Genomic DNA, 67,980 nt, shown 5'->3' with positions numbered 1-67,980 from the left:
TTAGCTGGACATCCCGTGGCATTGATTTTGATAAACAAGCTTTGGGTTTGAACTTTGGCCCTGCTCGTTTTTCGATAAGTTATTTACCCAGGTAAATGCAGTTACGTGGTTAAGTTTTTCTTAGGAAACACCGGATAAGTGCATTTACCCATGTTCTTTTATTTCTCATATAAATAAGACAATGACCATTTTAGCCATAAAAATCCATTATTAAAAGAGGTATTTTTGTCCCATTCAAGTGTTGGCAACTTTCCCCTTAGGTGGGAAAGTTATTTACTCACCTAGGGGATGGGTATCACCTACCCAGGTAAGTGGTACCCTAATCCCCACTTAAATCTGGAAAAAAAATGAGATTCTTAGTCGATGAGAATTAAAATCTCATTGGCTAACTTTCCCCTCTCTCAAAAGTAGAAAAAATAACACTCCCAAGAAAATTGAGGCGACCAGGGGTCCATGTTCTTGCTGGGTTGTTAACGCTAGGGACTATGGAGTATCTTTTCTTCTCCGGCATTTGGGTTGCCGAACACTATTTCGAGGAACTGTTTGGGTTTTTTGATTTTGCTGGTCCATGACTGATACGACTTGGTCAATTGGAATTTTCAGGTATACCCTTAATTACAGGGGGCTGCTTAGGTTGAAAAGTTTAAAGAAAAAGATCAACAATGCTTTCAAAAGAAAAGGGTAAATTTGAAATTGCAAAAAACAATTAATGATAGCTATAAACGGCCCTAAATGTTTCATTAACTGAGGGCCTGTTATGTCATGCAAAGTCATCTTAAAAGGTAGTGCAATTAATTTTTGAAACTACAAGTTATATATAAGTCAATGTTTTGAAAACTGAGGTCGAACTAGAACCGTTTTGGTCATTAGTTTTTTGGGTTAGAGTTCGACTGTCTGCTTTGAATGGGCGATTCATTATAATTTAAAAAGAAAAAAAAAATAATTAAAACAATTAAAATAAAAATTATCAAAATCATTAAAACAGAACTGATTATCTAGACAATTTTCGGGACAAATGGTCCGATCGTCCAAATTAATAACGATCCAAATCATGATATATGTAGTTTCCTCCAACCTCAAGGTATATACAATTAATTAGCTCTAGGTTTAAACAACATATAAATGTAAGATACGATACATGTTGTTATCCAAACCAACCGACATGATACACAGTAGATCAATTTAATTGTGCTTTTCATGTAGATAGAATAAACATCTCCATGCTCAGTTCTCAGTTTTCACATCTTTGATATATCATCTCCCTCCCTTCAAGGTTGAAGCCACTCCAGAAGGATTAAATAAAAGAAAAATGGCGAACAAAAATTGAAAATTTAACTTGTTCTCACTCACCAACTCTATCTGCATTGTTACTACCATTCCCTCCTTCTCTCCTGCCTACAGTGGTGTTCTTCAAAATCTGCAAAATTAATACAGAGAAATGGCAATACAGTTAGTTAAAGATGTGAAACCATTAAGAAGTAGCCACATGTTAGTGCCTTTATTTACCTACATACACATACACAGAATGGGATTCATTATGCACATAATATATTTATTCAAGAAAATATCCCTGTCCAGGCTGCGTTTGTTTGCAATGCAAATCTGATTCAGTTTTGCATTTATTTATTTGGTGATTTGTACTCTTACCTGATGCAAAACTTGCACACTTTATTTCATTTATATTCATAAGTAGTGCTAATTTTGCATCAAAGTTTTTATGCAAAATATGCATCACTTCCTCCTACCTAAGGTTCAGTTTGGAAGGAGTACAAATACAAATATGTAGAGTGTAAAACCTTGTATTTTGTATGTATTTATATTGTACATATTTGTAGTTGTACTCTTTCCAAACTGAGCTTTAATTCTCTCTCATAAAATGTTGGGATCACATCAATTTGCTTCATACCTTATTCCCCCAAAATTTCTTTTCATATAAATTGGGGACCACATCATTTTACTATTTACTTGTTATGAACAAACAAACAAGGCTAAATCTGAAACAAAAAGTAAACCAAACCAGAATTTACACTCAGTCTTTTTGCACCTCTATCCACTTACCAGTGCATATACAATTTGCATTGCAACCAAACAGAGACTTAGGAGGCTCCATTTGTTTGGGATGCAAAATTTACATCCCAAATTACTTTGCAATTTGTCTCATTTGCACTCATTGAGAATGCAAATTTACACCACCTTCTCCCCACTTTCCTTCTTGTAAGTGGGAGCTGCATCATTTTATTTTCAATTTTACTCCTTCCAAACAAACAACCATCTCCTATAAAGTGGGGACCATATTATTTTATTTCCCATTTTACTCCTTTAAACAAAATAAATAAATAAAATAAACCCAAAACAAAAGTAAATGGTGCAAGTAAAATTTACACTGCAAACAAGAAAGACCCTTAATTCGAAAAGAGAGATTTTAAGGAAAAAGAACAAAAATCTCTCAACCCTTAATTTGTCAAAGAAACTTAAATTGACCAAACTATCCTTCCAGAGACTTAACTCTTCATTCATCAACATGTGGCACTCGTTTCCTACTTTTCAAATGGCTTAAGAAAGGACAGATTAGGTAATAATGTTTAATTGTTCATCAGCATAAAGTTATATGAATTCATGCCTAAGTATTCACAGAAACCAAATAATAATCAGTGGACCTATATGGGCCCACCCATCGTACACTTTTTAGTGGTAAGCCCATGGCCCATAACCCTTTTGCAATAATTATACAATTGGTGATATTTTCACATGACCAAATCACCCCTCTATGAAATTCTAATTTGCTTATTTAATCTATCAGTAGATGATGATTTTGCATACATGCATGTATGTGTATGTTACCATGTAGGTGTTGAATCATTGAATGTAATAAGTGACATTCCATGAGGATGATGACGACGATAATCAATCTGAATGATCATATCATGATGGTAATGGGTGGGGGGGAGGGAGTGCAGTGTGCATACTTGTCTAAGCATCTGGTTCTCATTCTGCAACGTTGAGAGCCTCTCTTCCAGCTCAGAGTTCTTTTGCTCCAAGTCCTTAACCTTCGCCTCCAGCTCATTCAAGTAGGCCTTCTTTCTTTCTCTAGCTTGTTGCGCTGAAACTCTGTTCCTCAGCAACCTACGTCGACCAACAAAAATTCCATTAATATCCCTGCTACATCTCTCACCGATGACTTTTCTCGTAGCCGGAAAAAATGGCGTACATGGCCGGACCCCCGCTTACCTTTTCAATCGTTTGTTCTCTTTGTCAGCTGGGCTTCTACCTCTCTTCCGCTGAACCACTTCCGCAGTGGCCTGAACCCGGTCTGCACCCGCAATCGAACCAGCGTCTCTGCCGGATGTAGACGGACAGGCGGCTTCGCTCCCTATCTCCGGCACTCTCCTTATTTCGTCATCGCTCTCCAATCCTTTTAAACCAGCAAAAGAATGTAACAGAGAGAATGATAAATCCACTGAAAAAAACAAGTACAAAGTTGGGAAAACGCGTTTTTCTTAAAATAATAATAAAATAAAATAAAATCTGACATAGAATAAAATTTCCGGAAGAGAAAAAAAAAGAAAAAAGAAAAACAGATCGATGTGAAGCAAGCTTCACCTTCAAAACCCAAAAGAAAAAAAAAAAAAAAAAAAAAAAACAATAGTTAATGACACGACAGAGACCAAAGAAGAAGCAGCATATTTTTTTTGCCGGAGAATTCGTTAAAAACCATCACTATTTCCGGTGAGAAGAATATACCCAGATGATTAAATCAGATAAGCAGGCAAATTCATCAGAGAAATCGAATGAAGAGGAACTAGGAAACACTTCTGAACGATAACTGCAATCGTTTCGCAATCAAACGAAAGTCTTAAAAGTCATACCTTCTTTGACTTCCAGCTGAAGAGCAGAGCTGGAAGATCTCTCGCTACTGGAAGGCAGAGAATTTGCTGCGATAGAACTCGCCGCTTGCTCTTGCATTTTGGTCTGCGCTCAACGAGATCAGAGGATGATTTCTTACTTTCTCTGTTTCTTTTGTTTATTTGAGAGCTGGAAAGAGCGGGTTATTATTATTACCGTAGGTAAAGAGCGTCAGAAGATCATATTACAGCCGTTGGTTTCAACTGATTGGACGGTTGTAAAGCGATGAGCGTGGAAGTGCAGGGACCATATGGAGATCAATGTATCCAAAGGCGAGGAAGAAGAGCGTGGAGAATTTTAGACCGTCTGATGTAAAAATCGAACGGGTGACGAGGCGGTGCAATCAATTGGGAACAGGACACAACGTGCTGGCTGCAGAGCCTGCAGTCTCTCGATTGGTGGGATTGCTTGATTGATCAAGATTACGAAACTACCCATACTACTTTTAACGAATTTACGACGCCCTTTAAACAGAGATGCATGGCGCATGGGCGGGATCTGTTACAATTCTGGCTGCATAACCTAACGAGGACTCAATATGTGTTCAGTCAGTTGGAAGGGCTGAGCTAAAGATTCAACTAATTAAACTGGTTTTAACTGCTTTGAAGCGCTTCAGAGAAGTCGTTCTGAAGTAAACAACTTTTCAAACGACCAACTAAGAGCAGGTGAAGGCTCATTTGGGAAGGTTGAGCTGAAAATTCAACTAATTAAGCTGGTTTTAACTGCTTTGAAGCACTTTGGAGAAGTCATTCTGAAGTGAACAGCTTTTCAAACGACCAACTGACAGTCGATTTGGGCTCTTTGGATTTTTCGCCAAACATAGCTTATGGGCTATTTGTGTGCAATTTGGCTTCAGTCAGTGCAATGACCGTTCAAACAGCTCTTACAGTCTTATATCAAAAATATCTTCATATTTATATACTTTATTTCATGGGGAGATATTCCCAATAAATGGTTGCAAGAGATTGTTCTAACAGTGTAAACATAAACTTGCACTGACTGAAGCCTGTCTCATTTGTGTGGGGCTCATCTCAAAAAGCCAAAAGCTGTCCTAAATGGGCACTCTGCTGCTTGCAAAGGTTTTGCAGAAGTTATTCAAAGAGGTTGATGGAGATAGCCCTTCAACTGACTTGATAACGACTGAATTTTCTGAAAGCAAGAAGTGTGCATAGATAGGGCTGTCAATGGGTCGAGACTACCCGATAGAACCGAACCGACTGAACCAATTATGCTGGTTCTGGTTCAGAGTTCTATCCTGTTGGGTTGGTTCTAGTTCTTTATTGTGTGTCCTGATTAAACCTATTCATGGGTCGGGTGGTCTGATGGGCCAGCCCGGCCTGGCCCTCGAACGGGCTTAAACATGTTTATAGGCTCACGAACTTAAACTCGGGCCAAAAAGCCCGGTTTGCAATAAATTAGAGTCGGGCTTGGGTTTTGTCAAAATAGCCCGACCCAACCTAAAATTAGACTTAAAATGGGTTATGTGATTATGCCCATTTGAATAAATTTTTTGATTTAAGAATGTAAAACTGTGTTTTAAAACATAAAAGAAAAGGAAAAAAACCATCTTGTACGCCCATTGTTCATTTAAATAGGAAAAAAAACCATCTGAATTTTTAATTCTAATTTGAATAGGGAAAATTGTAATTTTTTATTAGGTCTGGCTTCAGGCTTGGGCTTGGGCTTCGGGATTTTTATCAGGGCCGGACTCGGGCCCAAGTTATAGGCCCGTTGATCGGGCCGGGCTCGGGCTCGGGCTCGGGCCTAGCGTATTTCCATTAATGATGAGTAAAAGCCCGACCCATGAACAGGTCTAGTCCCGATTATTATCAGTTCAAGACCGGTCTTATCTGTCCCAAACCGATTCAGACCCGAACCGATTAAATATCATAACATTTGTGATATGTTAATGGTATTTTATATAATATCAATTAATGTCTAAAATTGTCCATCTAGTAGAAGTACTTTAATGAAATCCTATGCACCCCTAAACCCTTTTGTTTTTCACTCTGTCTATTATTGACTACTAGTTCTAAACCCTAAACTATTCTCATCTCATCTGCTGTCCCACTAAGGGAGACACCTACACCAAAACCAAACACCACTCACAAAACTTTGAGACATTGCAATTGTAGGCAATAGGCACAAGACCGGATCTGCTTGTTGGGAAGTGTAGTGATGGCATCTATGCAGAAAATGCAAGAATATATAGAAAAAACAGCAGCGGCAAGTAACCATTAATCGGTGATTTTTCTTCTTGAACCTTAGCAGGAAATGACCATCTGATCTGAGCTATGGTTTTTTCTTCTTGAATCCCCACTGTATTTTGTTTTATATCAGTTGTTTTTTCTTCTTGAATGGCAGAAACATGTTGCAGCGGCAGGTAGCACTTTGAGCTATGTTTTCTTCCTCTATGTGATTCTATTTTTATTTTTTGTTTCTTTTGGTACATGACGGCCCAATCATAGAGGGTTATCGTTGTCTCTTTGCCTAAAATCCTATTTACAACTCTGCCAATTATTTTCTACATTCAATTTGATTCCACCAACCATTAGGGCAGATTCAATTGCAGACTTGTAGCTTTACCTCTTAATCTTTGAAGGAAAACACTTTGAATTGTTCTTATCGGGCCAGACCCGATTAGTCCGATTAATAATCGGTTCATTTCTGGGTCCCAAACTATTGTTCCGATAGGGTCTGGTTTGGAACTGGGACAACCTAATTTCTTGTTGATTCGGAACAGTTTCATCCTGTCCTGAACCTTTGACAGCCCTATGCATAGACAGCATGACATTCAAAGCCCAAGCCCCAAGTTTGATTCATGAACAGATCTATATAGGGAGAATGGCTATTCAGCCCACCCTAGAATTCTTAGCTCCACCTGTATGGGTGGAATGAATCTTGACCATGGATCGATGTCAAATTCATTGACAGGATGCGATTTGTAGAGGGCTACTAATAGACTACGAAAGGTTATAATTTCAGATTTCAGCGGTGAAGTATAATTTACTTCACCAATCTATATATAAATGAAGAGATATTACCATTATACAGCTGAATGCCATATTATCCGTATGTTCAGAGGAGATTTGGGCTCAATATAACTTACAACTAAGCGGTTAGTGTGAGGACCACCACCTCAAAAATCAAGAAAGTACTGTGCTTCAGCCTTTCCAAACGGTTGTACATGGCTTATTTGTAGCAGATCCAAAGTGCAATTTATATTTGAGCATGGTCGTGAGAAAGTGCATTAAAAGTTCACGATCCTGTCCAAAGTTCATCATAATTATGACATCAAAACTCGGCGAGTGATCTGAATCATGCAACCCTGTAACCCGGACTCGGCCGAGTTGAAATGTCTGATGCACCGGGTCAATGAGTAAAAACAATCTATCTATTTTTTATTAGAATAATGTGGAAAGTATCAAATATCCGCTTGATGAAATTGAATGAATATATTTCTTTGGATAGGGATCTGCTGCCAACAAATTGCTCCCGATGATGACATTATTGAGACTGGTACTATCATTGGGAGATGTTCCCAATACACGTCAGGGATGTACTGTGGGGTGGAAATGGGAACTCTTTTTTTGGAGACTTTCATACATTATTTGAATGGTTTATATCAATTAAAAACTTGATAAATTACATGGATGACTGGGATTATTAATTCACTAATGAAACCACCTTGATGGCCTATATCTTTGAGTGCATCATTTGGATAATTGTGATCGGTTGATTAATTTTATGGTAACATTTGCCTCTGTATTAACATAATATATCTAGGCTCGAGCCTGAGCTCGGCCCGACCAATGGGCCTAGATCTTGAGCCCAAGCCCAACCCTTATATAAAGCCCAAAGCCTAGGCCTGAGTCCGGCTAGAAAATTGGAAAAAGATTTTTTTTCCTTTTTTTATTCAATAAAAACTATTTTATTTATATTAAAAGACCTCAAAACTTAAAAAATAATGAAAGATCTCACTATTACTTGAAAAAAGATAAGAATAATAAAGAAAAAAATATTATATATATATTTATTATATAAAATATATTTTTATTATATAAATGCATTATCAAGTCGGGCTCAGGCTCGAGTTGGGCTTTATTGAGAAAGCCTGAGCCTGAGCCTGTGGGCTTGATGTCTTGTCCAAGCCCGACTTGGATCGAGCCAGGCCAGGCCAGCCCGTTGGGCTATCCGGCCCATAAATAGGTATAGTGTCAAGTTAGTACCCAAACTTTCAAACGTGTCACTGTAGTACCTAAACTTTCAAAAAGTGTCAAGTTGGTCCTTACCGTTAACCGACCGTCAATTATCTATTGAAAATGTCAAAACTACCATTCAAAAGAAAACACTGTTCACTGTCTTCTACCTTGAGATTGAACTGATTATCTTCAAAGAAAAAGAGAGAAAAAACATGAAATATGATAAAGAAAAACAATAACCGAAAGAAAAGAAGTAACTAAACAAGAATGTGCTTTAGATCAGCTATAGCAGAAATGGATTGGTTTCAAAGATTACCTAGAGACTAGTCTGGCAGAAACAACTGAATCTGAGCTTCTAACCATCGCCTAGTTGCCAATTATCCTGGGTTGAAATTTAACTTGGGTTTGAAACAATGCAATAAGGGATTCCCTCATCTTAGACAACACTTTGAACCTTTCAAACAATGTTACCGACAACTAACGAAGGAGATTCTGAGACCAAGACCGCCGATGGAGAAATTTAAAGCAAAGAGTATCATTTCTGAAGCCTACTTGAGGCAAGTCTTCATGGGGTGAAGAAAACCCAAGTGGACGATCAAGTTTAGGGGAGGATGATCAATTGGGATAATGTGCAACCGTGGAGATGAAAGTTGTTGCCGCAGTGAACAGATGGAGTTCAATTGTTGACAAGCATTGTTGAGATCAAGAGTGATGAGAATGAGCAATACCTTGGGTGTGAATCACATCCAAAGTCAAGGAACTTGAGCCACCACTGCTATTTCCCGCTCTATTCAATGGAATAGGAGTGTGGAAACAAGGGATTGCTGATGTGTTAGAGGAGCCACAATACTGAAATCGCTCGATATGGGTTATGGCTGGGAGAAAGCAGATCGCTGCTGCTGTGAGTTGTAGCAGCGATCGGGAAGAAACAGAGAGGGTGAAACTCTTACCAAACTGGAAAGAGTACAAATACAAATATGTAGAGTGTAAAACTTTGAATTTTGTATAATTTTGTATGTATTTGCACTCTATAAATTTATATTTGTAATTTAAGTTCAATTTGGAAGGTGTGCAATTACAGGTTTAGAAATGCAAAATACAAGACTTTGTGCTATGTATGTATATTTGAACTCTTTCCAAACTGAGCCTCTATAATGTAGATTTAAAAAAAACAAAACAAAAACATGGTTTTAACTTTGAGAAGCAAAAACAAGTTGGTTTTATTTAAAACAATTTGATGTTTTTGAACAATCAAAATGATGGTTTTTTAAAACAAAAACAAATTTTGGAGAACATATATTTATATGAATTATGAAAGATGATGAGAAATCATCGGATGAAAAGATGTTTTTCAAATTTTTTATTTCAGTAATCACTTTGTTTTCAATTGAGATGGTTTTGATTTACTTCTGGAACTCACAACCAGAATTTCAATGTAGAATGTGGGTTTCTCGCTACCCCATATGGGACTTATGGTATCAGTCATTACAAAAATGCTCCTAGCTATTTTCCAAGGCTGTCAATGGGGATGTCTTCTGCATCTCTTTTCAATGTGGGTGTCTCCCCAAAACATCCATCAGAAGCTTACAGGCCACTTGATATCAGCTGAAATTATCTAATTGAATGACTTATTGCCTCAACAACTTGTTCATAAGGCTTAGTTTGGAAAGCGTACAAATACAAATATCCACAGTGCAAATGCATATAAAATAATATAAAATATAGAGTTTTGCATTTTGTATATTTATATTTGTATTCCGTTCAAATTGAGCCTAAGTTTAGGAAAAATATAAATACAAATATATACAGTGCAAATACAGGTTTATAAATATAAAATACATTTTTTACTGAAGTCTCAGTTCGGAAAGAGCACAAATACAAATACGTACAGTGCAAAGCGTTGTATTTTATATTTTTAAACCTGTATTGCACTGTACATATTTGTATTTGTACTCTTTCCAAACTGAGCCCGATGTAAAATTTGGCAAGAGTGCAAATACAAATATGTACAGTACAAATAGAAGGTTTAGATATACGGAATGTATGGTTTTGCACTGAATCTATTTGTATTTGCACTCTTCCCAAGTGAAGCCTAAGGCTGTGTTTGGTTGGAATGCAATTCTATTTGTACTAGTACAAATGCATGGGAATGCAAATGAAAAAAAAATGCAACTCATTTAATTTTATTATGAGTTTTACTTTATTCTGTTTCGTGTCTTAATTTACTTCATTTGTAATGCAATGAAACAAAATAAACTAAAATTTGAAATAAAAATAGATCAGAATTTATATTCAAATCATTTGCACTGCCACAGTTTCACATCAATTTACATTTATTTGCATTGCAACCAAACACAGCCTAAAAGACAAATAAATAAACTATTCACTCATCCTGTGTGTTCACTGAGAGGGTATTCGACAATATGGTTAGTTTTGCTTTTAGAAAACAAACACCCCTTAATGTGCCTAGAGGCTGGCACGGCACAGCCTCGTTGTAGTTTATTTTCAATTTATATTATAATATAATATTATATATATTTTTCTATTTTCAATTTATATTATAATATAATATTATATATATTTTTCTATTTTCAATTTATATTATAATATAATATTATATATATTTTTCTATTTTCAATTTTATTATACTATTTTATTCCAATCTCATTGTAGTTTTTTTTTTCAATTCCATTTTACTATTTAATATATGAACAATCGTATATATTAAAATTTATATAAAATAAAATTTTAAGATTTTTTCAATTTATTCTTTATCTTGTTAATTTTTTTCTTAAAAAAGAAAAGTTGTGTTGACCCGTGGCCCAGCATGGACCCAGGGCCATGACGGGCTCCCCTCTTTGCACATTTATGCCAAGTAGGCATGGCCCGCTACAGTTCGAGCAGCCCGAAAAAGTGGGCGAAGGAGGCATGGCTACATGGAGGCTGGATCAGGTATAAATACTTGGAGCTGTAAAATGGGTCGCCCGCACTCAGTAGAAAAAACTGTCCAACCTAGATGGCCAAAATGGCTGACGTGGTAAGACGAGGTGTACTTAATTAACCGTATGACATGTCATTGAAGTGAGTGAACCCCACACGTGACGTGGAGCCTCTTTATTCCGGCAATAAGCCTAGGGCTAAAACCTAGGTAAAACAAAAGTGAATTCCAATGAGAAAATGCCATTGAAGGGACCAAGAATATGGAAAGTTCAGAATCTCACTTTATGACCTTTAAGCTGCATAGTTAGTTACCAAGATGATCGCACAAAAGGACTGGATCTTCTTGTAAGGCTGCGTTTGAAAGCTATGCAAATAGAGTGTAAATCTTGGTTCAGGGTAAATTTGTATTTTGGTTCATTTTTTGCGTGTATTTGATAATATTACATTTATATATTAATAAATGACATAAAACACATTTTCCAATGCATATTTACATTGATAATAAGATGTAAAAATACATCAATAAAAAATAAATAAATTTGCATTCAAGTGGGCTTTTGATAAAAAAAATGCATATGCTTTATTTGAAATTGTGTTTGCATCCATTACAGCTAAAAGCATATTTGATAAAAAGGTAAATTTGTGGGTGCAAAACTAATCTAACTTTGCAATTTATATGGATCGTACATATTTGTATTGTTTCTAAATACAGCCTAAGCAAAAATACTGTAACTCTTCTTTGCACATTATTTTTCTCAGCTGGCCCTTCGCTCTCCGGGACAAAATTAAAGAGTAGTTAACTTGGGACATTATTAGTAAGTTAGAAAGGACTGCAACTTGGGTTTGGCCAACCTAACCCTAATCCAACAACTCAGGGGGGAAATGGCTGCAGGTTAAAAATTGGGTTAGAGTTTATGTCTTGAGCAACATCAACCAAAATCCCATGTGTGCACATATATCAATACATGCATATGTATGTATGTATGTATGAGACTGTGTTCCTCTGAAGTTGAACACAACTTAGAGAGATAACTAACAAATTATCACATGGGTGTTCTGAGTTGTAAACACATAAAGATTAGGTGGCCAATATGTCCTGATATTATTGTATGGCCACAAGTTTGTCCATGACGTTTGTTGCAATAGTGCCACCACCCTACTTTATTTTTTTATAGGTTAACTCTGGGCCAGGTGCTGTATTCTAGACCTAATTAGTGGGTCAGTGGGGTTAGTGACAAGATGTACATGGAGCCCCATTGGCATGCAGTGTAAAAAATTTATCTTCCATCATTTAAATCTATACAAACATTCTCAATACGAAGGATGCCTTACGATCATTGACACCGACATTGAGTGGATTGTCATGACCTTGGAATTTTCCTCATGGCAGCATAACTGGGGTTCAAAATAGTTCATTTGCTTTCCATTGTGTATGTTTGTCAGTTGGCATCCTACCTTTTGAAAACCTGTGGAAAGATGTTTTTCTTAGTGGTGTGAATGCCAGATCTTTTGTGCATCCCCTATACTCCAATACCACTAACTGAGATCACATTTGCACCCCGCATGCACATCTCAGTGTGCATTGGAAGCATTTTTCAAAGTTATCAGTGGGAGATGTTCTCCATACACAGTTGGGATATGCTGTAAGGCATTTGTGGGACGCTTGTATGAGGCGCAGATGTGAATTCCCACTGACTTGCTAATCAAGTCTAGCATATAAAATCTCGCCCTTATAGGGGCTTAAGTATGCATTTGAAGTAAACCCTTTTCTTTAATCACTCTTTGGATTAAAGAAGAAAAGGAAAATTTAAAGGCTGATATAACCCAAGGACAGTTGCAACACAATGTGAGCATGGAACTGATGTTGATGGGAGAGTGAAGACATGACTCAATCAGAGGATGTCCCTATGGGTGGTTTTATTTGAATTGGCCACACATATGGTAGAACTAAGACAGAACATGTATATGTTGTTATTTTTCTTGATAATGTATCATATATATATATATTTTATTCACCTCACAACTCTACATTCTCCCTTCTAAAACTAATTATACACAAAAAAGGGTAGATGTGAGAACATTTTATGGGTAGCAAATCCGAAGTGTAGGGTTTATTATGAGACAGGATTTGTTCCTCACACAGGGTGCCTTACACCGACTTTACAGACACATCCTACCATGTATTGGGAACATCTATACGTTAGTATTCACAGGAAAAGTTCTCAATGCATGTGCCTGTAATAATTGGCACTCAACCTCACTGATTTGCCGTGGCCGATGACCCAGTAGTTGAGATGAACACTTGGCACCCATTCAAATAGGAGGTGCATGATCAGAGTTCAGATCTGTGCCCCACAACGTCCCACAGTGCATCCCTGCCTTGTATTTGGAACATCTTCCGATGATGACATCATCGGGTCTGGTATTATCATCGGGAGATGTTCCAAATACAAGATGAGAATGCACTGTGGGACATTGTGGAACGCAAATGTGAACTCGCATGATCAAACCCATGGAACCACAAGCTCTTTTGTGGTATGGCCAGCTGGCCTCTATGCACCCCTAACCCCTGAAGGGCCAAAATACATGGAAGCTGAATAAGCAAAGTTCTTAAAAAGGTGTCTACACAAACCTCATGCATGCTTGCGCGTGCAAGAATCATGCTCAAGAATGTCAACATAGGGAAAAGTTAATGGGCCCACATCTGTCGCATATAGAGAGAGAGAGGTGGCAAAATCCATGGAATTGATCTTTTTTCTGGCCCACATCTTCAGAACTTGCTATATCGCTTTCTTTGTTACTTGTTAAAGAATTTATGTTCTTAAGCGATTGAGATCTCAATTTTATGATAAAAATCTTATTAGCAAATTAAAGCTTCAGAACGGTACCAGGATGGCTGGAGACAGTGAGCACCCACTAAGCTTCTTAATTCTACAAGCTAGCCTAATTATCAATTTATCACTTCCTTTCTTTGTTGTTTTTGTTTTCTGTTTCTATTTTGGGATATAGAGTAATAACAGTTTTCCCACTTGAGGGCTAAGTAGATAAGTAATCTAAATAAGGGTTTCAATTAACTATGTTGCGGAAAGACATAGTATTGGTTTTGAAAATCAGATCGGATTGGACAGTCGGATCACTCGACCTTAGAATCGTTTAGGCAATTGGTTCTTTTTCACCCTAAAATTATTCCTGGGCCAAAAACTGTTGATTTGGTCAATGACCCACTCATTTGAGCAATTGAATCATTGACCTACACAATAGTTTTAGGCCATTTTTATATTTTAATTATTGCTCTTAATTTTTTATTTTTTAAATCAGAACAAGCCATCTGTTCAAACTGGATGGTCGGACCATTTAACCCAAAAACCAATGGCCAAAACAGCTATGTATCCAATCCGGTTTTAAAAACCTTGTCTCTTCCAATTTTCCCCTAAACAATTTCTAAAGATAAAGTTAGGCCCAGTGAAAAACCTTGTATCTTCTAATCCGGTTTTAAAAACCTTTTCATGGACCGGTTCTAAAAGATGGCCCAAATTGACCTGCATTAATTGATTTTACCTATCTGCGGGCGTGTGAGTTTATATATATATTAAGGTGGGGGTTCAGTTGATGATTCCATAAAAAAAGGTGGTATGGTTAAGAGAATGTTCTAATTTTTTAAATGATAATACTCTTTTTTTTTAACCATTGGCTGTTTTGTTTATGGTTCACTTTTTGGGAGTGATGAATATGTGAATATTAATTATGTGATTCAGGTCTACACTTTGTAGCGGGTGTTGTGTAGGAGACATCTATTTATCAAAAGGATAAATCATTTTAATTATTTCTAGTATTCACAAAATTGATAAATTGTATCTTTACTGTTTAGATATTATCTTATAGTACCCTTAAGTTCTCTGACAATTGACATTGCCATTAAGTGCTAACGGAATAAAATAAAGTTTTGAATTTATCCTCCACTATTCCTCAAATTTCATCCCCTATTTCACCATCCACCTCTACTCTCTCTCCATTCCCATACCTCCCCCTCCACCTCTGGTCTCTCTCTCTCCTTCGTTTTCTGTTCTCAAACCTCCCCTCTGCCTCTAAAATAATTGTGGGGATCCTTGTGGATAGAGCTGCAATGAATAATCCCCATATGTCGGATTGTTTGGGGACTTTAAAGATCAACCTCACGCTACTTTCTAGCATTGATTTGGTGGGATCATTAGCAATCATGAAACAGGGGCGATAGCCATTGACGAATGGCTCCCTCCCTCTCTTTTTCTCTTCCTCCGCTCCATTCTCTCTCTCCCTTTCGTCCCCTTTGTTCTCTCTTTCTCTCTCTCTTCCCATTCCCTCTCACCCATATTTCATCACTGTCGCTGCTAGAAAGCGGAAGAAGAGAGAAAGAGAGGGAGGGAGCCATTCGCCATTGGCTGTCGTCGCCTGCGACGGCTGTGCCGAGAGGGAGAGAGAATGAAGGGCTCGTTGCAAGCATAGCCGCTGTTCTCTCTCTCTCTCTCTCTCTTGGCACAACCGTCGCAGGTGACGACAACCACTGGTGAATGGCTCCCTCCCTCTCTTTCTCTCTTCCTCCGCTTTGTTCTCTCTCTCTCTCTCTCCCCCCATTCCCTCTCGCCCCTATTTCATCATTGCCGCTGCTGCAGCAGTGGTGGATCCCTCCACACACTTGGATAAAGATGGCCAAGTTTTCTTCTCTTTCTCCTTCTTCCTCTACTTCTCCTTCCTCCATCTTCATCTTTGTTCATTGTCTTCTTGACGGTGAACAGAGAACTACCACCGGCATCATCGTCTTCGAAAAATGTCTATTGCACAGAGAGAGAGAGAGAGGCCAATTTTGGGTTGGCGAGAAGGAAAGAGGGTCAACTCTAGCACTGGAAACTGTGTGGCCACCGTTGCCTGTGATGATGATACCAAAATCACCACCACCGCTGCAACTTCCAACAACAACAAGAAATAATAAGGGTATTTTAGGAATTTTAAAATAATTACCACTCACGTGATATCATATGTGAACAGAATGTGATGAAAAATTAACGGCAATGGAGGTTTTAGACAATTGTCAAAAAAGTTAAGGATACCGCAAGACAATATCTAAACAGTAAGGGTATAGTTTGTTAATTTCGTAAACGGTAAAAATAATTTAAGAGATTTACCCTTATCAAAATCATTTTTTTCAAGAGTTGGTTATTTTGAGGTTTTTATTAAAAAATTATCTCAACAGTCTTCGGGTGGTGCTGTCAATGGGCTGCAGGGTCTGACGGATATTGAAAATTAATATTCGAATTCGAATCCGATTAAATATTCGAATATTCGATTCAATTCGAATTCGACTAATTAATTATTTTAGGTAATTAATAAATATAAAATAAATATTTTATTTATATAATTTAATTATTATATAAAACATATAAAAATTTTATATATTATATATAAGAATTAAATAATCAGTCGAATTCGGATATTTATCGAATCAAATTAAGCCATATCCAAATTCAAATCCAATTAGCTATTCAGTATGAATAGGATATCCGAATTTGACCGATTAAATATTCGAATTATCCGAATTTGATTCGATTATAGTGAATCTCGAATTCAAAATCAAATTTTCGAATACCATTGACACTCCTAATCCCGAATGTAACCAACCGGCCCCATAATGAACTGTAAGACACTCAAACAAAATATTTTAATATTTTCTCTTGACAACTCCATCGTACCCAAATCCATCTTTCTCTCTCTGTCTCTTTGTTAATATGACAAAGTAAGAACAAAATCAATATATAGGACTAAGTCGCCGGTTCTTTTGATAACATAGAATGTAAAAGTTTACAACTTTGTGTACATGTATATGGCTTCAAAATACACACACATGTATATAAAAAAACAATTCAGTAAGAGCATTAATTAAATCACCATTCCACTACTCTCAGCGTTGGAAAGACTTCAATTTTAAAAAGCTAATCAAGACATGAAATCATCACTTGAGGCCTTTATTTTTTTCTGACTACACACATGCATGTCTATATTTTACAATATTATACACCATCAAGGTGCCATATGAGCATTTCAAGGAGAATTAGGTCTCAATGCTTGTACTTTGATTTAAATTATTGGAAATGGGAAAGTTTATATAGACATAAGGACCACTTAAAACACCTTTAAGTCCGGAAGTGGTAATACCTCTTTGAAGGAGAGCCACTTGCACACAACCCGATGCAAAGGATGGTACAAACATATTTATTTGAATATGCCCAACCAAAAATTATATTAATTTGGAAAGTTGGCATTTATGCATCAAAATGAATGGCATTTCAACTTTTATGTTTCTGCCTTGAATTTTTTTAAGTTCAAAAAAACCTGAATACAAAATTTCATAGTGGTTTTTGGTGAAAGCGTAGAGCCCAACAATGGTATAGAGTCCATCCGTATTTAGTTTATTGATGCGACCCGAATACGATATTTATGTAGTTTGTGGATATATTTCTAGTTTATGATTCTTTTGGCTTGAGAGAAGTCTGAGTTTGAGAGTTTGGGTGTAATGGGGTTTAGGGTTAATTTCTGTGAAAGAGGTTGTGCATAACTGCATATATATTTTCCATTGCTAATTTCTATAGTGGATTTGGATTTCTGCTCCTCCACCCGTGGATTTGAGTTATCAGTTGAACGGCTAGGGCTAATTGGGCTAAAGAGTGAACAAGCCCAAATGGCATTCTTATTAACTTGTAAAACTGAGATGAAATAAAAAAAGAAATATTGTAATTGCCACAGAGAAAGAGCACTCCTTATTATCTTGCTGAGATTGTCCTCCGCTTCACCTTTGAGAATTATCTTGCTGAGATTAAGACACTCCTTATTACAAACTGGAGACCTTCAAAGGAACGTCTTGATGAATCCTTCGTTTTTCATGATAGACTTGCTTCCATTTCTCAAATTCAACAAATTAACAATATTTTCTCGAAGTTATACATTGGAGCATACAAAATATATTCATTAATAAATACCCTTTAAAAACCTTTGAATTAATCTTTTCATCATTTTCTGCAAAACATATCAATCCCATTGACAGACAAAAGATTCAAATAGTCCTCCTGAATTAAGTGAGTCCCAGTCTGGATCAGATCATGGTTAATTGGGTGTGATGGGTTATATGACTGTTAAAGAATGATAGGTTTATGTCTCATGGAAATTATCTTTATTAAGCCATTTTGTTCATGATATATATAAAATATGAAAGCCATTTTCAGTTCATTTTATTAATTATATATATATATATATATAATATTTTGATTATTTCCATTTTAATTTATTAATTTGTATAATATTCAAATCCAATTTCCAATTTGATTCATTTGTGGCCCTAAATACCTCACACAACTGGGTACTTGTGTTAATTATTTGATATTCTGGGAAGGTCTAGTATCAAGATTTTCAGGCTCGTTTTGGTTGCAGTGCAAATTTCATTTGCATTAGTTAACATAAATTAAAATGCAAATAGGCTGAATGTAAATTCGGGTCAACTTTTGCTTCAGCTTATTTGTTTGAGAGAAGTATGATGATATCATCCCCACGTTATTTGTAAGAGAATGGAGGTAGGGAGGGTTATTTATTTAGGGATTGAGGTAGGAAGCTAGATGAAGTTGTCCCACTTTATATGAGTGGGATGTGGTGCGAATTTTGCATTAATTTTTCAGATGCAAATTTTACACTGTCAACAAATACACGCACAAAAAAAAAAAATACAATACAAAGTTTGTATCAGATAAAAGCCAAATCATAATTACAAACAGATGCAAAACTGAACCAGGTGCAAAGTTTGTATCTGATTCAAAAGAGCCTCAAGGTTTTCTAATTTCCTTTTCTAACCCAATTTCAATTCGTTTCTTCTACTGAACCAATCCTACCTCACGAAGTAGCCAAGCAACAATGAGAGAAGCTTTCCCACCCAAACTTGAAAAGAAGATCAACCGTCTGATTACATGATAAACACCAATTATTAAGTAGAGGTTATTGTCCCCAGATGCAGTTTGCAATCGAAAATTTTTCTAGAAATAATCTTCTATTCTTCTTCAAGGAGAAAGAAATAGATCATGCGTTATGTTTAATTCATGAAACCCTACCTGAGATCAGTATTTCATCGAACTTAAGACAAAACTTCAAGCACAAAAATAAAAACCCAGATGGCCAAATTAAGTCGAATATTACAGAAACTTAAAACACAGTAAGAGCAGTGTACCTTGATCGCCATGGGATTGCAGTACTTCTCTTGAACAGACAAATTAAAAAGAATATATATGAACACTTACCCACAGCAGTTGATCATGGGAGATGACAAATCCATCATCAAGACCGTTCTCACCTCAGAAGCCGATCAGAGGTTCCCCAAAGAGAGAAAAGAGAAGAATTAGGAGCTCCCTTCAGTCCAAAACAAGGGATCAAAGTAAGGATACACTGTTTTGGGCTGGAAGGAGCTTCCATTTCTGCAATTTTCTCGTTTCCATAAGCTTACATGAAAGAAGAACTAGAGACTGTAGAGGGTAACAGAAGCACAAAAAGACATGAATCCAAAGAAAGGAGCATGGCTGGTGCTGGAGCAAGAGAGCTGTTTCTTCACTCTTTTAACTCTCTTACATTCTTTCTTTGCATTTCATGTGGATCGAGCTAGTAGCCATTTATAGAATGTGGGCTCAACATCGATGGAGCATTGCTCTTCATGACTTGGCTCAAGCTCTAAATCTCTATAAGGCCTAGGCTAAAGCAAATCAAGCCTGTGTTTGGCACAGATTTGGTACCACTTACATTAATAAATCCTGGTTGTTAGCAGAAATTATGGAATCACCTATAGGCCACGTGGCGTGTTCCAACACGTCTTGTAATGGTCGGACGACACTTGGCATTCGCCGCATGTTTCACGAAATGCTGACTTGATGGTGAAGAAAGTGAAGGTTATAATAATAAAAATAATAATCAAAGGGGCAATCTTAAAGATTAAACCCAATATCTTAATCATCAAAATATTACCAAAACCACTAATCATTCAATATGAGCTAGGTGATTGTTGGCTTGATAACATCCCTCCATGCTCAATTCTAGATCATGACCAGAAAGAAAAAGAAAATATTTAATGCCATTTCCATTTCTATCAAAGTATAGGAAGATTAGATTTTGATAATATAAGCTGTACTTACCAATAGAGTTTATGTTTCTCTTCTTTAGTAGTGGTCCCTAAAGTCAGTCATCAACAACTCCCCAAAATTTTCTTTTAGCCTACAAGGCCTGTGTTGTCTCTTTCCTCCATACTAGGAAGCCCTAACCCTCTTTGACAAAAGAGTCTATTTCCTTAGTTTCCTATATTAGATGTATGCTCTATGGAGGTATGAAAATGGGTTTGCTTTTTCATCATGCTTCCTTTATATGTCCACAGTGATAGTGATTCACCCCTCTTCCTCTCCTTTATGGCTTCCATGAATCTGATTCCTTGTTCTCTCTGGGCTTTGGATTTGATCTCTAGTGCAGTAAATAGTGAAAGAATCGAGCAATATATCTATCTACTAAGTATCATGCAATTATAGGGTAGAAATGGGTCGGAATAGACAATGATGTTGAGGCCATTGGAGAACTAGTCCAGCCCATTCAGATGGGTTTGCGGGTTTGACAAGGAATCATCAATTGTGTTAAATAATGATAAATAAAATATTTATGAATCAGCCTAGATATGTAGGACAGTGATGCCATAACTACAGAATATGATGAAGGATTAATAATCCATCCAGCCACCGCATTTGTTGTCGATGAGATGATGGGGTTCTGACGATGAAGCCACAGACAGAGAGGCCGGGCCAACACCCATCAGCTTGGACTCTTATTATATTTTTAAAGATTTAATATGCAGTCCAAGCCCAATAGATTGGGCCTTAGATCGTGTTCAGGTGGCCTGGCCCATTGGGAAGTTTTTTTAAAATTTAACAACTGATGTATAAAGAGTTAAAGAGAATTTGGGAAGGCCTTTGTTATTCTTGTGTCTCTCCCCTTCAGAGCAATTGTCCTCTTGTTGTTTGTTTCCTTCACAAAAATGAGGAAAATCTGGGTAACAAGAAAGCTTTAAAAACTCTATGACAAATAAAGTTATTCATCCTTTGCCAAAATCATCAATTCCGGTTGTAGCAAGGCTTTCGTTAGGCCCCACTTTTATTCTTTGGTTTTGAGAGAGAGAGAGACCTATATTTGGGTATTCTTGGGGGTTGTGACAGATAGGTACCATAAACTTTCAAATGCAACATTTGAATACCATGAATTCCCAGAAAATACACCATAGTTTATTTTGAAATCCTTATATTTCTTCTTAGATTGAATACCATGAATTCCCAGAAAATACACCTTAGTTTATTTTGAAATCCTTATATTTCTTCTTAGATCCATTCTTAGGCCAGAATTGCAGATTTGCAGCAAACGCGGATTAATTAGCAAAGAAGAAAAGGGTTTCATTTTCAAGTTTGATTTTTCTTACTTTCGAAATTGTATTGCCCTTTCTCATCTTATGAAACCATAGTTCAAAGATCTTCATTCTCAAGTTCTTATTTTTGAATCCTTATATTTTTTCAGATTTCATTATCAGGTTTTATTGTTCTAAGATCATTCTCGGATAAAACAAAGGTGTCATTTAACCAGGGTTGTTTTGGTCGTTTTCATTTTTTGTTTCAACAATTCAATATATAAGTAAAAAGTAAAAAGTAAAAAGTAAAAATATAAATTGACATGAAAAAATCAAATTTTACTTTTACAACCTGCATCATTTAAATAATTTTACCACACACCGTAACCTAGATTAACAGCACTGGACTAAGGCATCCATTTATGAGAGTTCTGAGTGTTAAGTGTCGCATTTGAAAGTTTGGAATACCTATCTGTCACTACCCACCAAGTATACCCTATTTTCTTAGATCCGACTCTACCCTACATATAATGCATACCTAAACCTAGGAGACTATCTATGCTCAGGGCAGAGGACCAATATTTGAGCAGTGGGATCCACATGACAAGCCATGTGATTCATATCTAGAGGACCAGGGCCTATTATCAGATGCGTCTCCCTCACCTACCTATAAATCTTGTTAATATATGACAGATGGCAAGTTATGGGCCCCAACCAAAACTTTTACCCAGTAAACCAGATAGTGAAGTATACAGATTAAAGGCAATCTTGTAATACAAAATTTCCTTTCTTAAAGTTATGTGAAATCTTTAAACCTTGTATAGATTTTCCTATCTTTCCTTTCCTTTCCCTGGGTCAGGGTAGACCTGGTCCGATTGTAAGTACTTGATGTGATTTGTGTATAATTTAGTGCTCAAAATGCTGTCCAAACCCTGATAATGAATGATCAATTTACTAGTCTCCTTAACATATAACCAAGATATCTATCAGAACCCTTCTACATGGTTGAGACCTATGTGTTTGTGTAATTGTGTGTGAGAGATGTCTACGTCAAGCAATGCAACTCCCATCCATATTGAATTGATGGGAATGGAGATGAAAGATGATGTACCCTTGATTCTCGGCACTGTGAGGTCACCATAGTGTCACGGTGTACTTGGTATATAAATTCCTCAAAATCCAGTTCAATATTGTTCTTATTCTATGTGTTGTGAGCTCTCAATCTCAACCATCTTGCACACATCTGATTAGTTTTTTAAATTTTCGCCAGCTACTCGCAAAGCTTGTTCAAATGAGCGCCTCATTCATGCAGTCCACCCGATTTTAGATGGAATGTCTGTTTGTTGAAACTTTCTTGTCATTCTCCATTTGTCCCTGTTAGAGACAAAAAGCATAATAAAGCAATAAATTATGTCTCTATATCATGACACTGACATATCAGTTTCTCTTCTCAGATGGGGATATCTCAACCATTTCCAGAACCTACTCTGGTCTGGTTCTTCCAACAGATCACCCAAGGAACGGGCCCTTGGAGGCTTGGGTTAACTTGGGGACTGCATCTCCATGAGAGACGTATTGGGCTGGTTAACCAGCACTTGATCGTATGACCCACAGTTTTTTTCTCAGTTGACATTATCTAGGTTGGGGCTAAATGAGGCTAGCCTGCTTGTTGAGTTCATTTTTCACCCTTTCAGGACAATCAAGGGATGGACAGAGACAAAAACTCTAGTGGGGCATCCAGAAAAAACAGACAGTGGAGGGGAAGCTTCCACGTATGCTTGTCAGTTTAGAAGCTCATTCAGTGAGACAAAAATGCTGTGGATCAATCAGTCTCCCCCACAGACCTATTATCTCAAGTAGGGTTGCAGGGAACAACAACTACCAGATCTCTCTCAAGCACAACCCCACCACTTTATTAATCCTTGATCAGAGGCAAAAACACATGGTTGCTTCTTTAAATTATTCAACCACCCAAATCGACCAGCATTACATTATTGAGTCTCCCTTGTGCTCATGATTCCAAGAAAGAGAATATATATTATGTAAATAGAGCCAAACCCATGAAAGGGTCACCTAGAGATGGACACCCATGAGAGGCAGAGAAGAGGATCCTTGGGTTCCCATGACTCTGGTGCTGGAATTCAGAGCCGGAGGCCTGAACCTGAAGTAGCTATCAAGCCAAGCAAAGCTCTTTCTCGGCTGAGCTGGGGTTTAAGAAGGTCCTTGACCCATTGTGACATCAAATACACTGGACCTGGGCGAGGACAAACAGAGGCAGAGGCAGGGGATCTGGTGGAGGCAAGGAAGTCAGTGTCCCATGTGGAAACAAACATATCATCAGTGGCTGCTTTCTTGCAGGTGAAGGTTCTGGCTGTTGACATGCCGGCACCCATGCAGGTACATGCCTTCCGGTGTGCTCGGCGAACCTTCGACAGCTTAGATAAGTTCAGTGCTAAACACATGGCTTACAACATGAAGAAGGTAGCCAATCCACTTCATAAATTTCTTCTCTTCATGTCTCCATAATCAGAATTTCATGATGGATGTTTGTTTGCCTATGATCAAGAAACAAAGTATGGCAACATTGGAATTCCTAAAAAACAAGCTACCAATAGCCTAGACAAGCAACCTTCTGTAAAATTGAACTTCTTCCCTTTTCCTTTGGATTGTTCTTGCATAATTCAATTTTTTTCTTGCTTAAGTATGACAAGAATTGTCTAGCAGCCATGGCTAGACCTTATACCTATATTATTATATATCCAACAATTAGGAGTGAAACTCTGAAACCTGTGGCCTCCCCCCTTGCATTTTGTTGTGTATATAGGGAATGGATCCAATCCTATCTAAGAGACCTCATTGACCTAAATTGGATTCTTTTACATTATCATATACCCATCACACCTCTAGATCAGCTCCATAGATTCCATTGTATGTCAGCATCAATTAGGTTCTAGTTATCATCAATCAAATGTTCAATCTTTCTTCTCTTATATCAAAGAGGGTAGTTGATGAATACATCTTTCATTGCAGGAGTTTGACAGGGTATATGGACCTGCATGGCATTGCATTGTTGGCTCAAGCTTTGGATCATTTGTTACACACACAACGGGTTGTTTCCTTCACTTCTCAATGGAAAAATTGTTTATCTTGCTGTATAGGACTAAGGTTCAGAGGGCAACAGTTTGATTAGGAAGATTTTCTTTTCTTGGGTTTGTAGTTTTGTACATGACATAGCATAATAAAGGGGCCCCATGTGTTGATTGGAAGATTCCTTGTAAAATTGGCGTTTTGAGGGTTTCAAACTAATCAGTGTTGCAAATTATTTAAAACTAAGTTAGGGTTCATGGAACTTACACTCTAGGGCCCCATTCTTTCTTCAAGTTTTCTGGTTCAATCAATCAGTGACTAATAAGTAAACGTTGTTTGTCCCCCCCGCCCCCAAGTTTCTTTTAGATCTTGCTCCAAAGGATAACCAGTTAGTTTCTTCCTTGGTTGGTGAGTTTCAAGAAGTGCTTTTATGATAGCTCACTAATTTGCTATCACAAAAAAAAAAAAAAAAACATTTCAACACCCTCCCAACCAATATGATCGGCACGGCACAGTGTCGAATCATGTTGGGAGAAGGAACATCATTTGTTGGGAGGTGATCCCAACTCCGATGCATGACATATTACCATGGATGTGGGGTAAAAGAATAATTTTAACCAATATTCTTTTAGTTAAAAAAATTAAAAAAGAAAAAAGACAAGCGAGGTGACCAAGTGTGATAACATGTCATGCATAGAAAGCTCGCAAACAGCCCAGACTGTTTTGTCTAAATAGCCGAGCCTTTGTCTGCTTATATGTGCATTTCCTCATATCAACCAATGAGGAGAAATGCTTGACTGTTTGGAACAAACATTATTTTGAAACTTCCTGATTCCATTTAATTCTTTATTTATCTTTTTAATTAAAAGAATATTGATTGCAATTGCCCTCTTACCCCACAGTTATATATTGCTATCGTGTCATGTGCAGAAAGCTTCAAAACAGCCTATGCTCTTTTTCCCTAACAGCCTAACTTATCCCCATCAATGAGATGATCCCACACCAAAAGAGTAACCCATGTTAAATCAAGAATATAACTTTATAGTAGGCAAAATAATAGCACCCAATTTGTTTCTTGTTCAAGACTATGTCTTGTTCTTAATTTGATATGGAGCACCCTTTGATGTGTTATTATATGGATCATATTAAAACGTATTGGAATAAATCTTTGTTGACAAGAGATTGGGATTTGGCCCAAACATTTTATTATGTCATTTGGGCTTTTTTCAGTTGAGCTTAAATTGTCCGAGTGGTGGCTCGGTTGGTATGTAAATTGGATAGTCCCAGAATAAATGTGGTTTTGAGCTCTACTATCGTCTCTCACCACCATTTAGAGAGAATTTAAATCAGCCCTCTCAAGAGATTGCCCTCCAAAACGTCCCACAGAACATCCTGATGATAATATTAAAACTGATGATGTCATCATCGGGAGATATTTCCAATACACGGCAGAGATGTGCTGTGGGATGTTGTGGGGGGTTGATTTGATCTCATTTGGAGAGGAGTTATATTAAATAGTTGCTGAAAAGAGTGCTGTACTATGTCAAGGAAAAAAAATGATTTAGAGCTCCTTTTGGAGCACAAGGTGTGAGCTTCAATACAAAAGAAAAAAAATTGTCTTCCCACATAACTCACTTTACACGTATCCCACTGCACATCTCAGCTTGCATTGGGAAGATCTCTTATACTTGTCATGAGAGGAACGTGGTTGGAATGTGTAGTAAGGAGCACTCCATGGGGAGCCAATTAAATCACCCTTTGGTTGATCCTTCAATACAATACCCCTCTCTAGATCTGTAAAACGGGTCGTGCCTCCCTCCTCTAAGATATTTTGGGGGATCGGCCCCGGCATGGCCTATGGCCTAAGCCTGTGTGATCTCGTGTCGTGTCATGGATCTAGGTCGGATGGGCTACAGGCTGTGTCATGGGCTTGGGCCTTGGCCGAGTTGGGCCAAAAAGGCCTAAACTGTTTATTTTTGTTTGTTTTTTTTTTTGACATTTTGATTTTTTTTATTTTTTTGCGAAGTAAAACTAAAATACATTGAAAAAAATAAAAAAAATCTAACAAAGAAATAAAAAAATTGGAAATTTATTTTATTTAAAATGTAAAAAAGTTACAATTGAAAATAAAAAAAAAATACATTGTTGAAAAAATAACAAATAATTTAAATAAAATTGAAAAAATTACTCCATCTCCTTGACTCCAAGTCTTCAATCATATGCTTCATCAGGTGTAATAGTGTCATGCCCTTATTTGTCCTGTAATTTATCTTCAACATCCAACAAATCTTTAAAGTAGATGTCTTTTTCTTGTTTCTCATGGAAGAGAAAATGTCTGCCCAAGTGGCCAGTACCACCCTTGCTACTGAAGCTAAAGTTAATCCTACATTTTTGACAAATGACTTTTTCATTTCCCCTCAACCTCCTCTATTTTAAATACTTTTCAAATCGGGCTAGTGAACTTACTGTTGAGAAATTGGTTTCAGGGGAAGAAGTCAGCCAAAGCCTCCTAAATTGCTATGTGTATGACACTATGACAGTATGAGATGAGAGACTGAGAGAGTATGAGATAATAAGAATAAAGAATTCATAATTACTGAGTTGGTATGATGAGAATGGTAGACGATAGAGGCTATTTATAGGAATTGAAAATAATTCAATTACCCAAAATACCCTAAAAATAGTCATTTTTAATTGTTGGGAGGGGTATTTTAGTCATTATAAAGTCATTTATCACTTTACCCAAATGCCCCCAAAGTCCCAAACTAGATGTTATATTAAGGATATAGCTGTTGGAGGGACATTATTGTCTTTTTCTCCCCCTCCCCAAAGCCAAAAAACATAAATAGTTATTGATTGAGGGATATTTTTGGAAAAAAATCCCTTAAAAAGTTGAAACTATCCGTTTGGAGGGTCCCCCAAGGGCCCTAACGGCTAGTTCCTCGGGCAGACCGCATTTAACCTGTTGTGGGCCATGTCATACCAGGTCGTGCCCTATGCTCTGCTGGCACATGGGCCACAAGCAGCACAACACGCATAGTCATGTCATATCGTGTCATGCTGGCCCTTGGACCTAAAACCCCTAGGCCAACACGGTCCATGTGCTATCGTGTCGGGCCATGGGCAACACAACTCGATTTACAACTCTACCCCTCTCTAGTCAACATATTGGTTCATATTTAGGCTATATTTGGATGCGATGTAAATCAAGAACCGATGTTATGTTGATGATAGATGTAAAACCTCATCACATTTAAAGTTTTACATCAATAATCGATGTAAATACTACATCGGTTTTATCGATGTAAAACTTAATCAACTTTTTACATCGATTTCAAAATACAACAGTTATATATATTTAAGGTTCAGTGCAAACGTCATCAGTGTATTTTTACACTAATGATGTTTTACACCTCTTCCAAACGCAGTCTTACGAATTCAAGTTTCCTCCTCCCAAAATGACCTTCACATCGCATTACAGTTGCACACGGGAAACGTTTCCCATACTTCATATTTTCATTTATGGGGAGATGCTCCAAATGCATGGCTGCAATTTCTGTGAGGTGGGTGTGAGGACCGTTTTGTGAGAGGAAAACTCAATTTCATATTTAAGGTTACGTGGAGAGCATAAGTAGGGCTATTTATAAGAAGACCCAATCCGACCAAACCGATCAACTCGGACCGATCCAACCCGATTTGGCCGGGTTTTCTTCAATATCGGCCGATTTTGGGTTGTAAAAAAATTATAAACCGATGGTTCGAGTCGGTTTCAGTTTTCATGTGTGAAAATCAAAACCGACTCGAACCAAACCGACTTAGTAGTTAGTTGGTAGTTAGTAGTTACAACCTACTTAGTTCCTACTTAACTAAGTTGTCTCTATCCTAGTTACAACCTAACTTAATTTCTAGTCTTCTAGTTAGGAATGACATTAATGGCAAGTATTGCAAGACAACTAGACAAGGAATTTTTTTGGAAAAATTTAAAGAAAAGAATCAAAGGATCCTAGTTTCTATGGTCTTTTACACCAAATAGGCAACCAATTACAATTATAATTAGGTGTCCTTTTTTACTTAGATTAGAAGGTTTCTTGAAATATACAAATTTCAGTCTTTTTTCTCTAATACAGTTTGACTTTCTATTTTCTTGATAATTTCTATTCTAACTTGGTTCGCCCCCCTTAGCCCCTCAACTCAAGCACAATCTCTAATACAATTTGACTCTCAAGCATGGTTGAACTTAGAGCCAAAACCGACCCAAACCGACCCAACCCAACTCAAACCGACTAGGTCGATTTTGCTTAACACAGGGTCGATTTCGATTTCAATTTTAGGTAACCCAATCAGGTCGAATCAATTGAAAAAATCTTAGTAAACCGACCAACCCGACCCGTAAACAGCCCTAAGCATAAAAAAATGCAATTGAAAGCAATTTTGGAGTAACAAAACATAAACGATGGCCTTAGTAATGTCAGACCAGATTTGCTCCCCACAAAGCATTCTCCATATAATATGGAGCATATGCACATCTCAAAGTTGATGTGCGGTGGGGCACATGGGGGCGAGTCCGGATTTGCTCCCGACTGCCTGGCGCCTCGCAAGTTCCTCACAAAACGTGAGGACGCCATGCGTCCCCAAAATCATGTGAATTGCATACACGAGTGGAGAGCCTTAATTGCCGTTAGTCACCATTCCATTGGCCCCCTGCCCCCCGATCCAAGTCTTACTTCCTGTTCTTTCCTGCTAAGCCCCTGGTAAATCCTAGCATCTTCCACCGGTTGTAGTGTTTTCTCCAGCGGACGGTGATTTCACTGACGACAATATGAAGTCTCCCTGCGATCAGAGACGAAACGAGACTGAGAACTCTGTTGATTTCTCTTTTCCTGCCTAAACTCTCATCCCTGTTCCATTTCACGAAGGACCCGAACTAATAGATAGCAAAGTTACGATTCCTCGTCGTCGTTGTCTCTTGTCTCCACTGTGTCACAAGCCTACGATTCCAACTTGCTCGGTTCTCTGTCTATTCCATCGTCCGTTCGGTCGAGTTTATGTACTGATAGATAGCAAAGCTAACAACAACGGATTTTCTTTTTAAATAAAAAATAAAAAATCTCTTCTCTTCTCAAGCTCATCATTTCCTTCCTCCCTGCATCGAACCAATCATTTACAATCCCAAAGTCCCAACTTGACCAAGCTTTCTACTACTACTACTACTACTACTTCTCGATTGCTTCGCCAAATTCAACGTTTGCTCGGAACACCAGCCCTAATTTTCCTTCTGAAACTCTTCCTACTTGTCTTGTAATTCTATGGCTCAGCTCTTCAAATCCAGGTCTTGTGGACCTGGACGGATATCGGTGTTGGAGTTGTCCCCTCCGACACCGTCATTATATCTGACTGAGAATGAAGACGAAGAAGGAGAGGAAGATGATGATGGTGACGATTACTTTTCCAATCCAATATCCACTCCGTTGATGATTCCTGCAGGGAGAGAGGGAGGTGCCAGAGATGAGCGTCATCATTTCCCAATTCTGGAAATTTTGCTAGCGGCGTTAAAGAAGTCGTTGGTGACATGTAGCATGGAGAGGGAGGATATTTGTGCCATGGATATTAGCTGGCCTACCTATGCCAGGCATGTCTCCCACCTTACTTTCGATCGCTACAATGGCATTCTCGGTTTGCTCGTTGAGTTCGAGAATGATGTCCCTTCTAGGGTCCCCAGTGCCAGGTTTCACTATCGTACTCTGTCTGAGCCTCTATTTGTTTGCTTCTTATGCTCAAACTCTGCATCTTCTCTTTACAAAAATCCTAAAGTTATAAGTGCGGTGATAAACATTCCATGCTTTTGATTTATTGTTTTGTCATATTCCAGTAGTTTTTGCCAAAATATTTCCCAACTCTGTAATTTCTCCTTTCTTCCGGGTAGAGTTGTCAGTCTCATTTCGTCAGTGATCGTAGAGAGGCTTCGTATTGTCGCCGGTGAAATCGCTGTCCGCCGGAGAAAGCACTACTCAATCGGTAGAGGACGCTAGAATTTAGCGGGAAAGAACAGGAAATTTGAAATAAAACTTGCAGAGGAGGAATACTCGGTGGTGGGAGACAGCGATTTCGGATGGGGAGCCCATGTAAATTCTAGTAATATTGTTGGGTTTAGACTGGTTCAATATGTTAATCATTATGTTGGTCACCTAAGGAGGTGTTTGGTTGGTTTTTTTTTCAAAAAATGCTGAAAATATTATCATGCCTAAGAGGAAAATGAGAATGCATGGTCTGAAAAACACGAAGGTATTTTCTCATTTTTCTACGGTTGCTTAGCTGATGTGGTGATGAAAAACGCTTAGGTTGCAACAATGGAACCAAATAAAAACATTAAACGGATCACCATTGCATCATCGTTTTCTCAAAAAAAAAAAAAAGGGGGAATTTACCGCTCAGGGAGGGGACGCACATAAAAATTAACCCTCAAAACCACTGTACTCATTTAAAAAATACGGTCTTTTATTTTTTGGAATTTCAAATCTCCATTCACTCCACTGGCCCACAGCCACGTCAACCCAATGCTGAAACATTGTTATGAAATACCGAAAATTCCCCTTTCACCTATCATTTTCGCCATTGTTAGAAAATACCCAAAACACCCCTCAACTACCCCAAGCGGTAAGAGGTAAAATCCCCCTATCTATAATTTTTCTCTCTCCTCCCTATTCCCTTTCGTTCTAGGCCCTAGCCCCCCTGACCGAACGGGCATCCTTCTTCCCTTGCACCGACGTCCTACTGGCGTTCCACCTCTCACGGTGCCGACTGATTTTAGCTCGAGCGAATACATTGAAGTAATTTCTTTGCTTCGTCTGGAAACATCACACTGCGCTTCTGTCTAGAAAGCATGCGTTATCGCCAAAGAATCGACATTGGATTCCAGTCATTGACGTCATTCTCACATCAGGCGATGGACACTGGTCACCTTGTTTTTCTCATCCGGAATCCGGTCAAACAGGGACTTTATTACCTTAGCTTCAGAAAATCCGTATTCAGGTTTTTCAAATGCTTGCCATTAGGGTTTTTTTTTTTTTTTTTCTTCGTTTGTATGCTAGTGAAGCCTAGATGGACATGTTTTGTGGTGATTGAAACACTGATATTTCATGTCCTATAAAAACTCCTTTTCTATTTCCCGCAGCAAGAGAAAGAGGTTTCGTCTAACATGTTTTTGTTGGAGAGCCATGAGTTCTCAGTCAATAAGTCAATAGGAGGTTGCTGCTCCCATAAGTATCTGAAGTAGGAGGTGAAACATTGCAAGTGTCGAAAGAAATGTATTATTCGGGTCTCCGAAAATTCCATTTAACCCAATAGGTTATTTTACATTTGCTCTGGCAATCTTGAGGTAATTCTTTATTAATATTCTCAAATACATCAAATGGAAATTCTATGGTTTAATACTCGTGTTGACCTGTTTTTTGCTCCGAATGTGAATAGGGTAGTCAAACAATTCTGAAGAAATCAAACGAGTCTCAGATAGAGACACACATCGATGGTCGTTGCAACTATTTTCGTTGCACCCACCGTGATAGAATGACTCACAAATCATCGGATTATCCATGTCGGATGTCCCAATGACTGGCTCAAGTCAAATTCGGGCCCGTTCAACCTCGGATGCAGGTGGTGTGCAAGCACTACGTATGTCCCAGACAATTCCACTTTAGGTGGACCATTACTTTGACCAACTGAGATGGAATGGCTCACGGTTCATCGCAATGTCCATCCCGGATGTCCCAATGACCAGCTCAGGCCAACTCTAGGCCTATTCAACCTCGAACGCAAGTAGACGCGGCTCGACAGTGTCACCTGATGGTGTGCAAGCACTATGTGTGTCCAATCCTAGTCCACTTTGGGGTGGAATTACTATTATCTACATTGATGCAATGTGGCATAGGTCATGGAACTGTCCGTGTAGGAGGTCTTAATGACTAGCTCAAGCCAACTCCGGGCCCGTTTAGCTTCGAACGTGGATCAATAGTGTCACCCGTTGGTGTGCAAGCACACTGTGTGTCCCAGCCTAGTCTACTTTGGGGTCGAATTGCTGCTATTACCTACCGTGATGCAATGTGACATAGGTAATTAGATTGTCCATGTTGGAGGTCCCAATGACCGACTCAGTCCAACTCTAGGCTTGTTCAACCTCAGACGCGGCTTTAGACTAAATAGGGAACGATGGTGGATCAACAACCAAACATGATGCATTATTCACAAATATTGGTGCTTACCTCATTAGACAACTAACCATCCATCCTAAAAATGGCAAGGAGGTGAGCTTCACTTGGGCTATGTTTGGTTTGAGGGAAAAAGTAGGGAAAGGTAGGGAAAGATATACAAGTTTTGTAAAGGTTTCCCTTCCTTTTCCTACTTTTTCCTTCAAACCAAATACAACCTTAGTGAAACATTGTTGTTCTTATAGACGTATGCATCCCTACCAAACATACAAAGGATGTTCAGCTTATACAAGGAAATTGTCGGAGGTGTTGGAGCATGACTATTGGTGATAAGTGAATCATATTGCATTATTACCTTCAGGTCTTTTTGAGCAAATGTTGCAATGGAAAATCTTCGGCCACCAATCGGTCCTTTTGAGCAAATGCTACCCATGCTGACGGACCACCTTCTACCACCTGTGGCAATAAACAAGGGCACGAGTAAACAATAAACAATTAAGTTTGAATCAAACATACATTACATAACCACATCATCATCCGTACCACCTCATTGGTGCGAGCTGCAATGGCAAATTCCTTAGCCACCGTCCTAACATCACTAGGGGTTGAAAAGGGGAAACAACAACACTGGTAAGAAAACGCTCACACTATCTCACATGAACCAGGAATGCTAGCCCCATGATCCAATATGATCAATGCATCCTCCTCCTATCTTGACGCCTCTCCCACCCATGCCTCTTTCGGAGGTAAAATGAGATCTATCCACCCAGGTAGGACATCAAGATTGGTGTCATTTGCTATCAATATCCCACATTGTCAATCAACCTCAAACCTCAGTTGACAACTTCAGCAACATAAGAATCTGCCTCGCCTGCTTTCCTACTAAGCTGCTCAAGCTCAACGGATTCAACGCGGCGTGCACACACACCCTACATCATCAATATCACAGTACGAAATTAGACATGTAAAGCAATAATCATAATTCAAAAAATTCCTAATAACTCATACGTACCACTATTCTACCCTGAAGTGAAATAACCCCAGCACGGTGCCCTGCGTTGGGCCTAACTTCGACCAAAACAAGTGAAATGGGCAGGGGGGCCTATAGAACAAGGGATGTAATAAGAATTAACATAAACAAAATTGCCAAGCCCTTCCCCATATAAAGATAACCAATTAGATAATCGAAATGAATAATGGATGCTTACAACCTCGTATAAATCACAAAACGGAGTTCGTGTCTCTCCACCGTCACCAGCGGATAATACCGGGGCACCGCCAAGTAGCCCAAACTCATAATCGGCTGGGATGAGGGTATCAACCACCTAAAAATAAAAATAATGTAAATACCCAGCTTATGAACATTGAATGGAGGTGGAGTGAGAGTATCAATCATATATTAACCGTTCTAGTGGTTATTTTCCGTGCAAACTCTCTGCTGTTGAATTTGCCACTATACCCCATGTTGCCCCACTTCAACAACTGTGGCCTAGCAGTAGGGTTTGATGGCCTAAATGTTGTATTGTGCTCATACAACCATGCCTGCAATTGCATAACAAATAGAGATACCAATATGAATATAGTACCTGGAGAATATTTTGTTCCATTAGAGTGAAAACAAAGTATGAGGTTCAAGAAAGGCTTGAACACACCAACAAAGAAGTAACACAACCAAATAAAGTGCCTGAATAGGACCGTTGACCATCGTTGATAGGCACGCTTGTCACGGGGGTAGTTCTACAGCGGAAGAAACCCGTGCGGCGTCCTGGCCAAGGCAGGCCAGGACAAGCCTTTCTGCGCTTAGAGGCTAGGAGTTGCCCGATGGGATGGCTCCACCAACGTCAGTAGCACTGGATCATGACCTCAAGTCCAATGGCCGGGGCACTCTCCTGGCTCAGACCGGTCCATGGGAGGCGCCGCTTACGTGCTAAAGGGGGACAACCATCATGGAAGGCGACCATGCGCCGATAAGGTGACTTGGCACCTGTGAAGGGTCTCCTGTATGCCGATGATGACAGGCACCTGTGTGCCATGATGATAGGCAACCGCTTGGGCCGGAACACACCCGTGCGCTAAGGGCAACGGGGTAGCTCACTCAGCTTTGGCAAGGGGCTGGCGAAGTGAAGGGACATGCTTGAGCCAGGCCCGCATGCCAAGCCTCCCTTGAGTATCGGTAGCGCAGTGCCGGTCCAACACTGTCCCCATGAGCAAGTGTGCGCCCATGAGGAACCCTGGTAGCCATGCTAGCCGTTAACCAGGGCCGCCCCGCAAGGGGATGAAGGTCTAGGAGTGCCAAGGTTAGGCACCCAAGGAGGTCGACCACCCCTCCTCAAAGAGTACGTTAAGCTTCTGGTGGTCTGCCTGAAGATGACATCAGTTCTCCCAAAAATCTTACAGGCGAAAATGACGGGCATGTCCCTAACGTAAGCCTGCCAAGCGTAGGCAAGGCTAAGCCTGTGCTGAACCGTAACAGGCTCCCCCACTCAATTCATTGTCGTCCTCGACAATGACTCCTTCCGTGAATGGGCGTTTGAGTCCCGCGCCATCCACTCTTCTGCCAGTTCAGGGCTCGCCTGGCCAACCCGGGTCTTGCCTATATTGGTGTCCATTTATGGGGACGGAACCATTTCACCATGCCGGCCTGCCTGGACTTCACCCCCGGTGTCGAGGTTACTCAAACCGCGCAATGGCTATGCCGTTGACTGTGAAAGAAGGGCCCTCGAAGAAATGTGTGTGGTGCTTCGCGGAGGTCCGCCCCATGTATCATCTTACCTCAAGGCTCAACCGTCTTCATGGTAGCTTTTCTGTGATGCTACCGAACACGTTGATAGGTCTACTCCTCATGTTGGCGATGACACGGGTACCCTTTCACCATGCTGGCCTGCCGACTTCACCTCGCCCTGCGCGGGTTACTCAAACCTAGCCATGGCTTATGCTCTCTGGGCCCTCGAAACTACGCTTCGCCACGCCGACTCGGGCTACATCTTCACTCCGAGGGGGCCCCACTGCTGCCTCAAGGAGACCTGACCGCTTCAAACGCGAGTGTGGCAACTTTTTACCCATGAGTTGCCGAACATGCACTCGCCTTAAGATAAGCTTCTGCTGCTGCAAGTGTTCAACCTGAAAACTGAGCATGTCCACCTAAAACTTTGCCGGTGTAGGGCCGCCATGCTCCAACGGCTAGCGTAACCGCATTCCTAATAAGGCCCACGCGTCTGCCCCCGCATGAGGACAACAACCAATGCGTCTGCACCCGCAAGGGAAGCTGTTTTAGGGTCATTGGAATGGGAACGCGAACATTGAATGGCCTCTTGATAGGCCTGATGAACGATCTGCTCCGATAGTGTACCCACATTCCTATCAAGGCTCACGCGTCTGCCACCGCATGAGGACAACAACCAAAGCGTCTGCAATCGCAAGGGAAGCTGTTTTAGTGTCATTGGAATGGGGACACGAACTATGAAATGGCCTCTTGCCAGGCCTGATTTGAATTCTGCTCGATCCTGGGTGGAGGTGACTAGGGACCGCACCCCACAAAATGCTGCTTGTCGAAATGACCGCTTCAACTGGCTCTGGGCTAATCTGCTGAAAACCAACTGCTGTTGCAATTAGCCAACTTGCTCTGATACCAACTGTCACGGGGGTAGTTCTACAGCGGAAGAAACCCGTGCGGCGTCCTGGCCAAGGCAGGCCAGGACAAGCCTTTCTGCGCTTAGAGGCTAGGAGTTGCCCGATGGGATGGCTCCACCAACGTCAGTAGCACTGGATCATGACCTCAAGTCCAATGGCCGGGGCACTCTCCTGGCTCAGACCGGTCCATGGGAGGCGCCGCTTACGTGCTAAAGGGGGACAACCATCATGGAAGGCGACCATGCGCCGATAAGGTGACTTGGCACCTGTGAAGGGTCTCCTGTATGCCGATGATGACAGGCACCTGTGTGCCATGATGATAGGCAACCGCTTGGGCCGGAACACACCCGTGCGCTAAGGGCAACGGGGTAGCTCACTCAGCTTTGGCAAGGGGCTGGCGAAGTGAAGGGACATGCTTGAGCCAGGCCCGCATGCCAAGCCTCCCTTGAGTATCGGTAGCGCAGTGCCGGTCCAACACTGTCCCCATGAGCAAGTGTGCGCCCATGAGGAACCCTGGTAGCCATGCTAGCCGTTAACCAGGGCCGCCCCGCAAGGGGATGAAGGTCTAGGAGTGCCAAGGTTAGGCACCCAAGGAGGTCGACCACCCCTCCTCAAAGAGTACGTTAAGCTTCTGGTGGTCTGCCTGAAGATGACATCAGTTCTCCCAAAAATCTTACAAGCGAAAATGACGGGCATGTCCCTAACGTAAGCCTGCCAAGCGTAGGCAAGGCTAACCTGTGCTGAACCGTAACACGCTGGCACCTCCGACAACACGATTAAGGGCATGTGTGATGAATTGATGCACACATTGTGCCCATGAATGTTTCGATATGTGTGCCAAAACATTAACAAAACTGGCCCAAACAAGGCTCATCCGAGGGCCTCCCTATGAAAACAAAATTGACCCAAAAAGGTGCAAAAGAACCAACTTCACATCTTCTATAGATTCATTTGATTCCTCGTACACTATACTACCAAGCTTATCCTCCACTGTGTTCAACAAGGAATCAGCGGTAATGCCAAACAAATGATCAATGAACTCTAGACTAGGTGAGTCCATGTCCGTGACCGTGATCATGGGATGCCTTTCTAACCTCCTCAGCTCCAAGATTAGTGCAACGTCGCAGTCAGCAAAAGGTACATATTCACCACCTAAATTGAATATCATGGTCTCTAAGTCCCACCGTTGTACCATCTGGAGGATAAGCGCCTCATCAAAAGTATTGGATGGAATGCCTAGTAGCTGTCCAAATAGGGTGGCATCGAGAGCTTCAATGTGCTCTCTCCTTAACAGCAACTTTGAAATAAACTCGCCAAAGCGTTTTGACGAACACCTGGTGCAAATTCCCCTCAATACCATTGGTTTCAAAATATTGTCCTTCATGAAATTGTAAATCCACAAAAAATTCGTCAAGCAATAAAAATACATACATACAAATTATTGAACACAAAAAACATGGACTAGGAACGGGTGGGGTTTGAATGCGACTATACACACTGGAGTGTTAGGTTGGTTGGCTTCAAGCAGTCGCAAAATTTTAGACAAAAATAAAAACAAGGGATGGAAAACAAATTTCTTCGATAAAAAATAGCAGACAGGCAAGAAGTATTCTTCATAATCCAAAGAAATTTCAGTGTCGGCTATTTCTTCCAACAACAAGTAATAGGTTGCATGAAATTGCCCAATTTTTTAAATATTGCAATACGAACTTTAAACAGTCCATTTAGTTGAAATACCTTGTTTGAATGTAGTCGATTTTCTGTTTGCGTCCGTGCAAGGAGCGAAGGTCGAAGGGCGACGCTACTAAAAATGTCGAACTAAAAGCAATGTCCATTCTTTGGCGATAACAAATGCTTTCCAAACGGAAGTGGGCTATGCCAGGCCAATATGGCACAGCTCGTGGGGCGGCCTGCGCTAAAGGCGGGCCGTGCTGCTCTCCCCTGTGGAAATTTTGGGGGTTAGCCCGGCACGGCCCACGGCCTAGGCCCAGGAGGGCCCATGCGCTCGCTGTAGGCCTGGGCCAGGCCAGGCTGCAAGTCGTGCTGTGGGCTTGGGACGTGCCGAGTTGGGCCACAGGGCAGGCCTTGGGCTTGGATCGAACCGGGCTACACCGTTTTTTTTTTTTTTTGAAAAATTGGATTTATTTTCTAAGTAAAATTGTAAAACTAAAATATTTAACTTTCCTTTGAACTTTGGGAATTGGGAACTATTTAAAAAATTAAGATCTAAGTTATCTAACACATAAATGAAAAAAAAAAAAAAACTTAACCAAATTGAAATAAGAATGATGGAATAACAATTTGGAAGAAAAATAGGAATTTTATTTCATTTAAATTTGAATGGTACAAATTACAAATACAATGATTGGATCATTGCATACTTGGATGAATCATGAATGAAATATGAAAATGGAATAAATTAATAAAATATAAAAAATACAATATGGTTACAAATTGAAAATACAAAATTACATTGTTAAAAAATTAAAAAATATATATATCAAATAAATTAAATAAAATTAAAAAAATTTACAATAATTTAAAAAATAAAAAATCCTATACTAGTAGTCAAATTCATGAATCATCATTCATGACTTTCATCATTTGCTTTGGGTGAAATATTTGGTGTAGTATCATGCCCTCCCTTGTCTTGTAATCTACCTTCTGCATCTAGCCAATCTTTGAAGCAAATGCACATCTTAAGCCCTCATCGTTCATGCAGCTTCTTTTGTTATCCAGCACCCTGGTACCTGCACTAAAGCAAGACTCCGATGGAATTGTAGACATTGGAGGGGTTAGTAGATCACGTGCCATGGCGGCGAGAACCGAATAATTTTTTGAATGTTCACTCCACCAGGCTAAAATATCAAAATTATTTGATCCTTCACCTAAATTAGAAAAATTTGCTTGTAAATAAAAATTAAGTTCAGTAAATGAACTTGTTGTAGAACTAGTAGATTTCTACCTTCTACTTATTAAATAAAAAAGTTTTTATCTTCTACTACTGGGTTCAAGGTCAAAAGTAGAAGTTATAGGAATCCTACAACTTCAGATTCATACAAACTGTACATTACAAATAATAAATTATTAATTTATTCTTTTTTATTTCCTATATCACTATTCATATTTTCACAATATGATTCGAGTAAAATATCTAAACTATCTTTCTTAATCCTAAGGTCTAATTAGAGGTGTAAAGTGGTCTGTGGGCCGAGCCTTGGGCCAGGTCAGGCCGTGCATTAGGCCAAAGCTATTTATTTAAAAAATTGACACAAAACTTAAATTTTTAATTTTCTATGAATTTTGTGTATAAAATTGCTTATATATGCAATAATTAAATAAATTAATATAATAAAATAAAATAAAAAACATTTATTTTATTAATATATTATATACTATATATTATTATATAATTATAATTTATATAACATTATATAACTATATATAAAATATAGATAAATATAAATAAAATATATGGGTTGTGTTGGGTCGTACCGGATTGCGGGCCGCGGGCGGCACAACACGAGCTGTCATGTCGGACCGTGGGCCTCGAACCCCCTGGCCCAGCACGGCATGGACCTCTGTGTTTGTGCCGTGCCGGGCCAGTCCAAAATCGTGCTAGGCCATAGGCGCTAAACAATAAAGGGGAGAAATATTCTCCCAATATTTTTTAAATTTACTTTTCCTAATTTCAACAATACATTGAAATTGTGGATTATTTCTATATTTTGCAAAACAATCACTAATTACCATTAATTGATAAGGTAAATTACAACTAGTTGGATAATAAATTGTAGATAATTCATTAGTTGCATCATAAAAATGTTTTAAAAAATCTCTTATATAGACCGCCATTTCCTAGTCTTCCTCAAATATCATATCATTAGGCAACTTTAAATTATAAAAATCAGAAGGAATTTGTTTATGAGATATACAACTTGCCATTTCCCGGTCTTCCTTAAATATCATATCGTTAGACAACTTTAAATTATAAAAATCAGAAAGAATTTGTTTATGAGATATATGACTTTCTAACATAGCATATGTAGAGTTCCACCTATGCTTTACATCTAATTTAAAGTGTTTATATTTTAAATCATAATTTTGACATAAATATTTAAATTTTTGTTTTCTTGCCCCTGAACTTTTTATATATATAATACAATTTCTAATTTTTGAAATATGAGTAGAAATAATATTCAAGACATATTGAATACATAAATTTAAGATGTGACATGTACATCTAATAATTTACCATTTAAGCATGGTTTAATTGAGATTTTAAAATATTTATTGTAGAATCATTATTGCTGACATTATCAAATCTATTAGAAAATAATTTATTTTCTATTCCATAAGCATGTAAAGTATTTAAAATACTTGCAGCAATAGTTAGGCCACTATGTGGCCATTCAAGCCTAATAAAACTTAAAATTCTTTTATTCAAAAGTCAATTTTCATCAATGAAATGACCAGTAACACAAATATAACTAATATTAAATTTGGATGTCCAAACATTCAAAGTAATTGCAACTTTAGAATTGAGATTTGCAAACAAAGAAATTAAATTTTGCTTATATGAATAAAAAAATTTTAAAGTATCAATTCTTATAGTATTCCTAGAAACTTTTTTATATTGTGGGTTTACAAAACTATGCAACCATTTTTCTAGCTTTGAATCTTTAGCTAATATAAATGGTTGTTCCGCATGTACAATATACTTAGCAAGTTCTTGTCTCATTTTTTCTTGTGAATATTTAAAAATACCGAAACTACTCCCCCTCCCAATCTGTGTTTGGGTTGTTTCTCTCCCTTCATCTTCCTCTCGCTCATGTGTGAGAAGATGTCTGCTCAAATGACCTGTACTACCCTTGCTACAATAACTAAAGTCTTTCCTACATTTTTGGCAAACGACCATTTCCCCTTCCCCTCAATATCCTCTACTTTGAAAATTTTTCAAACCGGGCTACTTAGCTTAGAAACCCTCCTTTTTCCCCTAGTATCTATACTAGGGGTGAAAGTTTCAAAGTTTCACTTCCATCGACATCAATCGCATCAGTGCTAACACTACCATGATGCGATTGAATATCATCCATGGTGAACATGTTGGAGAATCGGTTTTCAGAAGAGCCGACCATTTTATTTTAATTCTAAAAATATAAAAATTAATCTAATTCGACTTACTTGGATTGCCAGTTCAAAATCCCAACTTGATTTCAACGGTTGAAGCCTTTCAACATCCAAGCCTCCCAAATTGAGATACTTGAGCTAGTTGAACAAGCCTTCTTCTTGTTGAAAGTCAAAACTTCAATAAAGTTGAGACTTAAGAATTGGAGAATGCAGAATCAGACAATCAACTAATCATAATTACTCAAATTGCAGAGAATTGAGAATGTATGAGTATGAGAGAGAGAGAGAGAGAAGATATTAAGAGAATTACTGAATTGGTGTGATGAGAATGGTGGAGGATAGGGCTATTTATAGGATTTTAACATAATTCAATTGCCCAAAATACCCAAAAAACTAGTTGTTATTTAGTTGTTGGGAGGGGTATTTTGGTCACTATAAAGTTACTTATAACTTTCCCCAAAAGCCCCCTAAACTAGTTAAATATCTTTTGGGGGGGCATTTATGTCATTTTTTTTGGGTGAGGGGGATTTTTGTAAAAAACTCCCCCAAAAAAGCTTAAACTAGCCGTTGGGCCCCTTTGGCGGGGGGGGGGGGGGGGCGACGGCTATATTCCAGGTGGGCCATGCTGCGGGTGGCACGATCGTGCCATGCCGTATCGGCCCATGGGCCTCGAACCCCTGATCCAGCATGGCACGGACCTCTGTGCCGGGCCTGGCATGGTTAGTGGGCCTTCATGCCGTGCTGGGCCAGGTCGGTCCAAAATCTTGCCAAGCCTCGGGCAGCCCAGCCCAATTTACACATATAGTAGTAGGACACCGGTGCAAGGGAAGAAGGATGTCCGTTTGGTCAAGGGCTAGAACAAATGGAATAGGGAGGAGAGAGAAAAATTATAGATGGGGGATTTACCGCTTACCACTTAGGGGTAGTTGAGGGGTGTTTTGGGTATTTTTAAACAATGGCGAAAGTGATAGGGTGAAAGGGGCATTTTCAGTATTTCATAACAATGTTTCAACATTGGATTGATGTGGTGTGGGCCTGTGGAGTGAATGGAGATTTGAAATTGGAAAGAATAAAAAACCGTATTTTTTAAATGAGTATAGTGGTTTTGGGGGTTAATTTTTATGCACATGCTTGAGCGATAAATCACCCCCCCCCAAAAAAAAAAAAATTCCACTTAAATACTCTGAATTTTGGGGTAGTGTCAAGTTAGTATTCGAACTTTTAGACATTTTATCACAATACTTAAACTTTCAAAATGTGTCAAGTTGGTCCCTGTCGTTAATCAATTGTCAATTTATCTTATGAAAATGTTAAAAACTACCCTTCAAAAGAAAACATTGTTCATTGTCTTCTACCTTGAGACTGAACCGATTATCTCCAAAGAAAAAAAGAGAAAAAAACATGAAATATGATCGAAGGAAACGATAACTGAAAACAAAGAAATAACTAGACAAGAATGTGTTTGAGATTTAAAAGTAGAAGACAATGACTTCATTAGTCTAGAATCTCAAACACCTCAACCAGTTCAAACTCAAGGTTTCAATGTCTTCTTTTGAAGGGCAGTTTTAACATTTTTAATAAATAACTAACAGTCGACTAACGATAGGGACCAACTTGACAATTTTTGAAAGTTTATGTACTGCAGTAACACATTTGAAAGTTCAAGTATTAACTTGATACCACCCGTTTAGGGTACTATTGTACTAAAGTGAATTTTTCCCAAAAAAACTGGCAATGTAGAAACGGCATCTGTTTCAAACACCACCTAAATTGATGCTATTGGAGATCTGGCTGAACCGTTTAAGAAGGTTCAGCCCAGGCTGTTTTGATAAAGTCATAAAACAGCCGAAGTGAACTCCGTATTCAAGGTCTGGTTGTGTACTACCTTTATATTGGTCGAGTAAAGTAGCAAATTTTTTGCCGGTAATACCTGGAATTATGTTGTCAGTGGCTCCCGCCATTCCCAAGTTGAAAAACCGTTTCTCTTCTCATCTATTTTTGCTTAGCTTCTCACGTTTTCTTTCCCGTTCTTCAACCTCCCCTCGCTTCGGCAACTTCTCTCTCCTTCTCCAAGGCCACCCTTCTCTGCCTCGCCTTCTTCAAATCCATGCTCGAATCTATCGATTTGGTGCTGATCAAGACGATCTCATTGCCACCCGTCTCATTGGTCGCTACCCAATTCAAGTAGCACTTAAAGTTTTCCGCCTACTCCGCGAACCCAATATTTTCCCCTTCAATGCCATTATCCGACGCCTCGCAGAAGATGGTCTCTTTGATCATGCTTTCTCCCTCTTTAAATCCTTAAAAGTACGATCAATATCACCTAATGACTTCACTTTTTCGTTCCTTCTCAAGGCTTGTTTTAAGTCCGCCGATGCCCGGCATGTCCAGCAAATCCATACCCACATTGTGACACTGGGGTTTGATCATGATTCCGTTGTTTGTAATGGCCTCCTTGCCGTTTATGAGAAGGGTGCTAGAGATTTGGTCTCAGGGCGTAGAGTGTTTGATGAAATGCCAGAGAAGGGCGTGGTTAGTTCTTGGACTTGTTTGATTGCTGGCTATGCTCAGTTGGGAAGGTCGGAGGAAGCTTTGGTTCTTTTCTTACGGATGATTGAACAAGATATAAGGCCTGAAAATGATACTATGGTGAGCATCCTATCTGCTTGTTCCAGTCTCGATGCTCAAGAAGTTCAGAGATGGGAAAAGAATTTCTTAGAACTTGCTAGTAATTTTGATGGTAATACTAACGAATGTTATCATGATTCAATCAATACCATTCTCGTTTATTTGTATGGAAAATGGGGGAAAGTCGAGAAGAGTAGGGAGTTGTTCGATAAGCTCACTGAGAGGGGACGAAGAAGCAGCGTGCTTCCTTGGAATGCTATGATCACTGGGTATGTTCAAAATGGCTTTCCAGTGGAGGCTTTGTCAGTTTTTCAACTAATGGTGGCAGGTGGCAATCCAAAACCCAATCATGTTACTATGGTTAGTGTGCTGTCTGCTTGCGCTCAAGTGGGAGACTTGGATCTAGGGAGTGGGGTTCATGAGTATATGAAAACTAATGGAAGTAAAGATATTGTGGAATCCAATACATTTCTGGCTACTGCCTTAATAGACATGTATTCTAAATGTGGGAGTCTTGGAAAGGCTAAGGAGGTTTTTGATCAAATGGTTGCCAAAGATGTGGTTGCTTTTAATGCAATTATCATGGGACTTGCTATAAATGGCAAAGGAGAAGAGGCATTGAGGCTTTTCTCCATGATGGAAGAGCTTGGTGTACATCCCAACGGTGGGACCTTCCTCAGTGTATTGTGTGCATGCAATCACTCAGGATTAGCAGGTGAAGGACGCCAGATTTTTTTAGACATGATCCCTCGTTATTCCATTACCCCTAATGTAGAACACTATGCTTCTTATATTGATCTTCTTGCACGAGTTGGCCATATTGAAGAAGCTCTTAAAGTTGTCAGTTTGATGCCTATCGAGCCTAATGGTATGGTGTGGGGGGCTTTGCTTGCAGGCTGCCTGCTCCACTCTAGAGTAGACTTGGCTCCAGATGTTGCCAGAAGCCTTGTTAAAGTAGATCCTTGTAATTCTGCTGGTTATGTCATGCTGTCAAATGTTTATGCGATTGAACACCAATGGGACACCATTTCTGAACTGAGGGGGATGATGAGTAAGAAAGGTATTAAGAAGCAGCCTGGGTGTAGTTGGATTAGTGTAAATGGAGTTCTTCATGAGTTTCTTGTAGGATCCAGATCGCACCCTCAAATTGAAAGGATATATCACATACTGGATGGATTATCAAAGGAAATAAAGTCATTAGGACCTTAAGAAATTGCAAAGGATCTACAGGAACTCAGGAAGATTGATTGTGAATGTATGATGCAGAAGGATGTAAAAGCATTATAGAGTCCCTCAAATTTCTGGGGACAACCATTATACATATGCATTCCAAACTTGAGAGTTTAGGAGGGCAAAACACAAGATACCCTTTAATGCCATGATCCTGAATCTTTCTATAAATGGTAAAGGAGAAAACATGTAGACACTCCATCCAAAATGAAAGGTTATGTTTACATTTTGGTGTTCGGATCCCTAGGTTTGCTGTTGTGTATGATACCTTAGAATTGAAAGGTGAATTTGCTAGTACCGGACTCAAAACACTATGCCTGCTCTGTATATTCCCATGCATGTCTGAGTCATTACAAATAAGTATTTGAGTTTTTGTTTGGTACACTTTACCCTGCTGAACCCAATATTGGAGGGTTGTTGGTGGCCTCTGATGAGTCTATATGCAATGAGATGGAGTGTCAATGAGATGATTGCAAAACTGAGTTTGATGGGAGAGAAACTAATTGCTTGAACAGCTTGGTTGTAGTTAGATCACTATCAGTGGAATTTGTAGGGTCCATATTATAACCTCAAATTCTAAGGTACAGTGGACGGTTTCCTGATGGAAGTGCAGTCATTAGGCGATGGTTGTTTTATGGGGAATGATGTTATTTACTTGGATTGTAAAGGTAATATTGTTTCTTTGTCCTTGGGCATGATAGGTTACTTTTAAGGAAGTGCAAGATATTGATGCCATCTAAGCTTCTAGAAGTAAAAGTTGCAAAGTAGTCTGGACCCACTATTGGAATGAGGTATCAGATACTCCAACCCATATAACCATTTCTCTTACTCACTTTCAGTGGTTTTTCCATTATTGGTCATGATCTGAAGATGCAGTTTGGTACATGCATTGTATTCAATGTCTTAGATGCCCAATTATGAAGCCATATTTAAAATGGTCAAATTTATTTTCATGGTTTGTGATCAGGAGAAGACACCATCTCTCTATATTATTTTGTGAAGTGTTTCAGCCTAGAATATCTAAACAAGTGGATATTATCAGCAATTTGAAGGAAAAAATAGTAGTAAGAAGAGATCCTCCAAGTACTCAACATGACATGCTTTCTTGTCTATTGAGGAGGGAAGACTCAAGATGCAGACTGAATGATCAAGAGATTACCATATCACTTAAACTTCTGTCATAAACTTTAAAAAATGAGGGTGGATCAAGAGGTTTCTTACTTTCAGGTTGGGTAATCTTCAATTTCTTTGTTTTCCTGATTGTTGTGTGATACTATTCTTTTTTGCTAGTCAGAAATTTTTGAAGAGTCAGACGTCGTCAAATTATTTGACATATCTCCAGTAGTACCACTGGCCTCTTTGAAGAGATGACTGTAACACTACTACCCTTTTTTCTAGTCAGAAATCTTTTGAAATTCAAAGTTTAGTATGGCTGGTAATATGGTGTCAAATTGGACAAAGAGTGGAATCTACTAGCTGACACTTGACAGGATTTGGATGAGTGTGTATATTACCCCTGTTTGCAGGATTTATGGGATTCGCTAAAAATGTATCATGCATTTTTCAGCATGGATTGCTAGAGGCAATGCTTCAAATGATTAGAAGCCAATCATGGATTCTTAAAACTTAGTTCTTTTTCATGCCAGACTCTCCCATCCTATGGTATACTACAAACCTCAGAGAATCTATAACTATAATTATTTTGACAATGTTGCTGTACTCCTCAATAAGAATGCAAACATTGGGAAGTAGGCCCATTTGAATAACTGTCTACATTTGCTTATGGGTACAGTATTATATAAGAAATATGGAGTGTTTGTTCAGTTAGCAAGTACTTTGGAAAGAAAGATTATAGAAGATTTCAGATTCGCCAAACCGCTAAGATAAATTTCCTTGAATGTGACAAAGGGAGGTCCAAACAACCAGTTCTACCAAAAGGATGTTATGTATGTTTGACGTCATCCATCATAGCAAGCTGATCACATATCAACAGCTACAACAACAATAAGAAGCCATGTTGCAGAAGAAGCCAAGCACCCCATATGATACAGTAGAGTGATGAATAATCCCAATAGGACATTAACTTCATATTTGACGTTGTCTGCCATAACAAGTTGATCATAAACCCCAACAGAAGTGCATGATGCAAGCTCGTGAAGGAGCTAAAAAGTTTTATTGATTGAATCTCTAATGGAAAGTCTGAAGACTATTGACCTTTGCAGGTAGAAAGTGTACTCAGGCTAAAGTGGTCTTCTCTGGAAAGCTACTCAGCATTAGGATAAGAATGGACAAATGCCATTACACAATGTTTTCTTTCTTTCCTTCTTTTTGCTTCATGGCCACTACTTGATGTTGGTCCCAATTATCTGGGGTCTTGAGAGGTGTGGATATTGACCTAACCTTTTCTTTTTTTTTTCAGAGTGGTCACTCTCAGACTTGAACCCATGTTTTCATACTTGTCCTGGTTAGTGAGGCCAGTATCCTGGTTAACAAGCATGAGAATGTGAGTTCAAGTCTATCCCGGTTAGTTAGGTCAGTATCCAGTTCACCCCTCCCAAGACTCCAGATAGCCGGACTTATCATTGGGTTATGGCTGTTTTTAGATTTATAGTTTTCTATGATCATCTAATATATCACTTTATGGCTTAGGACCTCTTTGGGAGGGATGAGCTGAAGATTCAGCTAAGCTGGTTCAGCTTCTTTGAAACACTATAGGTTGAAGCTAATAGCCCTTCAAATGAATGGCTGACAACTGATTTGGGTTCTCCAGATTTTTTTCGCTAAACATAGCTTATAGGCTGACCATGTGGGGGTGACTCAGAAAGCCTGAAGCCACTGTGCTTCACCCTCCCAAACGGGCATTTAAACTTGTCAGGCTCTAAAAAAAGCAAAAAACTGGTACTGTTTTCATTTTGCAAACCGTTAGTGATTATTATAGGCACGCTTCACTGTTTTCTAATGAAGGGAATTTTATTTTGTGGCCTTTGAACGCCATACTTGAAAAGGTCCTATGAAGCAGAACACTGGTCCATTCATTAAAGAGAATGACTGGAAGCGCTAGTAGAAGCGCTTCTATCTTTTACTTTTAATTGCTTTTGAATTAAATGCTGGCTGTTGAATTAGTCTTTTGTAGAGATACTACTCCCTGCCCCATAAAAACTGATCCCTTTAAGAGACCCACATTCTAAGAAAGTTGGCTTTTAATGCATCTCTCATTTACCCAAATTTATTTTTATTAGTGTTCTCACATCATTTGATGTTATAATGGAGAGTCTGGGAATTGGGATGAAGAGAGTTCAAACTTTGAAGTAGAGAAGAAATGTCAAATGGTCATACTCCCCTCTTCCTTTCTCTTTTTCTTTGAGGAACTCTAGGTTACAGCCTCTAGGCTCTTAAAGGCCTCCATCAAAAATCTTGATGAATGTGCCACAATCTCCTTGGTGTTTTAGTAACAGAAAAATGGATTATAATGGATGCAATTAAGCAACCACCTGATACTGTCCTTTGAACAAGCTAATGGAAGCTTGATCATCAGATATCCATCTACAAGAGTTAGTGGGAACCTTCTTCTGGTTGAAACAAGTACTCCTAGTGGCTTAGGGTTCTTTTTCCAAAGGCGCATTACAGTATACTTGAAAACGTGGAGGATTAGATAACGAGGCCCTCCACATGAGAAAGCACAATTATTTTTATGAGTTGTGTCACACCATCATGTGATACTAGCTTGAAGGGAGGGGCAAGTGGTCAGTGACAAAACTATGAGACATTGTAGCTTAAAACGAAATTAGTTGACGACCATTGAATAAGCAAAAAGGTCGAATAAACAAAAAGGAGATGAATGGGTAGTAAGAAATGATTTAAATGCATGGTTTAATAATGGATATGACATTAAACAAAAGCCAAACAGAATTCATGTAGTTGACCCGTATAGTTAAGATAAGGCTTAGATGATGATAAATTAATTAGATTTGGAAGTTTCAGAAGTTAAAAATAAGTTGGATGTTAAACACAAATAAGTGCTTATTCAATAAATACTTATTTTTAACTTAAGCACTCCAAACATGGCCTAAGTCTGTTACCACTAGTCAGTCGCTTGGAGAAGCTTACATGATCCAAGAATCTTTCATGTTATATTGGAGCCCAGCCCAACAGCACCCCACATGTTCCGCTCGGCTCTCACCACCTTCTGTTTCTGTTCATGGAAAATGTTGGTCTAAACCAGAAAAAATGAAACTCTGGACAGCTAATATCACCTTGAATAAAGCCAATTATAGGATTCACCAGGGGACAATGTCTTGGGATATAAGAATCCACACCACAGAATACTTGGGGGCTTCACAATAAACTCATTCCCTTGTGGAAATAGGGATGTAATTAATTTGGCTGGGCTCAGGTTGAGCATTTGAAGGGACCAGCATTAATTCTTCAAATTAGGTACCAGACTTACATCTCTGATCCCTTGCCTCTTAACTGAATATCTGCTATACTGTGAACGGGTGGGTGGCACAACCAACTTAAGTGTAAAAAAGGGATTTGTTAAAAGTTTTAATGCCGACTGCTCCTCCCTAAGACCATTTGGTTACCCATTCCTGATTTATTAAATGATTCTTATTTTGTTTGGGGATTGTTTACCCATTCCTGATTTATTGAAGTCTCCCTATCAAAAAATAAAATCATTGAATTTGAAGTACTACTCTTCTTTCTTAGAAGAGGACATCCTTGGCATGGACCCTAACTTAATTAGGGTCAGCTCGCCATCCTTTGTACTAGCATGCAGTCATGTACATGTTCCATGGGCAATAAGGTGGGAGCTCACCACCTGATAAACTCCCCCTCAATCATCCAATAGAAATTTTGATATACAATTAAATCATATCATAGAGATAATAAGCCTGTCAGTTTCAGTAGTTTTAGACTTTTAGTTGGGGATCAATTGGGTCTGAAAACGACACAAAAGTGAAAGCTATTCGACAATCCTTCTGTTTATCCCTTATCTACCTTGAATTTGGCCAAGTAGCTGAGGTTTTCTCTTTGTTCCACTCTGATTCCATGGGGTTATAAATTGATTAGGCCCCCCATTTTTTATGGCTTTGAAATCATTACTTTGAATTCTGCCATCACAGTGACGATTGATAAGGGATTTGGGATCTGTTACTCTCGCTTTGTTTATGTAAAAGTCTATGCAATCAATCACAAGTGTTCCATATAAACGAGTTGGGCTCATTTGTGACGAACATCGCACATGATCTCATAAAAAAGGCCATGATAGACTTACAATGGATATGCATTAAACAGAATGAAATGGCGAAACAGAAAGCCGAACCCATGTAATCAGATAACGCTTAGATGACGATGACGATGCACTACAGAACAAACAGTGGAATTTGGATAGTTGCAGAAATAGTGTTATGAAATGAAACGAATCTTTTCCATTTTGGGTTTTTTTTTTCTTTTTCTTTCTTTTGGTTACAGAAACGTGTCAAAGTTAAAAACACTTCATTCAGCAATTCAGTGATTATTTATTTCAGCGGTAATCAAACACCAGTCTAAGGATAAGGAGTCATAAAGGGTGGTCTACGTAACAGTCATTCGGATCGGATTTGGCTACTGTGAAAATAGTAAATAAAGCTGGTTCCATGCTCAGCTGGATGGACCCTTTTTTTTTCCAGCTCTTAGCCATAATAGCAACAACAACTGCCATCGACAATGAGCTGTTGCAACCCCCTAAAGAAGCCCCAAGTAGTGGACTAAAGGTACGTACATCACGGGTTCATTTCAAGTTGATGACCTCCCAATAAATAACCTTTTGTTCTTCTTTCTGTATCAACCCGGGTCCGACCCGAACCCCCAATACATGGACATTGGACAGTACCATACAACATTACAACATACATGGTTCATGGTTGCGCAGCTTGCGCTCAATTCTTCTGGGTGTCAAGACAAGTTGACCCGATCCATAGCCAACCTGAGTTGACGAAACTCATGAATGTCCCCTTTTCTTGAGGAATTGAGAATGATAGATAGACCGGTTTAGGGTTTATGTCCCCAACTTGAATATTATAATCAATTGTTTATTAATTACAGCCCATGAGGCCATGAGACCACAAGCTTGCATTCAAAATAAATAAAATATTGTTTTAATGAGGAAAAATGATGAAACCATTGACCCTAAACTCCTAGAAATTTCAGTCGGCCATTGGCCACCTAATTGGTGGATTGGACCTTTCGAAATCCTTAGTCTTCTTCTGTTGATGGATGATCAACCCATGAGCAAACCGTGGGCCACTCCCATCTCCCAGCCCAACCACTGGCAATATAAACCAAATTATTTGGTCCCAACATCAAATGGTTGAGATTCTTCAATTGATATTTGTTTTTAAGATAATACCCATCAAAGGGTTGGATGGGCAGAGTTGATGAGTTGGGGAATTACAGAGACTCAAGACATCACATTGTAGCTGGCTGACAAAAGAGTGCTGCGTTTTATCAAATGGAGGAAAATGGATGGAGATATAAAAGGTGATTTGATACCACCAAACAATCACCATAGCTAATCTACTTATTTATTCTAATTTATAATCTTAATAATTAATAACAATGGTGCTTATCAAACTTATAACAATGGTGCTTATCAAACTTATCCTTTGATAATGTCTAAAAGTTTCACAGTTGCAACTGTACAAAATCTAACATCTGCTGGTGGTTACCTACTTATTCGGTCAAAACCCACCAAAAGTAGAGAGAGAGAGAGAGATCTGAATTGAGAGTTCTTCACACATGGAAATCCTTGTTGAAGAACCAAAAACAAAACATAAATATTGACAAGAATTACATGCAACCAGACTGGAGGAAAATCATCTCTAAGAAGCTCAAAAGAAGAGAGCAAGGACAGAGAAAGAAATTTATATATGCATATGGTTGATAAGAACTCTCTGTTTCATCTCATTTGATGAACGATTAACTAGAAACAAGAAGAAAAGGAGACATATATTCATGTTCAGCCAATTTGGAAATGATCACCGGAGAACATTGACTGTCACCGGAAAACATGGATGAACACTAGGACTTGCGCTTACCCGATTTGGGTCGACGGGTACTCTTTGGTTTTTTGAAAGCGTCACAGAATCCGCAGGCAGAGACCTTAGGAGAAGGTGGGTCGATGGCTGGTGACACCTTTCCTGTCCGATAACCCCGTCCTCCATTAGACCTGCTGCGCTCCATAATTCCTGCTGATCCGACACTCTTGCTTTTGGTTAGCTCTCTCACTTCTGCACCCTCTTGTTCGCCTTCTTCCTTCTGCTTCATTTGATCTAATTCTCCTGACAAGAACCTGTCTTCCCATACTAAGCCTGATGAGCCTTGTCTTCTGAAAGAAATTGAAGACCTTTGCAGACCAGCCATGGCCTCTCTCTCTCTCTCTCTCTCTGTTTCTGGGGTATGATCTAGAGACTTCTATGCTGAAAATATGAACTCTAAATCCACATGCTTATTGTTAGGCTTGGACTATATATAGAGAGATGAGGAGAGAGGATGACAAATGAAGAATAAAGAGTATGCCACCCGTATGGTTAAGGAAGAAATCAGAAAAGAAATAAAGGGAAAAAAGTGAAGGAGTTAATGAAAAGCAAGGAAGAGGAAGGCAGGAAGCATGTCTGTTGAAAGACAAATTAAAAAAAAAAATTAAAATTAATATTTGTTTTATTATTTTATAGCTAATAATGTATTAATTAGTTTATTATATATAGTTTTGCTATACTACTAAGTTGTCTTGTCTACTACTACTACAGCTTCTTGCCCATGAACTTTGACTGGTTCTTTGTCCATTGAAGGCTGACTCGGCAGGGTTGAGTCATCACCCAAAGCTCCCTTGGTTTGATTTGATGGAAAAGCTCTGGGTAGTTGCCGAAATTTCTGAGTAATCTTGGTGAATTAATTAACCCATAAACATGAACAAACGAACCTTTGTAATTTGCATTTAAAATCCGCATCCAATCATCAAAATTAAATGCATAGATTATTTTTCTTGCTCGTGCATATGATCATGCACCCTCTCTCTCTCTCTCTCCGATGTGACATTGTACCCTCTACAAATTACAAAGGCATCCTATACCACACATCTGGAATATTATGAGTAAGACAACTAGACTGGCAGATATAAGATTACATCTGTAATGACACGATGTACCACATGTGTGGTATATGATTCATCATTCATAGTTTCATACAAGAGAAATAATATTTCAAAGCACTTAATTTAATTTTAATATTTAAATTTTTCAAGCAAGACCCATTTGAAATGATGTAGCAGATGTATGGTGTATTTTTACAGTCATTCTTTTTACTATTTTATTTTATTTCTGGTATCATGTGCAGGCTTTCAGATAGCATTCTTCTGTTATTTTGTTAAGAAGACTTTAGCCCATGAAACTATGATTCTTACATTTATAATACAAATTGATTACTCAAGTTAGAATCATTGATACAAGCCCTTTCAAATGATTTTTTTAACTTTATTATTTTTCCCTTTTCCCAGATAGACCCGAAACTCTTAAGAAAAATTGACTGCTTGCAAATACCAAATAACCTGAGTTTTCTTCAAAACATAGCAACCTTACTCGTATTTCATGGTAAACCAAAGTCATGGCTTTGAAAAATGAGAGATTTGAAAATTTCATCCACAGAGAGAGTCACGGACCAGGAGGACCACACCTTCAATTCTCGAAACAACTAAACCCAAACATGATTGCCTTTATTGACTTTGGCCCAGCAGTTGGAAGTCTCTAAAAGAACAGAAGAGTTCATCTTTTATCATTTCACAATCATCACTTTTAATATTATTACCTAAAAAAGTGGCTCAAATATTTCAGCATGAAAAACTTTTCACCCATTTTATGGTGAAACAGACAGAGCCTTTAATTGTTTTGCTTCCTTTTTTTTGCGAAAATTCCCGATTAGTACCATATTCTTTAGGCCTAGTGCCCAACTTTAAAACGCGACAATTCAATATCCAACTTTCAAAGCGTGTCAATTTAATATCTACCGTTAATCAGCCATTAAGTAGCATTTGAAAAAACACAAATGTCCTTCAAGTGTCATCTAATTTTCTTTATCAACCATCCAAACATTGATAAAAAATAAACAGTCCCAATCCTTGCCTTTTTCTATTCAAGAAAGTGGACATTCTAGTGACCCTAACTTTCTTGAATAGAAGAGGCAGGGATTTGGAACTGTTCATTTTTTGTCAACGTTTGGATGGCTGATAAAAAATATTAGATGACACTTGAAGGGCATTTGTGTCTTTTAAATTGCCACTTAACGACTGATTAAACAACTGGTTAATGACAAGTAATAGATTGTCATATTTTTAAAATTCGTCTGCTCGGGCACTGAATTGTCACATTTTAAAGTTCGGGGGCCAAAGTGGCACTAGACCCAAAGTACAGGTACTAATCAGGAATTTTCCCATGTTTTACATTACTACATATCGTAAAATTTAGGCTCGACTTTATACTAGTTCAGGCTCGAGCTCTATACCAAGACTATTCAAATTTTGGCAAAAGCTAAACCCAAGCCTAACCCATGAACAGGTCTAGTTATCAGTACTTGCAACACACATGAAATCACATATATTTTCAAGCAATATTCAATTTTTTTTTCAATTTTTTCAATCCAGTATTTCAAAGATAAATATGTTAGAAGGGGTTCTAATGTTTAAACATATAGAAACCCCCTAAATCAATACAGTTACAGAAATATTATATGAACCATTACAAGAGAAATAGTGATCCAAATCTAGAGGCGATTATCTTATTGTTAACCCAGACCGTGGCACTAGCTTCATGATGAAAGATCGTTGCTCCAGTAGTCCAATAGTCAGTTCTCTATAAACCAAGAAAAAGAAAAGTCAAATAAGAGATATTTAGGCTGCATTTGGCATTCCTGACTTATCTTCTTTTTACTGTAAAAAAATCAGTATTCATAGGAGCATTTTAACTGCAGAAAGGAGATAAATCTTTAAAAAGGAATGCCAAATGCAGCCTTAGCTTCCTTTTCGACGAATAGACTTTAGACCAATGTCACGGTCATCAAATAAGAATTTATGAAAATTTCTTCTTGATGATATCAGACGATTCAGACCCACAGTTTCCGTATTAACAACAAATAGCTGAACTGACTTCGTGTTACTGATTGATAGCTCATCCCACCGCTTAGGGTAAGGTTACTGGTGACAGTTTCCACAATTTCCTCGTAACATTGTATTACAAAGGTGAATCACAAAGTTTTCTATGATGTTAATTTTTTTTATGGACAGTATTACAGCACCAAATTTCTGACTTTTAAGTGTTGCAAGTCAGTATCATTCATAGTTGTTTGGGCGCCCCTAGGCGACAAGGCACCCTTTGTGGCTCATCTCTCTGTTACTACTACTACTTACTTTTTTTCCTATAACAAAAATAAGGGTTCAGCCCCTAGGGAACTACCCTAGAATCTATGTTTTCTACATAAAAAAAAATCCATTGCCTAGGCGCCCACCTAGGCAACTAGGTGACAAGGCGCCCCCCTGTCGCCTAGCCTCACATTGGCGCCTTGAAAACTATGGTGTCATTATCTGAAACTATGGTCAGTTTGGAAGGAGTACAAATACAAATATGTGCAATACAAATACATGCAAAATAATACAAAATACAAGGCTTCTACATATTTGTATTTATACTCCTTCCAAACTGAGCCTAAATGTATAATTTTGATGTCCAACTTTTGTAATTCTTATCTGTGACTAATTTTTTTATTTTTGATTGGAACCGTCAAAATTCAAGCATCCAACTCAACTCAAATAAGCCTTTGTCCCGACTGTATATGGGATTGGCCACATGAAACCATTCCACTCTGTTCAATCTATGTCCTTTGTAAAATTCAAAAGCATCCTTAGTGTTAAAAAGTGCACTGATTAATGGTATCAAAGATACAGTGAGACAACTTACCAAAGAAAGAAGGATATACATTGGAACCAAACGGATGTAACTGACTTTAACTGGTAAAGACAGTATCAGCAGCTGACCGCTGGTAAGGAAGGCGATGATCAGGAACCCCATCTTCTGCACGTTTGTCTTCAAACCATTGCAATACTCTTCGGCGTGGCAGATTGGTGACATGTACTATGCTGCTGATCATTGCATTCTGCAATGTTATCATTGCACAAAACAACACATGAATTAATGCCCATACATTAGCATCATAGATGCATGCATGTGATACATGTGAAGTACTTGGTATATGAATTATATGCATATGGATATGACTATAAGTTTAGCAGAAGGTATGAACTGAGTTGATAGTATGCATGTGAAATGTATGAAAGCCATCGGCCATACAGACTCACCCGAGAAGCCTGGATCAATCACAAAGCTTCTATGCAAGAAGTTTGGATTTTAATTTCAAACTTGAGGATCCTCTGTCACGTAATAGAACAGAAGGAAAATCCATGCTGTCAGAAAGATAGTAGAAGGGCTTTGAGCAACCCCTCCCCCCCCCCATGAATTTTGATAAATAAAACCTGATTTGTTACCACTTTATGATACCAGTTAATCAGTTACAAGAATTTCTGGTATCATAGTCGAACCCTAGAATAGACCTCTTTGGAAAGGATGGACAACCATAGAAAATCCAAAATGCTAACACTTACCTAAAATTTTGAGTTTATAGGCCATGACAATGTTCAAATAGGCTTTCAATGTAAAAACTCATAAAAATCAGTACAACAGCAATTATCAACAATATGGTATGAACACAGTAAAGTCAATTCATATTTTAATTTGTTACAATGGAAGATAATCATGTCCATCCAAGGTTTGAAATTTCGAAAGTATTGGGTCGTATCTGCCGATATATCGTATCGGGGGCTTCCCAATACGCCCCTACAGGGGGTGTTTCGGGGTTTAACCCAGTTCAGGGGGTAGACAGGCCTTAAACCGACCCCTCTGAACCAGGTTTAAAAAAAAAAAAAAAAAAAACTAACTAAAAAAAATATGAGAAATCAGCTTCGATACAGGCCGATACACCCCTACCGGCATATCGGCCGTATCGATATTTTGAACCTTGTGTCCATCATAAATCAGAATACACTAAAAACGTTCATGTGTGCATGTGTTTGTGTAGGTAGCTAAATACATAAAACATGCATTTCAACAAATTTGACACTTTTATGACCAATATAAGAGCCATAATTTTATTGTTATGTACTACTTCAGTAAATAGCTCAGAGAATCTACAAGTTCATCTGAATAAGTAATTATCTGATAAAAAATAGTAGTTTTCTGGTTATCTGATGTCATATTTTGCCTAGTGCAAAGATTGCATATGAAACTGGATAAATTAACTTACAGTGGGGCGCTTTGTGCGACTATAAACTCTTTCAAGAGTTTCAATTTGCACTTTCTTCAGCCTCTTCTGCATAGACCATCTGGTTTGCATGACGTGGACTGGCATTTTCACCTTTGGCTCAGGTTCTGCAGCATCAATTTCTGTTCCTTCAGAAGGATCCATGGGTTTAGTTTCAGGTAATGAAGTTGGCACAACTTTATCTGGCAGAGAAGCACACATCAATAGAAGATTTGGAGGAGGATCGCGAAGCAATTCGAGGACCACAGCCCTATCAAGACAAAGCTCAGCAGCAAGACTCTTAATCTGTGAAAAAGACAGGTGTTAATGGGATCACACGACCATGAATCTGAATCTATGAGCAAGGAATGGATTTAATATTTATTAACTCATCATGTTTTAAACAACAAATTGTGGAACATGAGGCTTCCACATACAAGCTAATTAAGCCTATACTTCAAATTCTACTAATCTTATAGAGGAGGTCTGCAGGATGAGGCTTTGATTATGTGGTGTGTGTGTGTGTGTGTGTGTGTGTGTGTGTGTGTGTATATATATAGGATTGATAGATTAGAGTTCTATTGATTAATAAGTTTTATGATGGTGGTGTGGTGATGTACCTTTGGGAGGGTTATGTTGTGGGACGTTGTATTTCTTGTTAGTGATGCCTTACCATCAGAGCATATAATTTTTTTCTTTTTCATTTAATGAATATTTTCTATTTACAAAAATAATATACTTAATTAAGTTCAAAGAGTTATGATCTGCTAGTCCTTCATTGGGGCCTGTTTATTGGGGTCCTTTGTAATCTTCTAACTTGAGAAGGAATCTCTCCCTTTCTTCTCTTTTCATTGAATAAAATTAATATTTATCAGAAAAAAAAAACTACACACTGTTTAACAAATCTGTAGTATAGTTGCTGCATTCTATACATGCATTGGGTCAGTAGACTATGGCATTATCTGCTGATTTGGTTCATCACTACCTGCTTATTTGGTTCATTTATCATATAACATGAAAATTCTACCGCATGGAATACTATCTAGAAAATCCATACTGATACTGGCCATTATGTCACCAAGATACTTAAAAATGGACTCCATACATTTTCAGATTAAGTTACCTATCCATGCCATGTCTGGATAACATGGTTGCCCATTTGATGTATTTTTTTTTTAGATTAGCCTTGTTTATGTTAGTTCCATGTCCCAACATTTCTTGAACTTACCCTACAAATAATGGATGTTTTCTTCAATTCATGTTAAGAAAACACGAGCAAGAAAAGTTGGGCTCTTTTTGCGTGTTTCACTGTTATCTTCCTCAAAGTTGAGTCATGGGAGGGCACTGATTGGAGAAACAATTGCACCTGCTTTGGGCTGCCATCTCATCTTCCATGTGCCAAAAGTAGGGATATGTGGGATGCTATACCTGCTGTACCCAAACAACAAAAATTGATATATACATCTACTGTGCATGTGTAATCTAAAAGGCCATTACATAATGTTGGTTCCAGCTATTTGGAGTCTTGAGAGGGATAGACTGGAAATGGACCTAACCTTTTGACATTTTTCTGCACAAAGTGGCTGCTATTAGACTTGAATCCATGTTCTAATGATGGTTGTCATCCTAAGATTTTACCATTTCACTAAGCAATGGCCCCTGTGCATGTGTTATATGCATGTATTAATGCATTTGTTTTGTGTAAAGGATGGTTGCATCAAGTGTTAGCCTTAGACATCTTGGAGATGAGCACCTTACTAGCAGAGCCAATTTATGAGACAAGAGTTGCCCTATCTAGTTCAAAGATGCCTCGGATTTTTCCTTGACTGTATGAATGTTCCAGGCCATCAAGTTCTCAGTTGCCACCACATGTGGCAGCAACACATATATAAACACCATACACTAAAACATACTTGTAGCAGCACCACATATTATATATGAACACCACACACTAAAATATACAACTTTAGGAGTACATATATCAATATAAGAGGAGACTTACCCTAGTTTTACGCCGACCATCCTTTAACGCAGAAGCCAATCGTCTAAGTTGCCAATTTTTAAGCTTCAATTCTTCTTCTTCTTCTTCTTCTTCTTCTTCTTCTTCTTCTTCTTCTTCTTCTGACTCCATATCATTTTTTGTAGCATCTGTAGTTGAGTCAAACATTCCTGAAAGCTCATCATCCCCTAATGCCTCTTCCAGCTCCTGTTCAAGCTTAGCAAGGTCTTCCTCACTTATTTCATCATCACTGTCATCCACAGATAGGTCATCATTTTTTAAATCTTCTTCCAGCTGTCTAAAGAGTGCCTCAAAAGCATCTTCATCTATATCCTCCTCTTCCCCATCATCATTTTCAGGTAATATCAACTGGAGCACACAAATTGAATTAGATAATATTTTTGAACTCCAAATAGCTGACCATAATTAAAGGTTACTGATAATACAGGAATGACATTATCGTGTGTCTCAAATAGACCCTACGGAGATCAATGCATAAAAGAAACTGAAATAATGAAACTGAGAAACTTTAGGAACACAATCTAAATCAGACACAGAATAGTGGGACACAAAAAGAAGGGCTGGGTTATAATTACATGGTTCTCAATAGAGGTGTAAAGTGGGCTGGGCCGGCACGGCACGGCACGGCCCGCAGGTGGCCCACACAAAGTGCGGGCTGTGCCGTGTTGGCTAGTGGGCCGTTATGGGCTGTGTCGCCCTCCCCGGTGAAAATTTTGGGGGTCGGCACGGCACGGCTCACGGCCCAGGCCCGTGCGGGTCAGTACCGTGCCACGGGCCAAGCTGGCCTGTGGGCCAAGCCTTTGGCCAGGTCGGGCCGTGCATCGGGCCAAAGCTATTTATCTAAAAAAAAATTGACAAAAAACTTAAAATTTTAATTTTATATGAATTTTGTGTATACAATTGCTTATATATACAATAATTAAATAAATTAGTATAATAAAATTAAAAAATTATTTATTTTATTAATATATTATATACTATATATTATTATATAATATTATATAAATAATATATATGGGCCGTGTCAGGCCGGACTGAGCCGGGCTGCAGGCTGGGCCATGCTGGCCCGTGGACCTAAAACCCTGGCCCAGCACAGCCCGCATGATCATACCGGACCTAGCACGGCCCACGGACCGTCGTGTCGAGCCATGCCGGGCCAGTCCAAGTTCGTGCTTGGCCGTGGGTGGCACGGCCCAATTTACACCTCTAGTTCTCAAAACTAAGAAGGATGACTGAATAATAAGAGACTAGTATTGGTCTAGCTCTTAGTTTGCATGGAGAGATATAGGAAGTAATAGATGACAAAGTTAGGTACAAAATGGTTCAGAAGATGCAGTTGGTGTCACAAATCTGAACACAATTGGTGCTGCTACTATGTACCAATTCATGGGCGACTTTAGAGAGTGGTTGTTGTATTATCGGAGAACCATGCTTGCAATTGATGGATGATAGTGCAACTTCTGCTTTTGAAACCAATGATCTTATGATGATGAGCTCCGAATTGTATAATTAGTTCTAAAGAAGAAAGCTCAGAATTCCAATTTTAAAGATAATACGCATTCCTATGCATGAGCATGACTATCCATAGATGGATCCCAATGATCCAAATGTCATTCCTGATGGGTTAGCAAGGTCAAGGATCAACAGGAAAGGGTGTATGCAAATTGCAATATACTCATTTCCATACCTTGATGTATAGAAAACATGAATGTATGATATGTGATGGACTCTTGGTTTGTTATGACTGATGTCCATAGTGTGCATCATCTTTTTTGTATGTTCTCTTTTTAGATAATTTGTTTGATTGTTATATACGATCAACAATGGGAGACACATTAAATTTCTGGGATTTAGCCAAGTAGAGTTAAATTGGTTGTCCTATGAAAGTTATGAAGTTGGAGAGTCACACCAAATTACATTTTATTTCATGGGTTAGACCAAGAAACTATTCATGTCCTCTTTAATCATAAGGCAGGTACAATCAGAAAAGAAATGGTACAAAGAAGAAAAGGGTTGAGAAATATGAGTATGGAGTGATTCAACACAACATTTTGGATTTAGACGTCTCCTCAATTTCACTTACTTTGTGATTCTTCCCTCACAACTACAATGCATCTAATAATTACATGCTTCATAATAGGAGTTATTGCTCCAAAGTAGAAACATTTTCTATATTATCAGTTTTTATCAATAACATATATATAATATAACCTATAAGTTTATTGTAGTTTTAAGTTTACAAAACTAGGAGATAAATGTAAAACTAGAATAAAGATAATAGCCTCATCATATAGAGGATCAACAGAACATCAAATCCATATAGATGATACAGTAACTGGAGTATGAATCAGATCAGTTTATATGATCAACTCATGCATAAGAGAAACGATTCTATAGTTAAGTTGAAACTAGAAAGTGGAGAAGGAAGTGACGGAAAAGTAAATGTTCAAAAACTCAAAGTATCAAACTGAAATTTCATTGAAAAAAAAAGAAAGAAAAAAGCCAGTTACGGGAGAAGAATTTATGAACTTCCAAGTATATGAAAGTAATTTCTGGTACTCAACAAATCACTAGGTTGGAAAATCTATTTGGCATGTGTGTATAGAGCTAACAAAAGAAGAACAAATAGCCTAAAAAAGTTAAACGTAGACTTGGAGAAATTAAAACCAGCTAGAACAAATTTATAGACTCATTAGCTTCAATGTATAAATAAGTAAACGAAGCAGGTATTAGCAACTGGAGAGCATATACTTTATTAGCCTCCAATGAGTTAAATTAAAAAAAAAAAGGATATTAAACGAAATTACAAAGTTCATCCCTTCAAGAGCTCTAGAACACCAACCCAGATGAAATTTACAAAAATCAATTTACTTCCAGACATATATAAACCCAGTTCCTAACAACTCCTAAACAAACGAACCTGAAATAAATTAAAATAGAGGTAAACGTAGAAGAAGATGAATGAAGAAGTGTGTACCTTCTTATTCTTCTTCTTCATCTTCTCCGTCGTCGAGGATGTTACTGCAGAGCTGCTATTTCGACGACGCCGAGAAAAGACGAGAGTGGAGCAATTGAACGGGGCACGTGGCACAACCACATAAGGGCTGGGGGGAGCGAGACGACCGACAAAGAGGCGGTCACTGTGACGGGAAGCCGCTGAACCCCAAAATACCACAGAAGAAGAGGATGAAGCGGCAGCCATTGTTGTGAAGCTCCAAATCTGTTTTGCTTCTGATAAATCTGGAGTCTGGACGGATCACCTTCCTTCTGGCTTGCGGCTGCGGGGTTTTAGGGGCTTTATACAATGCATCGTGTCCAAATAAACTTATCAGTAGGTCTAGCTTGTGTTCCATCATGACAGTTGAAATGGTTGACTATCAAAAATTCGTACTGAAAGGATCATCTAACTGCGTCCTTCAGAGGATCGACGGGGCTAGGCTAACCCATGGTCATGGTGTGACGTGGCTGGATGACAGCCCGTAGAGGTTCGACCGGGGACCGTAGCAGTGGGAGTGGATCTTCGAAGATCAGGGGCCATCATAAGGAGGGATAGGATGCACATGACGAAAGGAAGCAGCGTGACTGCGTGGTTCGTGGTATAGATCATTTTCATGAGTTCGGATCTGCTGGTACCTTCATCCAGCCGCACATCAGGAACATCTGTTATACTTTATATTGACGATATATTTCTGATCAGCAATGTGTTGCGGTAAATCGTAAAATATTGGTCTCTGTAAAAATAGGTTTATCGCAAGAAAGGAAAGTGCTATGAACTTGGCACAAAGGAATGGGAATGCAATAAGGCGACGCTAACGAGAGAAATACCAATGTTGTTGTAAATTAAATTCAATGTGACACGCATATATACACGGCTTTAGCCCACTTGGATCAAGTGGTCAGGTGGGCCCAATGAATTGGCCACGTGTCCACTTGGTTACAACTTACAACTGTGGGTTGCCAGCTTGTCTTCCCGGGAATCCCGTAACCGATTCTTGTTATGTTAATAACCCCCCTCCCCCACCTCCCAATATGAAGTTGGGTATGAAGGGAATGAACATGTTCGTGTAGGAAGTGACAGTCAATGGCTATATGTTTTTTCCTTTTGCGAAAGATTGGATTTGTTGTTATATAAGGAGGGCCGCTTGATTATCGCAATAAAGCAATAAACAGTAAAGGTTGAGCGACAAGGATGCTAAGATCTGAGAGGAAGCGTTTGAGTCAGAGTAATTCTACGGTGGTAGATGCCATTACAGGATATTCTACTTCAGCAGATGAGCGGGTTACAGTGTTCTGTTTTTTCGTCTTCTAGGAAACAAGTGAATCGCCGACAAAAATCACATACCCTATTGTTGAACACCGGGAGATTGGGCAACTACCCCAGTCAGTATTACAATAGGCTCGAACACTAAAATCATTTGATGAAGGTAAGAGGACTCCTTTGTCTCGAAAAGCAGAGAGATATCTAAGGATGCATAATGTTGCAGACATGTGGGCTTCAACTGGGTGTTGTATATGTTGATTGAGGGTGTGAACAAAGTAGCACAACTCTGGTCGCGTAATGGTTAAGTATACTAGTCGGCCAATGAGACAGCAGAAGCGACTAGGGTCCGAAAGTAAGGGACTCTGTTCATCGAACCGTAGTTATTGTTCCATTGGAAATGATGTTGGGCGACAATCAATCATGTTAGCATCATGTAGTATGTCAAGTAGGTACTTCCATTGATGTAAAAAAATCGCAGAGGAAGAGCGATGAACTTCAATCCCCAAGAAATAAGTGAGCAGTCCCAAATCTTTGAGACGGAAGCACTTGTTCAGATACTGCTTTAGATCATTAATTTGATTGAGATTATTGCTAGTAATGATTAGATCATCAACATAAACAAGAACAGCAATGTATGAACCCGAATGGGATGAGAAGAAAAGTGAGTAGTCATTTAATGACTAAGTCCGTACTACTTGAGGGCGTCTGAAAAATTCTCAAACCATTGTCGCGAGGCTTGCCACAGACCATAAAGTGACTTGTTTAGCTTACATACTTGTTTGTCACCATGATGGGAAAGTCTCGGTGGAATTTCCATGTAGGCTTCCTCATGGAGATCTCCATTCAGGAAGACATTGTTAACATCAAGTTGGTGAAGGGTCCATCCCCGACTAGCAACTATTGATAAAAGGCACCTGACAATAATTAGTTTGGCCACCGATGCATATGTGTCATGAAAGTCCAAGCCCTCAACCTGAGTGTACCCCTTAGCCACAAGTCTCGCCTTATATCGCTCAACTATTCCATCAGCTCGATACTTGATTTTGTACACCCATCGAGTATCGATGGCTCGTTTTCCTGACAGCAGCTCAACAAAGGTCCATGTGTTATTTTGTTTTAAAGCTACAAGTTCATCTTCCATAGCTTGTCGCCACCATGGATCTAGAACTGCTTGTTTGTATGTGTGTGGCTCAGTTGGAGTGTCTACATGGTGAAGAAAACTAGTTGAGTGTTTAGAGAGCTAACAATCATAGTCTTGTAAGTATGTTAGAGCTCTCCGTTGACAGCGAGGTTGAGTCAAATTAATTACGTCGGAGTTGTCTTGATTAGGACAAACCATGTCAGATTGGACTGGTTCATTTTGAGTGGGGATGGGCTGAATGGTTTGCTCACTTTGTGGAATACAGTCAATGTCTTCCGGAGTGGGTAACAATATAACCGAACTTTGCTTTGTGGCATGTGTTGACCCATTCAGCATAAATGGGAAATGATCTTCATAGAAGACGACATCCCATGATGTAAAGATCTGTCAAGAATCCAGGTCAAGGATTTTGTAAGCCTTTTGTCCAAATGGGTATCTGACAAATACCCCTTTGACTGCTCGAGCAGTAAACTTGTCGCGTGTACAACTGTGGTTTTTAGCATAAACCAAACAGTCGAATACGCGAATATGATCATATGACGGCGGTCGATTGAACAACAACTGAAAGGGAGTCTTTCCGCCCAGAACTTGAGTTGGGAGATAATTAATCAGATATGCTGTCGTGGTCACACATTCTCCCCAAAAGGAAAGAGATAGCCCTGCTTGGAAGCGAAGAACTTGGGCTATCTCGAGTAAGTGTCTATGCTTGCGTTCAACCACACCATTTTGTTGCAGTGTGTCAACGCAAGAATGTTGATGAACAATTCCCTATTGTGAAAAAAAAATCCTTCATGAAATGTGAAAAAAAATTCGAATCCATTATCCGTCTGTATGACCCGTACAGAGCATTGAAATTGTGTTTTGATCATATTGCAGAACTGAGAAAAATAGGAAAGAACTTGAGTCTTACTATGCATCAAATACAACCAAGTACTACGAGAGAAATCATCCACTATGATAAGAAAGTATCTCGTGCTACTATGAAAAGGGGTAGAGTAACCACCCCATATGTCAACATGGACTAAATGGAATAGTCTCGATGCTCGAGAACTACTTGTAGGGAATGGCATGCACGCTTGCTTTGCACGATGACAAGCATCACAAGGCAGTCTTGCAAGGAGAGCAGGGATGCCAGGAACTAAAGAAAGGGAATGTCGAGATGCATGACCTAATCACTTGTGCCATATGTTAGTTGTGACTTCACTGTGAGCAGCCAAAGCAGAGTAACATGGAGTATCTTCAACAGTGAAGTAATAGATTCCGTTCAGTGCCTCACCCATGCCAATCACTTTCTTCGATACTATGTCCTGAATCACACAAGCAATTGGCAAGAAAAGAACCAGTGCACTGCAATTGATCAGTTAACTTGTTAATGGAGATCAGATTACAGTGGAAACTGGGTATATGGAGAACTTCATGAAGAGTGATAACGGGGGTCAGTACAACTGGCCCTTGATGTGTAGCCTGCAAAATCACTCCATTGGGCAAGCGAACCGGCTTGGGTTGGGCCAACAGTTTATAAACAGTAAGGAATTTCATATCAGAAACCATATGATCTGAAGCTCCGCTATCCAAGATCCAAGGAGATTAATGAGGAGAGTTATCAAGAACCTTACCAGAGGTATTGGCTATGACGTTATCCATTGCTATGAGCGTCATGAGCCGATTGTATTGTTCCAAGCTCAATCCCTAAATAGGAGAGGCTTCAAGATTCTGTGTACTGACTGATGCAAATGCAGATTTTGTCTCTTTGCTATAGGTTTGTGTTTTACCTTTGTTCTAGTTTGGTGGGTACCCGACAAATTCAAAACAACAGTCTCGTGTATGCCCAGGTTTCTTGTAGTGCTCACATTTCACTTTGGGCTTAGTCTGGGTATTGTACCCCGACCAACACTGGCATCAAGATCTGTATTGACTAATGTATTGATGACGTCAAGGTGTTTCTCTTCCTGGACAGCCAGAGCATATGCTATGTTGATGCTGGGCAAAGGATTCGATCCAAGAATGTTGGATCTAACATTGTTGAATACATCATTAAGCCCCATGAGAAACTGATGATGCAGTTTCTCATCTTCTCGCATGGCTATAAAGTGTTTGGCTGGCCCACAAGTGCATTCAGATATAGGAAACACTGTTTGAAACTCGTCCCATAGAGCCTTCAATTCGGTGAAGTAGGCTGCTACCGAAAGATTTCCTCGTTGCAATGTTGCAAGGTTCTTTTTGAGTTGGTAGGTTCTTGGTGCATTCTTCTACGAGAACCTCTCCTCAAGATCCTTCCATATCTTACTAGCTATGTTTGCATAGACAACACTATCATGGAGTTCACATGCCAGTGAATTGAAAATCCAAGAAATCACCATCAAATTGTATTTGATCCAAAGCGATTCTTGTGGCGATCCTACGTCAAGTTTTGGTAGTGAGCCATCAATAGAACAATACTTGTTCTTGGCTCTCAAAGAATTTCTCATTGCACACTACCAAGTTGGGTAATTGTCCCCATTGAGAGGACAAGATACTAACAAAGTTCTTGGGTTGTCTAAGCTATGCAGAAAATAGGGTGAATCTTGGCTTGAATCCATTGCAAGAAAATCAGATGGAAAAATGAAACACAAAGGTTCAGAACCGGCTCTGATACCATGTAAAAATGGGTTTATCGCAAAAAATGAAAATATGATGAACCTAGCACAAAGGAATGGGAATGTGATAAGGCGACGCTAATGAGAGAAATACAAATGTTGTTGTAAATTAAATTCAATGTGACACGCATATATATATATATATATATATATATATA

The 67,980-nt window shown here is 38.9% G+C and overlaps 5 protein-coding genes and 2 long non-coding RNA genes across 9 annotated transcripts; 2 read left to right on the top strand and 5 right to left on the bottom strand.

The window, feature by feature from the left end:
* Positions 1-1,177: 1,177 nt before the first annotated feature.
* LOC104592388 (transcription factor HY5) lies at positions 1,178-4,026 on the bottom strand. The gene is made up of 4 exons (XM_010251735.3): positions 3,867-4,026; positions 3,229-3,412; positions 2,967-3,123; positions 1,178-1,417 (listed from the first exon to the last, which is right to left on the bottom strand). The coding sequence occupies exons 1-4, from the start codon at positions 3,961-3,963 to the stop codon at positions 1,343-1,345; spliced, it is 513 nt and encodes a 170-aa protein (XP_010250037.1). The 5' UTR covers positions 3,964-4,026; the 3' UTR covers positions 1,178-1,342.
* A 14,664-nt stretch (positions 4,027-18,690) lies between these two features.
* Positions 18,691-19,810, bottom strand: LOC148789643 (uncharacterized). Its single transcript, XR_016079083.1, has 2 exons — positions 19,355-19,810; positions 18,691-19,019 (listed from the first exon to the last, which is right to left on the bottom strand). It is a non-coding gene; the product is annotated as an uncharacterized LOC148789643 (long non-coding RNA).
* A 3,444-nt stretch (positions 19,811-23,254) lies between these two features.
* LOC104592387 (Dynein light chain type 1 family protein) lies at positions 23,255-24,855 on the top strand. Its single transcript, XM_010251733.3, has 2 exons — positions 23,255-23,961; positions 24,511-24,855. Exons 1-2 carry the CDS (start codon positions 23,560-23,562, stop codon positions 24,664-24,666), a joined length of 558 nt encoding a protein of 185 aa, XP_010250035.1. The 5' UTR covers positions 23,255-23,559; the 3' UTR covers positions 24,667-24,855.
* Positions 24,856-32,818: 7,963 nt separating this feature from the next.
* LOC148789642 (uncharacterized) lies at positions 32,819-38,305 on the bottom strand. 2 transcript variants are annotated; one of them, XR_016079861.1, is made up of 5 exons: positions 38,136-38,305; positions 33,980-34,093; positions 33,781-33,870; positions 33,312-33,697; positions 32,819-33,224 (listed from the first exon to the last, which is right to left on the bottom strand). It is a non-coding gene; the product is annotated as an uncharacterized LOC148789642 (long non-coding RNA). The 2 variants fall into 2 exon arrangements; XR_016079862.1 differs by having other exon boundaries at positions 33,315-33,697.
* Positions 38,306-38,747: 442 nt separating this feature from the next.
* On the top strand, positions 38,748-47,692 carry LOC104592386 (putative pentatricopeptide repeat-containing protein At3g08820). Its single transcript, XM_010251732.3, has one exon. It carries the CDS (start codon positions 43,467-43,469, stop codon positions 45,363-45,365), a length of 1,899 nt encoding a protein of 632 aa, XP_010250034.1. The 5' UTR covers positions 38,748-43,466; the 3' UTR covers positions 45,366-47,692.
* Positions 47,693-52,138: 4,446 nt separating this feature from the next.
* LOC104592385 (MAPK kinase substrate protein At1g80180) lies at positions 52,139-53,009 on the bottom strand. Its single transcript, XM_010251731.3, has one exon. The coding sequence runs from the start codon at positions 52,785-52,787 to the stop codon at positions 52,446-52,448; it is 342 nt and encodes a 113-aa protein (XP_010250033.1). The 5' UTR covers positions 52,788-53,009; the 3' UTR covers positions 52,139-52,445.
* Positions 53,010-55,015: 2,006 nt separating this feature from the next.
* Positions 55,016-63,069, bottom strand: OCP3 (overexpressor of cationic peroxidase 3). Of its 2 annotated transcripts, XM_088894036.1 has the most exons (6): positions 62,762-63,069; positions 59,888-60,132; positions 59,767-59,854; positions 57,768-58,070; positions 56,369-56,564; positions 55,131-55,267 (listed from the first exon to the last, which is right to left on the bottom strand). In XM_088894036.1, the coding sequence occupies exons 1-5, from the start codon at positions 62,984-62,986 to the stop codon at positions 56,415-56,417; spliced, it is 1,011 nt and encodes a 336-aa protein (XP_088750162.1). In that variant the 5' UTR covers positions 62,987-63,069; the 3' UTR covers positions 55,131-55,267; positions 56,369-56,414. The 2 variants fall into 2 exon arrangements, with proteins under 2 accessions (XP_010250031.1, XP_088750162.1); XM_010251729.3 differs by having other exon boundaries at positions 55,016-55,267; positions 59,767-60,132; positions 62,762-63,067.
* Positions 63,070-67,980: the final 4,911 nt, after the last annotated feature.

This window comes from Nelumbo nucifera, chromosome 8, assembly GCF_055504915.1.
Source record: "Nelumbo nucifera cultivar China Antique chromosome 8, China Antique-T2T, whole genome shotgun sequence".
Classification (NCBI taxonomy): domain Eukaryota; kingdom Viridiplantae; phylum Streptophyta; class Magnoliopsida; order Proteales; family Nelumbonaceae; genus Nelumbo; species Nelumbo nucifera.
Note: the sequence above shows the minus strand (reverse complement) of the source record. Positions and strands in the feature narration are given on the sequence as shown.

Excerpts from the sequence above, each read along its gene's own strand:
- LOC104592386 (XM_010251732.3), top strand. The coding sequence starts at position 43,467 with ATGTTGTCAGTGGCTCCCGCCATTCCCAAGTTGAAAAACCGTTTCTCT.
- LOC104592387 (XM_010251733.3), top strand. The coding sequence starts at position 23,560 with ATGGACACCCATGAGAGGCAGAGAAGAGGATCCTTGGGTTCCCATGAC. Across the intron at positions 23,962-24,510 it reads TGGCTTACAACATGAAGAAG|GAGTTTGACAGGGTATATGG; the intron begins GTAGCCAATCCA and ends CTTTCATTGCAG.
- OCP3 (XM_010251729.3), bottom strand. The coding sequence starts at position 62,986 with ATGGCTGCCGCTTCATCCTCTTCTTCTGTGGTATTTTGGGGTTCAGCG. Across the intron at positions 60,133-62,761 it reads TGAAGAAGAAGAATAAGAAG|TTGATATTACCTGAAAATGA; the intron begins GTACACACTTCT and ends TGTGTGCTCCAG. Across the intron at positions 56,565-57,767 it reads GTCGCACAAAGCGCCCCACT|AATGCAATGATCAGCAGCAT; the intron begins GTAAGTTAATTT and ends ATAACATTGCAG.
- LOC104592388 (XM_010251735.3), bottom strand. The coding sequence starts at position 3,963 with ATGCAAGAGCAAGCGGCGAGTTCTATCGCAGCAAATTCTCTGCCTTCC. Across the intron at positions 3,413-3,866 it reads TCAGCTGGAAGTCAAAGAAG|GATTGGAGAGCGATGACGAA; the intron begins GTATGACTTTTA and ends CTGGTTTAAAAG. Across the intron at positions 3,124-3,228 it reads GAGAACAAACGATTGAAAAG|GTTGCTGAGGAACAGAGTTT; the intron begins GTAAGCGGGGGT and ends TGGTCGACGTAG.
- LOC104592385 (XM_010251731.3), bottom strand. The coding sequence starts at position 52,787 with ATGGCTGGTCTGCAAAGGTCTTCAATTTCTTTCAGAAGACAAGGCTCA.